The sequence below is a fragment of the Psittacula echo genome (genome assembly GCF_963264785.1).
Source record: "Psittacula echo genome assembly, chromosome: 14".
NCBI classification, from domain to species: Eukaryota; Metazoa; Chordata; class Aves; order Psittaciformes; family Psittacidae; genus Psittacula; species Psittacula echo.
In genome coordinates, this window is record NC_137750.1 from 2,293,352 (window position 1) to 2,365,440 (window position 72,089).

The 72,089-nt window shown below is 44.6% G+C and overlaps 2 protein-coding genes across 3 annotated transcripts; both read right to left on the minus strand.

Annotated features, from left to right (window-relative positions):
• Positions 1 to 569: 569 nt before the first annotated feature.
• On the minus strand, positions 570 to 40,269 carry MMD (monocyte to macrophage differentiation associated; the record flags this gene model as incomplete). Of its 2 annotated transcripts, none has more annotated exons than XM_080629097.1 (7): positions 570 to 770; positions 1,456 to 1,525; positions 1,997 to 2,098; positions 2,470 to 2,544; positions 3,391 to 3,551; positions 9,473 to 9,554; positions 40,229 to 40,269. In XM_080629097.1, the coding sequence occupies 7 exons, from the start codon at positions 40,267 to 40,269 to the stop codon at positions 570 to 572; spliced, it is 732 nt and encodes a 243-aa protein (XP_080485223.1). The 2 variants fall into 2 exon arrangements, with proteins under 2 accessions (XP_080485223.1, XP_080485224.1); XM_080629098.1 differs by lacking the exon at positions 40,229 to 40,269 and adding an exon at positions 15,609 to 15,637.
• A 53-nt stretch (positions 40,270 to 40,322) lies between these two features.
• Positions 40,323 to 40,652, minus strand: SMIM36 (small integral membrane protein 36; the record flags this gene model as incomplete). The annotated part of the gene is made up of 1 exon (XM_080629299.1): positions 40,323 to 40,652. One exon carries the CDS (start codon positions 40,650 to 40,652, stop codon positions 40,323 to 40,325), a length of 330 nt encoding a protein of 109 aa, XP_080485425.1.
• Between the last annotated feature and the right edge of the window lie 31,437 nt (positions 40,653 to 72,089).

Below are 72,089 nucleotides of genomic sequence, written 5' to 3' on the forward strand. Positions count from 1 at the left end.
GCAACACGAGGAACTGCATAGATGACACTTGCGTGGTTTCAGTTCAAAGAAGTGTAATTTCAAAGTTTACCAAAAACACAGAAAGTTTCTATAAAAGTCACATTATACCAAGAGAATGGGTGGTAAAAGTAGATTATCTGTCCGTGATTCATGTTTAATACATGATTAGTGGAAAGGTGATAGAAACCAATTGCAAATCCAGAGAGTTACATTTTCACTCTTGCACTGACTTCACCTTTTGAATCACTAATTTAGAAAAATCCATGTAGCTAAAAATTGTAACATTAAACTAGAATACAAAATTTATTTGTAAACATCAGGTAGCCAGTTCTGCTAATGTGGAATGGACTCTTGGTACTGCAGTACAGTATCTTGGTTATTGACAGCACTTGCCATCTGATGGGCAACTGCAGGACACACACGACATCAGTTCACAGTAATTGTGTTCAGAGAACTACCAAAGTCAGTGCAGTTTTTCTGTGCAATTTTCCAATCTCGCCCCGAATTCCTTAAGTCAAATAATACTGTTACAGAGGCCAACTGCAGACAATTTTTTATATATATATATCTCATAAGTGACGAATTATGTCTGCAGGACTTCTGTAAAGGTACTTCCAAATGGCATAGTAATGAACAGCAGCTGCTGTGGCCACAAATATGTGCCAGATGGCATGGGCAAACGGGATGACTCCATCACTCTTGAAGAACACCACACCCAGACAATAGATCAAGCCTCCCCAGGCAACCTCCTGAAGTCCATCGGTGTTGCTCTGTCAATTGAAAAGGAAAGATTAGGGATAGGGTATAGAGAAGGAAATACATACAAAATACAAAGTGATTTCCTACCCCAAGAGAAGAAAGCTGGCTGTGATAGCTCCGAACATGTTGGATATGACAGATGGGCAAGTGAGAAAACAAGTATATTTAGATTACATTTTGTGAAATATGTAATATATCAGTGCACTATAGAAGTAATAGTGGGGTAGCTTGAGAATTATGACAAGCTTGATGTTTTGCTTCATGCTCACTACCAGAGCAGTCAAACATGGAGAAAGAAAACCACATTACTGTGTGTAAGGGTGACTTTAATGCAATTCCTACTAACTGGGGGAAGCATCCAGCAAGGTTTTGGCACACCAAAAGGTACTTCACATCTGTATCGTTTTTACTCAAATGGAAGTAACTGAATTATACGTCCAATATCCTTTCAGAAGTGAGTGTCTCAGAAGTGAAGTTTGAAATCTAAACTCTTTTTATTTAGAACCTGCAGCCCAGATTGAAGAAAACAAGGTAGCATTTCAACTGAAATGTAAACTATAAACCCAGAGAGAAGATTCACAATTATGGCAGACTAAAATTAACATCTTTTCAGATAAAAGGGACCTGCAATGGAACTTAAGCTAGTTACAAAAGGAAAGTCTGTGTGTTTGTAATGTTAATAGTCACGTTCCTTACCATGGATGTCACTACCAGAGCAGGAGAAAACCCCATCGCTAGATAGAAAAAGAGTTCAACGATCTTATACCTAAAAAGGAAGGACTGGAGTCATTTGAGGAGGTGTACAAGAGGAGGAACATAAATTTTATATTAGCATGGGTCCCTTTAACTATTCAAAAAGCTTTCTATACAGATAGCTAACCAAAAATAAAGCTAGTATTTAACTGTGCATTGTACAATTACAGCCAATACTTTCTTCTCTAAATACTGCCCAGATGTATTCAATTGCATTAAGTACTAGTGAGAATAAAACATGGAGACAACTTGTATTTTCTTATTTGACAAGAAGCTCAATAGCTCATCTCCAAAACAAAAAAGTTGGGTCTTGCTCCCTGAGGACAAGTAATGAAAGCAGCTCAAGAATTCAGATCTGAACTCAAGGACTCACCTCAAAACAAAACCAAGAAGGCTGGATAAGAACACTCATAAAGCAAGAAAGCCCCCAGCCTTCAGTTTTTAAGCTTTCAGTTTAAGCTTAAATGCAAATAACAATTCTTACTTTTCATGGTAGAGAAATACATAAATGGTTCCTCCAGCAGCCATCAGCCAGATAAACCAACGCATGTGAGATGCTAGAGGTCCAAGTTCACGTAGATTTAACCTGGAAGTACAAAGATTTCAAGAGACAGAAGTGATGAACAAAGGGACTATATTGACAAAGGAGAAGTAGGGCTTGATAAAAATAAATAAATATTCACAGCTATAACATAGGCATGATGGGGGAGAAGACACTTGGACATTCTACAGAGAGGAAGAAGGTGCATTTGCATTGATGTGAGGGAAGCATGAATGCGGAATATAAATTACTTTCTGTTCAGCAAATCCCAGGAGATTACATTATGTAGCATTTTGCAATGCAGAATGTAGTCAACAGTATCTAAGAAGATACCTCTAGATTTTGGAAAGCCACAACAATAAACTGTTTATATAGGAAAAAGCTTTAATTCTGAAGCTGCACTTCAGGTTTCTTACCATGGTGCATACGATGCTGCAATGAAGACATAGATCATCATTCTGTCACACATGTGAAAGCAATGCTCCATTGTCCTGGTAAGACAGAACAAGTCACCAAGTTAGATTTTTGAAAGGTTTTTGTATTATATCACACACACAGTATGTATGTATTATATCACACATACATACAATTTTGTATTATATCCCTGACACACTTTAGAATTACTTTAGGGAAAATACCATCAGCTCCATAAGCTCTTGAAACCATTTGTTAGACTGTTCAGCTGACAGGAGGCTCTAAGTGGAAGATATAAGGAGATGAGCACTCCTCCATTTCTCTTCCCTTCTCCACCCCAACATACATCCTGCTCTCTGGCAAGGAGGCAAAAAGCTGGCACACCAACTCTGCCTAATGCAGAAGCTGTTACTATTCAGTGACCACCAGATAATCCAATTTAAGGCCCAGAATTACACAGGAATCTTAATGGGACCAAAAATATAAACATAAGTAATAATGCAAAAAAAATCCCATCCTAGTTTTGCTGCTGCTGCCTTGCTCCCCAGGAGGCTTCCTGCCAGTTAGCTGTGTATGGTATTATAATCCTCTTGGCAAACTCTCTGTTCCTCAAAGTATTTGAGCATGCCATAGTCCCAGACAGTGTTCTCATTTCAGCAGTGGGATCATATTCACTGTGCACTTAGATAATGTTTTTCCCATTCAAATACTGGATTAAGAGCCACTAGGGCCTAGAAAAACAGCAGACATTGAAGCTCATTTGTGCAAGAGCTTGGCTCATTGCTTCTTCCAACAGAATCAAGGGTGTTTTTTTCATGATTCAGTACATGGTACCGCTCCAGCCTTCTTTAAAGTCATCAACACAGTGGAAAACCCATCATAGGACATGAAAATAAAACACCTCCTACATCTTACAGTGATACCTTAAGTGACTCTTTTTCCAGGAAACAATATGAAATACTGTGGAGACAATGAAGAGCGCACAGAGCCCCACGCCGTACATCCATGCTGTTATCTTTTCCCATCGATCATCAGAGAGCCGGTGGAGAAGGGCACTGCCCACAATTGCAGGAACAATGAGGAACTAAGGAAACAAAAGGCCACTGTTCAGTCTTTTCTGGCAGTCAGCGCAGTACCACCCACAGTACAGCACCAGCAGGGCAGAGACAATTGCAGCACGCCTGGTAAGACTGTACACATCCGACAATAGGTGACGTGCTCTGAACCACAGCAAGTTTCTCCTTTAGTTGGGTATTGACACATAAGCATCAAGACTTCACCAATGTCTCAGACATCCACGTTATACCTGTTTGTGATAAATTTCTACTCATGTGGTATTAGGCTAGGTTGCTAGCTCCTCTAGCCACGAAAATTGAGACAAAAGAATCTGTTACATCGTAATAGTGGGTTTATTTTCACATTTGGCTTTGAGTTTTGACCTTACTCTAGGCTTGACCCTAAACCATTTCTTGTGCATAAAGGCAGAGCATGGGACAGACCAAAATAAACTTAAATCCCAAATGAAGAAACAAATCATCTGGAAGTATGAGGTTAAAAAAAAAAGGGTTGAAGCAGGTATGAGGTTAAAGCAAAAGCTTTGCAGAACTTGGGGTTCAGATACCATAAATAAACTAACTGCAAGCTTCTTTTACTAATAGGTTCTACAAAGATGTTCTTTTAATGCAGTGTATCTAAGTCTGTTCTTCTTAACAGCTCCCCCTCAAGCAGCTTTAATTCAGATCTTCCAAAGCAACCACTGTTAGAACATCATGATGGAATTAACATGCTCATATGACATATCTAAGAGGTAGGCTTCAGGCTTCATATACATTTACAGAATACCCCCTTTCCAGAATAAATTGCATCAGGTACCTTTGCCTCATTCAGAAAAAAGCGAACTAGGAAGAACGGCGTGGGGGGGAAGGCATGTCCAACAAGTATTTTAAGAAAAGAACCTGCTGGCTCAGACATTTCTACCTGTTTCCTTCCACTACCAAGGCATATCTTCATACCTTTGTCAGCCTTCTAAGTTAAAAACACCACATAAGTTCCCTTCCGGTCCCTATGGTGTATCTTAAGATGCTGAATTGTGAATAACCTTCACTGGTTAAATTCTTCATAGTGAAACCCAAGTCCCACATTTGCTAAACAATAAAGGTAGGAACAAAAACCATTTAAACAAATCTGCAGCTCTGCTTTGCATTACAGGTTTGATAGCTCAGAGGGCAGAGTTCTGGTCTAGCCTGCACTGTCTTTGTCCTTTATCTGCTTAAGGACTAGAAGAAACTGAGGTTCTGATCACAGCTACAGGGCAGAACATATAGAGCAGTTGGTTAATTCAGAGTTGTAAAACAACCCCAAACAACTGAAGGTGGCTTTTACTTCTGGCTTTTGAAGCACATGAACTGTAGCTTCATTATCCTATTTTCTTCCTTTTTGAAAAATTAAGTACATTGATACCAGAAGGTATAGAGCCATGGAAGTGAGAAGCATGGTATTCCTCTATCCACAGCACTTGGATCAGAGGTGAAAACACTTTCTGAGTTTCTGTAATAAGACTATGGAAGTCAACCTCATGCACTCTCAGGACAAAAATAGTCTGCCAGCCTGGCTTCTCATTTATCACAAACCATAAATTTCCATCTACATATCCTGGACAGCCCCCAGATTCAGGAAAGGTTAAAGTGTTTCACTCCTCAGGGGATTAGTCACTCCCGGTTTCCACATATGACATACAGTTTAAAGAGTGGCTGAAGCCCTTGAGACAGCAAGGGACTGATTAGCTGTGGCAGTTGTTTCATTTAGTTTTTGCAGGAGACAGGAGGATACTGAGCTCCAGAAATAGCTTTTTAGCCATGATTCTTTAAGCTGTGCAGTCAGACTGTATCGATGTTCATCAGATTCCTTCCCCATTTCTAGTTCAAATTCCAGTTTTGACTAAACTAACTGAAAGGTTTCAGAGAGATTATGCACCCACAAGTATCATGAACACAAGTACTGGGTAAAATAGCAAATCCTTACTAATTCCCTACTAAAAGCCTGGGCATAAGCTGCTCAAGGATTTTGCCTGGAGCTCTGACTGAGACCACTTCATAGGAAGGAAGACCACTTTGGAAACCAAGTATTACACAGGACAACTTGCTTTCTTACACAGGTATCCCAGTTTTTTCTAGTCTACCAAAGTAAGTATTTCACAACTTAAGCTATGATGTGTAATGCTCAAATGAGCCAACACAGACTTTGATGTCCATCACTCTTTCCAATAATTATTGTATATAAAGTTACAGGATTAAAACAAATAATTAGTTTTCTTCGCATCTTCAGAATGAAGAATGGAGCTACAAATAAGTATGTGAATGAAGACCTGAATTAATCTCTTTTCTGCCTTGTCTTCTCACAGGGAACAGCACTATACTACCATAAGGGGGATTTATTGGTTTTTTTAAGCATTCTATTTGGAAACACTTTTTCCTCTGTACCCGACATGCATCATGAGAGCAGTTAGACTAAACAAGAGATGTTTTATTACTCTTTTTCTGACTAAAAACAGCTAGATTAAAGACAAAATCCAGAAATAATACCCTGCTGTTCCAGCCAACTGGAAAAGGGTTCTTCAGATACTAACGTCATAACACATAACATATGCTACAATGGACTTCATTATATCTAACATCCATCTTACAAGATAAACATAACACTTTAATCAACAAAACAAGGCAGATTTTTCCATGTTCATTCGAAAAAAACCACCCTCTAGTGCAAGAAGAGCATTTTGATCTTCAGAATGGAGAAGCAAGCAAACAGTCCCTTAAAATGAGAGGTATTCAATCAAAGAATCAGAACTAATAGAATGTGAGTGCAATTGCAGCCACTGCAAAAAGCCTTAAGGCACAAAGAAAGATGCTGAAAGGTGCTAAATCTTCCACCTATCTGGGGTTGCTTAGGATACTGGTACGTTGCTCCATATTTTACTGTATTCTTTATTTCTGCAGACAATCTCTTCCACTGAGAGGTTTAAAAATCTGTTAAAATTGTGCTTTTGTATATAACCTACTTTGCCATGAATCTTGTTTTCTTTGTGCGCAGGCTGTGCACGTCATGTAGCCAGCAACAACTTGTGATGCACAAGCCACTGTTGCAAAGCATGGTGTTATTGTTGCAACTGTGTCATTGTTATAATGGAGTTACTGTTGCAATCTCATGTGCCTTTCATTGAGAGAGAAACACTAACATAGAGATGTTCCCCACACCTCCTCTTGGGAAAGGAAGACAATGGAATGATCAACAAGGCAGCCAAAAGCACATGTGACACTCAGAAGGAGCCATGAAGGACTGCGTCCATCTCAAGCTGCCCACTCCAGAGTGCAGTCCTGAAGCCAAGTACAGTCTCCCTACTCACCAATTTCCTCTTCCCAAATCAGAAGATGAGCATGGCAGAGTGGGAAGCCCACCACCTACTTGTGTTGGTCAATACACAAAGAGCAGGGAAATTGCTCATATCAGTCAGGTAGAACAGAGACTTTTTCAGCACAAGAGTCTTTCTGAAACCTGATGACCCCTTCTTCCATGCTCAGATGGCCTGCTAAGTGCTCCAGGCCTCATTTTTGGAATATTTATACTTCTTTCTTCTTTTTCCCATGCACTGCACAAGCCAAGACTGGAATTTAGAGGCTGTAACTTATATTAAGAATAGCTCCTCCTTTTAAGGCAGTTGAAAGAAACTTAGAGCAGTATAAAGCAAGCTGTGCCTGAATTCTGAGGGTTTAATACAGCAGAGCATATCTTTTGTTTGATAAACCTTACATACAGTAGAAAGCTTCATTGTGAAAGAGCTATCCCTCCCCTTAGATTTAGCTTACCTTACAACTCAAATTCTTAGAAATCCTGCTTCTCTCATACACTGTTTCCTTCCTGTTCTTCTAAACACAGCGAGCAGCCTTTTCTGTCTCTGTATTCAACTGCTTAGCTGCCCTTCCTCTCTCCTCGTGTCTAAAGACAAGTCAGTGCTTCATTTAAAGCTAAAAAAGTCAAGACATTTTAAACAGCCTTACTAATTAGAAATTTGAAGATACCTTTACTATGCTATGCAAAATTACCTTTCAAGCATTGTACCAAAAAGATATGCATGGGGTTATGTATCTCCATTTACTGTTCAGGAAGCTTTGGTTGGCTGGTTTTGGGGGTTTTGGTTTTTAAGCAGCTGCATAAACTGTATATTTTTAAGTCAAAACAGACAGGATAGCTACTGAGGAGTACAGCCACGCTCATAAAACGCAAGTTGTCTACTTCCTGAAGCATGACTAAAGCTTCAGCAAGGGTTCTCCATGTATTTTTCAAACTGTTCTGTAAAAATTACATCCATCTCATATGGAAAACTCATGCTGTAATCTAGTGGCAAAGACTCAAAGACCACTTGGCTGTCTAACATTGAGTAAACCAATCTGTAACACGGAGGTGAAGCAAGCATGCCCCACAGCATGTTCAGTATAATCCACTGTGCTTTCCCAGCTCAGACTCCTATTTCAAGAGTTTAAATTTTGATTAAATGTTATTTATGGCATACAATTGTATTTAAAGAGTAACAATCCCTCTTTTATACTACACTACCTTCTTCCATCGGGTATGCCAACATTGCATATCCCCAAGGCGTTAACAGCTCATGGGAGGTTTTAGCACGTATCTTGGCTGTCCAGAAAGCAATTAGACAGCTTCACCAACAACTGGAGCATACCAGAAAATACGGATAGAACACCTGGGCTGCAACCTACTGCTAACAGCCAGGAATAAGACATGCCTATTTTCCAACTAGGTGAAGGCTAGAATTGCTAAGGAGTTCAGCAACTTCTGCCAGACATTTTGAAATCAAACTTTTTGCCCGGAGTAAACAAGATCTGTACAACGATTATGAGATAAACTACATATTTGTGCTAACTAACAGAATGTTGCTTCATTCCCTAGACAAATAAGCATATATTTACATAATGCTGTACATGAGACCCTTGGCTTACAAACATTTAAGCTTCTATTACCTTTTCTATATGTAAACCAAGGTGATCTTGTTTTTACCAGCAACACTGAGCTGTATGTTGGTTATTTATGCACAAAGGGCCCTTAAGAGCAGAGCTCTTTCTAGAACTGGAGAGTCCTGTGCACTACCTCGAGCATTCCTATCTGTAGCTCACTCAGACACACTGGAGATAAGAGACTAAGGACAAAGTCAAACATACTTCAGATGTTTGGAGTTAAACAAGGGGCTGAGGAGAAGCACAAGTTGCTTTTATAAAAGGGCAAATGCTATCTTGAAGAACAAACAAACACATTTTTAAGTCCTGTTCAAAGTGCCAGACAGCAAATTAAACTTCCTAATTACAAAAGAAAGAAAAAAAAAGGGGGGGGGGGGAACCAACATAACTGCTTTCCTTATTCTGTCTATATCATATATCCAAATCTAGTATGGGTCCTTACAGTACGAAGATAAGGGCAGAGTGAGGTTTTTAGTAGGGCTGTCAGCATTATTGGTGCCTCTTTCAAAACAGCAGTTTTCGCAAAGAACCAGTTCATAGATACTAAGCATAAGAACTAAGCTCCTGATCTTCTAGCTAACATCCACATGACGGTCTTAGGAAGCCCTCTACTTCTAACATGAATAAATCTTACAGTTGCAGAACATGATTTGCACAGTATTAGGTCAGCACCCTAGTGGGAAATCTGCCTTGCAAGACTAACTTGCACAGGCCTGTGTTCACTTTACCACAGTCACCCTTCAACTGGGACAGAGGAGAAACATCTACTTAAAGACATACAACTTCCTTCAGTGAAAAGGAACCTTATGAAGCATCTGGAGCTCCTAGAGATTCAGAACAGGGACTCATGATTACCAACCATCTAATTAGCATTATGGCTTCTGGACCGTTATACACCCAGGCAAAAGTAAGCATTTAGCCATCCAAACCCACAACAATTTAGCGAAACAGCTGGTTTAAAAAAGAAAGGAAATGTACTTACTGCATGTGTGTAACAGTTTGCAGCATGTTCATAGCAAGTGGGTTTGTAGCGGCTGTTTGCTGGAGCTGGGTGGTTCATGAACCTGTTGAATAATGAAGAGGAGGTATTTTTATGAAAGTTAATAAACCATCTCTTTGGAGTATCATGGAGGAATACCTCCAACCTAGTCGTGTTAAAAATTGTAGGTACAGACATGTTAAAAGTAACTTATTTAAATCCTAAGATCTTTTAACAGAAACGTACATTAAATACATTTCTGTGACTGCCTGTCACAGTGGATCATTATCTTTAACCAAGTCTTCGCATACAGAAGTCAGACACCCTCTTTTCTGACAGCTTGGTTGAGGAATCAACTATTTCCTATTTAAATTACATAATATGGGTTCAAATTACTCTTGAAATATGGACTTTATAACTGCCAAGGGTTACTCTTCGTCCTGGGTTCAACCATGATACTCTAAAGAAGTTCCCGAAACTAGAGCAGTGTTCCAGTATAACACCTTGGAATAAACCAACTTGAACACTGACTTTTCAATTCCTACAGCAAGCGATATTCATGTTTGGAGCATTGGGTGGTTCAATTTTTATTTAAGGCTAATGCTATCTTCTGCCTCTAATAAGATCCAAGCTACACAGGGATGAAAGGAGACTCTAATGGTTAACTCCAAAGAGGAAAAGTTTCAAGAGGCTTACCATAAACTTCTACTGTTTTCTCTAAGAATTTTCAAATATTACCCAACAATCACACCAAACACAGCCTATGCAAGCCAAAGGCCAGATGACGAAACCTGAGAAAGCTTTGGAAGAACTTGCCAACACAAACATCACATTTAACTATCCCAAAAAACCAAACACTTGTTTCCGTGAGACTACACAATTTAAATCTGTGTATAAAAACCTCTATAAGACAGCATACATACATACAACCAGACAGCCAACTCAAAGCTATGAGCTACTGCATATACATCACCATGTATGTTATCCCAGCACAGCCTACTATCATACAAAAGTGACTCTCTTCCATTAATAAATCCCAGTTTACTGCAGACTATTAGAAAACTATGCATTGACAATTAGTCAGGTATCAAACAAGCCAGGAACAGCTTCACAACAAATAGAGGACATGCCTGCGTGCTCAGCACTGAGAGCAGCTCTGCTAGCTAGATGTAGAGAAAGGGCTTGTTAGATAAACTTTGGCCTTCCCCCATGTCCCTCCTGGTTTAAGTCAAACCCAGTCCTATTTTTATGACACCCATAAAATATTGGCCAATCTCAAACCAGGATAAAAACAACCAAGCCCAAAACAGCCAACCAGAATCTTATAGTCTGAGTCAGCAGTTCCAGATTTCTGGGATACCAGACACTTGGTTTTCTTGACTGATTTATTAAGTGATTTATTTGTAAACCTTTCTTTTCTAAACTGATATACGAAAACTTAACAGCATTTATAAAACAACAGTGCCAAGACATCTCTTCAAATTGTGGCAATTTTGAAACCCAGTTTTAACTGTTACTGATACAAAGGATAAGAAAAATGTGTATTTCATTCACAGCCCATGAGTATAAATGGTTGTTAGCAAGTGAACAATTCCATGAGAGTTAATATACTGTCAAAAACTAGCAAGTCTTTGTCAGTGACAATGACACCTTGTTCTCATCTCCAAGAGGATGACATTGCACTCGTATACATTTGGAAACTGATTTTGTTGCCCAGGGCATGCAGGTCTTCAACAGCTGCTGAAGCCCATCTCAGCATCCCCCAAACATGGAACATTCAGTTACTCAGTTCTGCTTCCAACTTAGGAAATCACTGTGAAATAAAAGCATCTGTTGGCTCACTTGAGTGACCAGGATTAGGCTGCCCTTGTCCCACTCCATAAAACCAGAGCCATGGGAAACCTTTCCCTGATGACATCTAGAATTTTATTATGTTTCTCCAAAGGCCATGGTGGTACTTTGGAAGTCTCACAAGAAGTAAAAAATAGTAATAAGTAAATAGTAAAAGGCATAGGCTTATCCTCAGTATGAGCTTTACTATTCCTCTTATTCCAAATTTCTACACGAGATATTATTATAATCTAAAAATCTATAAATACTTGAAGGTAGCCTACTGATGGGACCTTCCATTATCCACTAGAGGACTACTTCTGACTTCTTTTACTTTTCATTCATATTTATTTGGTAGAAAAGATACAACAGAGCCTGGGATAATGTTAGATTTTAGATAGAATTATGAACAAACACTTCAGAAAAGTCCATTTATTATCAGTACCTCTTACCTTCACTGATTTAAAGACAGTGTTATTAGCAGTAAAACAGAACACAGACATGAACAAAGCTATCCTTTCTCTGTTATCTATGGTAGGGGTTTTTCCCCTTTCTTTGTGCCAGCACAGAAATCATGCAAATCACAGGTCATTCAGCTGTGTGGTAACCTCAAGCTGGAAAACAGACAAGGACCTGGCTTTAGAAGACTTCACGCTTACAAAACATTTCAAACTTTTTTTCTTTTTAATTGTTATATACTGCAGTTCTGGTTATTTAAAACAACAGCAACAAATGGTTGTTGAACAGAAAGTTCTACTGGTCTCCCACAGCAGCTGAAACTGGCTTTTCTTCCAGCAGAGAGAATTCTAGCAGAACACCACCATTAGCAATGCCATCCCCTTCACCTACATGTTTACACTACCAACACCAGCACCAGTACTGTGTTTGGTTTGGGCAGCAGAGGAAGTGTTAGACTTTACCTATGCCTTAAAGAAAAGGATCTCGCAACACCCCAGTACCTAACTTTGATGGACACTTGACCTACCTGAACCTGTCCTTTCTGAAGGGTATCAACGACAAGACCCAGATTGCAAATGCTGGAGCACATGTGCTCAGGTCACTACCCGCAGCTGTTTTCAGTAAAGCAGAAATTCAGGGGTTTTTTCTCCCCATGCCTTTTTATAATACTATTTATAAAAGTTACCAGAAACAACTTTAGAGAAAGAGTAATTTAAAAAGTAGCTGAATAGGGCAATAATTCCAGCCAATGCTTCTCTTGCGTTTGTTTCATTTCCAGTTTGACAGTTGGAGTTTAATGTCTTAAGAAACAGACCTGAAGTTTGAAAGTAGCTGCTTTGTGACACTACGCTGAAGTAAGCATCAAACCCAGGAACAACTATTTTGACACATACTGTTAAAAGTCAGTCATACACTCCTGTATGTATGGTATTGCAGCATCAGGGCAGAAGAATTTGGTTGCAGACTTATTCACAGTCTAGAGGCAAAAACTTGTCTGTTCTTTCACAAAGATAAATAAATTAATAAACCTCATACCACCACCAACAATGGATGCTTTTTGGTTTTGGCCACATGAATGCTGCAACATAGAGACATTGTTTTTCTTCCTCTCTACAGGTCAACTTTGCCTCTTCTGGAAAAGATAATTGTGAGGAATATAATCTCACCTTCCTACAAGTGGAAACTTGATATACAACCTTCAGATGCTGTTTACTCTTAAATAAAAGCTCTCTATAACACAACCATTAAGGCTATTATCAAATGCAGGAGAAGATCCCATTGAACTAGACTACAGTTTACAGGAAACATCTTTAAGTGAAGCCTTTTGATTCTCTAACAAATCTCTAATGTAGTCTTTAATAGGAGTTCCAGTGAAAACTGGAGTGATTTAACCAGGGGATATGCAGCATTACGTCACAAGAACACAGAAATATGTCTCCATTTAAGATACTTACAATCCAAGACCTCTAAGGATAAATTATTAACTCCTGCAATATCAGAATATGAAATTTCCAAATCGAACAGACTAGCAACATGGGCACAGAATGCTTTTGCACTGAACCGAGTTACAAGACCATTGTCACAATTTAAATGCACTCTTAAAGCTCAAGATCTACTTGAAACCAGGGAGGCCCAAGCTCCATAATTTCACAGCACACAACAACCTCTGATGAGCACATTCCCAGTGTAAGTGGAAAAGGGGTACTGAGAAAGACATACGACTATTTAAAATGAGAGAAAAAACCTCATACCTCTCCCTTTATACTACTTGAATGTCGACCTTGAAACACTTCAGATATTTACAATGTTAAACATATGGACCAATCCATTCTTTGTGAGACCCTTGATCTCCAGTTCCTATTCATTTCCAAGGAGCAGATGCTGTACGTTTCATAGTGATTCCAGCAAGCAGGAGGAAAATCTGAGGTTTCTTAATGCTTTGTCCTTACATGCAAACCAGCTTAGAAAAATAAATTATAAAATCCTAAATCTATTGTATGTATGTCAGGAATTTGTCTGGTAACACAGCTTATACCCCAACTGCAGAAGAGAAAAGCACTTTCAGATCTTGCCTTATTCTTGAGTCCCATCTGCTGAATTAGTTATTCTTTCAAGCATGTTGGTAAAAACAGCAAGCACCAATAATAGGCTCAAAGATCTGGATTTTCTAGACTTTTCAGGAAGTCCATTTCCTTTGTAGAGCTCAAAAGGCCTCATACTTCCTTTTACCAGCTCAAAAGCACATTACCCCTTTTTGTATCTCTTTTTCTTGTGCTTTCCAGCAGCAGGAGAGGCCATTTAGATGTAATAAACCACAAACAACAGCATATGAGGAACTGCAACAAGGTGGTGATAACTCCACAAAACCGGCAGCAGCAGCACACATTAAATGGGGTTACATATTCAGTTACTGAAGCAATTTTTATGTTACCTAGGCTCTTTGTTTTAGAGAGGTAAAAACAAAGCCAAAAAATCACAAGCATGTCAAATAGATCAGCACTACATTTTCATGATGACCATTTAGGTAAGATCTTGAAAAGAAGCAACTAGGTTTATGAAAAGCTTGCTTTCTTTGACCAAATTGGCAGATATTCCCTATTTACAACTTCAGTCCATTCAGTTAAAAACAGAGCCATATTCCTCAGGACTAGCACCTTCTTTCCTGGATTAGAAAACATCTAGTCGTGGTTTGTAACTGTTCACATTATCTTTGCTATCACTGAACAACTGAGTCCCAGAAATAACTCAGATCTGCACAGCAGCAGACCACTTATTTGGAAATACGAGTGAAATCATATGCTGCATAAAGGTTCATGTACTTACAGCAGGATACTCAAGATAAAATAAAACCTGCAATACTCTGAGAATCCATTAACAATTGTGGTATCATACATAGATTAAGTCATCGAAAAAAAGTGTCTGCATCCCGCTGACCTCCCCAAAGACTCTTCAGCCTTCTGATAAGTATGAAAGGCAAAATGTCAAGTGAAGAGTCTGGAGCAAACACAAGTCACACAAGGTGCTGCAGCACATCTGAGCTCAGGGCCAAGGTATCAGCCAGCACGGTAACCTAGGTGTGGGCTAGTACCAGGTCTGACCATATTCACATCCTTCTCTCTTTCAATTTTATTTCCTTTTTAATACTTAGGCTTTGGTTTCTTGAGCAAGTTGGTGAAAGGAGAGCAGGGCAGCCCCACAGCAGCATGCCTGGTCTTCTCTGGGAGCCAGACTCAACAGCTATCGGCCTTGTACCTGGACTTTGAGCAGCTCAGTACCTAAAGCCCATATACATCGATGTTTACCCGAGAACCTGGATCCCACTGCTACCCAGCCGACCCGCCGTGAAACCAGCAGCATCTTCAACCCTCCCTGAGAGACACCTGAACGAAGAGCTCCAGCACCGTGCTGAGGGGCGCGGAGGGGCCGGGGCAACCCTGCCATGCCCAGCCCTGCCCGGGAGCCACAGGTCGGGCTCTGCGGGCGGCGCGGCGGGGCCGGGGATGTGACAGGGCCGGATGCGTGAACCTTCACCCATTTAAACTGGGTAAGAAAGACAAAATCATAAACAAAGAGAAACCGCGCAGAGCCCCCATTCACACCCCGCACACCGCGCTGGGGCGGCCCTGCTCTTCTCACCCAGCACCGGCGATGCTCCAGGGACCGGCGCCTCAGCGCGGTATCGGGAAGTGTGAACGAGACCTCGGATACCCATGGCCCAGCCCTCACACGACCCCGAGCCCCGAAGCGCCTGCCCGGCCGTGGAGGGAGCGCGGGGCGCTCCCATCGCCCAGAGCAGCGGCGCGGAGCGGGGCAGCACGGCCCCGCCGAGAAGGGAAGGGGGGGACCTCACCTCCTGAACCTCTCCTGGAGCCGCCGCATGGGTCCGGGCCGCCCGCCCCGGCTGGGCGGCGGGCAGGGGGTCGGGACGGGAGGCTGCGGGCGGCTCCTGAGGCGGCGAGGGCCGGAGTCCGGGCCCTCATTGGCGTGCGAGCCCCCGCGGCGAGCAGCGACGGCCGGCGCCGTCCGTCGTGAGGTGCGGGAGCCCGGCGGGCGGCTGCGGGCGGCCGCTTTAACCGGCCTCCCGGCTCCTCTCAGCCCGCCCGGCCCGCGCTTCCCTCCGCCCCTGCCCGCCTACAGCGGCTGGGCCCGCCCCCGCCGCACCGCGGCAATGGCGGGAGGGCGAGGGGGGAAAGGAGGCGGCCCGGAGTGGGGTCGCCCTGAGCCGCTGTCCAGGGTCGGCCTGGAAGACGACAACAGCAGCACCACCATCAGCGTCGGGGGCTCCGAGCTTCCCGAGCGCCGCGGCTGCAGCTCATCCCCGCAGCCCTGGGAGCGGCGGCCGCGATTTAGCGGCAGAGATTGACAGGAGGTGGTGGCCGGATTGCCATTGTCTCAAAGCATTCACCCACACAGGCACATAGATGAGGATTTAGCGATTTAAACATGCCTAATCTTTAAAGTCTGGAAGCTGAAAGAGCCCTTTCTCTGGGAGTACAGCATCGGCTGAGCGAGGCCCTGGCCCGGGGTGCCCTTACCCCCCAGCCTGCCTCTGGCAAAGCTGAGGCTCTGCTGTCATGTAAAGCTGCATGTGGAATAATTTACTTGTCTCTAAATCAAGATTACAGTGGCTAGACAGCTTGTGATAACCTGGTTAGCTCTCCTCCTTGTTCCCCCAGCTGTAAACCATAATCTTATCTACTCAAACCAAACTTTTCCAAGCAAGGATTACTTTACTAAGCGAAAAGGCCATGTCAAGCGTGTTTCTGAAAGACTAAAGCTGTGTTTCCTCGATTGGTATAAATCAGAACATGAATTACAAGAATATTAAGTTCTATTCAAAGGTCTGTTTTCTAACCTAAGATCTTGTTTACAATGAGATTTCGAACAGTTCTAGCCCTCAATAGAAGTGATTAGCAGAGGCACACCAAAGCCAACCACTGGTTTAGACAAATAAACTATACTCATGATCAACATCTTTTATGGTAGGACTGAGACAGACAGATAGGATCTGCTGACTGCTGCTGCCATGGTTTGTAAGTCATCTCACAGACAAACTGTCACCTCAGGCAGCAGAAGGAAGTGTGAGCATTATGACTTGGCCAGCCGTCAGTCCAAATCTGGCTTTATTCACTCCCTTTACTAATCCTTTCTCCATCCCAGGAGTGAGGAATCGATTAGGTGGTAAAAGCATTGTAAACTGTCCCTCAATTTCTCTAGTTTCAGGATAGAATAAGCTCTTCTGGTCCAAATTGCAGATTTTGGTCTCCAGCAAGGATGGCTGGGGCTGGGCCAGAGGACCCCTGCAGACAGGAGGTTGCTCAACTTCTGTTAAAGGAGAGGTAGAGCTTGTTGCTGGAAAGGAGAGCTCCTGAAATGCAGAGCCAAGCTAGTTCCTGAGAAATACTTCCATTAATCTTAGTGAGGTATCACTGTTAATAAGTTAGTTCAATCTGTCACCTGATTTAACAGCATCACTGCTCATGAAGTTTCATATTGCTTATGTTATCTGTTAATCCAAAAGGAACAAAGTTTGAGGACACCACTGATGAACCCAGCCATGCGCGCATGGCTGCATTTGAACATCTGAAGCTTCAGCAGGATCCCAATACAGGGCTTTGAGGTGGAAGTTGTGGCGGCGCAGCTACCTTCCTGCTCAATACCACACATGGACCCTTGCACTGCTCTGTGACTGCCCCAGTCATCTGCTCTTTGAGGCTTTAAAATTCCGGAATGGGTGACGCTGTGGACACCATGGCTGCAAGGCTGCCTTCTGTGGGCTTCTGGTGAAAAGCTGGACTGACTTATAAAATGGATCTGCTGAGACCTTCAAAGGTGTGCACAGAGGCATTGCATTTTGTCTCCTCTCACTCCCTCTGCTCTTCTTTGACTCTTCTGTCTCTCTCCAAGCCACTTTCATGTTCCTTTCCTTCCCTGCTGGCTTTGCCATTTGAGCTGGACTCTACCAGCAAGTGTTTCACAGAGAGCTTTTCTCCTCACAGTCTTCAAAGCCTGTTTTCCCACCTTTGTTCTGTGGTCACAGAATGGTGAGATCTTTAAAACAACAAATGCTGTAGCTTCCTGTTGCTGGAGCATCAAAGATTTACAGATTCCAGATACAGTTAAAAAAAATAGTACTGTTCTCAACTTGTTCATTTTGAGTGAAAACAAGAACATTCAAGTCATGAAGTTTAACCAAATGGAACCAGGTTAAGACGACCATCAACCATCACGACAGCAGTGACAAGACTGGAACATTTTGACCTGAATGTCTATGTCTCTTAAGCAGACCACTAAATTACTCAGCATAGATATTGTTAAAGCCATCCTGACCAATAACATGTTTGTAGTACCACTGACTCTTGTTGAACTCACCTCTGTAATTGCTTTTTATGATGTAATGAATCAGAATGTCTTTAAAAACAATCACAGCAAAAGAGCCCCCTTATTATGGGCCAAGTAACTATCAAACTTAATGCCAGTGCTTAATGCCAGTTTTTAGGATTTAAGCATACAAAATTAAGGAAGCAAAAACCTATTAGTTTGAGTACTGTTATTTACAAAGTAAGAAAGAATAAAAAGCCTTCAAATACCCAATGTCCATCTGATTTAAAAATGTTCTTAAGACTGGAACTATGTCATAGTGAGCTCAGCCAGAAATGTATTCTGATAAATGAGTCAGGGTTATGAGAAGATGGAAGAACTTTCCTTACTGAATGCATCCCTGCTGTGGGGCACTATCACATAGCGCATTTGGAAGAAGAAGCAATGTATTGAAAATGAACAGCCAAGAATAATTCATTAATAAGAAATTTAACCTATTATTTTTTCATTGGGCAAAAAGAATTTAGTTCTGATCAGGCCTGTGAGGTATTTGTAAAATGGATTGTCCAAAATGAACTAGGCAATCCCAGTCTGATACCTAACAGACCCCCTCTGACACCTAATAGAAGGTATTTGCATAGCAAATCTGTTAGTAATTGCAGTTCCTGACAGTCTCAGCAGTGAAGTCAATAAGTACATGAGCTATGTGGTTTACCCTTATTATTTCTAGGTCAAATTTTCCCATGCTGAATCTCCTGCTGGTCCCTCACAGGCACTATCTGCTTGTCTAGGGATGGAGGAGTTTGTTCTCCTGGACTATTTATAAGCATTAAGTTGACACATACAGAGATATACATAATTCCTGAATCGGACATCAAATGCTTTTATAGGATTATGCAAATACGGACACAAAAGTGGGGTCTGTTGTTTTCCTGCACTATAAAATTGTCTTGGGTTGCACAAATCTGTCAAACAAATAGGCGAGACTTGTTGAAAGCGTCCTTTTCCCCACCCAAGAGGATAATGAGATGTCAGTGGTGAATGAAATTTGATCAGGAGGTTATATGAATAAAACTAAACATCTCACACAAAAGCTGGGGTTCTTCTGGCCATGTGGCACAGGCAAGTTCTTACAATAAGCCTGCACAATATCCAGTCTCTTGATTTGTTAAACAGATAACAGAGAAACAAACATTTCTAAGCAGCTTTACGGTTGCCAAAACAGATGTATTGGTGACGAGATATTGCTAATGTTCCCAGGTACTTACTTTTTGGAGGTGCCAGTGGTGAGAGGCTGACTTTGGAGGGAGCAGAACAGCGTGTTATGGCTCGAGAAGCTCTTAGCCAATTTAATGCAGCAGGGAGGCAAGCTAAGCAGCATGGGCACTAATGAGGCATGGGAAACAAGTTTGACAGGTGAAACTCCTCTCCACTCCCAGTCTACATGGGAGAATAAATCAAGCATTTGTGGTGAATGAGGGTGGAGAAAAATACCTTTCTGTTTTCTTTTGACTTCAAAACAAACAGAGAATGAGGACCTAGTCTTTTAGGGATATATGTGATAATGCAAGAAGGTTAGATTTTGAAGCTTTAGAGGTAAAGCTCCTTCCCCTCCTTAGATTTAGAGAACAAATTCAGAAGTAAGTGGTTTGTAATTGAGTGCCTGCTTCAGATGTGTGCATGGTTATTGTAGAAATATTTTCTAAACCAGACCTTGGCTGTTAGAACAGAACTTACTGGTGCAATTTTTGAAGGAAATTCTATTTCTTCTTCAGGTTTCTAATATGAAAATCAGTTTTTCAATAACGTGGACTGTAAGACCAGGGCAGCAATAGGTCTTAGGCAAGCCCAAGATAAAGCAGTGTGCTCCACTTCAGGCACAAGCTCATGCTTAAGTATGAGCAGTGGGATGCTCACTGGGGGAAATGCTTGAGGTTGTGCTCCCTCTGCATGCAGAGATGTGTCCTCAAACACATCTCTGCAGGTCAGATCAAGTGGGCAAACCAACACAGAGCCCTTCAGAGAAACGCTTGGGCTTTCTTGCTGTGTCTGAGGACACACAGCAGCAGAGCTGTCCTGCTAAAAGTTACGCTCTGGGCCTTAACCAGGACAAGGGTCCTGCAGACAGCTGGATGTAGCTCACATTTTTCCTTTCTTGTTTCAAACTGACCCAGATTCAGCTTTATCAACAGTCTTTTTTGAGCGCAGTGTGAAGGAGAAGCATCTCTTGCTGAAATGCATGTCAATGGGCTTGTGAAACAAGCACCTCTCCCTCCCTCAGCCTTCCCCAATCTAATTAATAAGGTCATCCCACAGAAGGCAGGCTTATAAATAGCTTTCCAAACACTAATGGAATTAGTTCTGGCCTGGGCAACTTTTCCAGGGTGACACAAGTATCTAAGAAGGGCTGGCTCCTTGGCATATACAGCTGCTTGCAGTAGAAATGTTGAAACATAAACATGTACCTGATGTCACAGTGCTCTTGCTGCCAGCATTAAACCTGAAACTGGATTACAGCATTACCTAACAGAATAGAGAAGATTGACAGCAAGTAAAACAAGGGATTCTAGAGGGATGTGCCTTGTATTAGATTACAGTAGAAAATTAGATTACTAGAAAATGAAATGTCAAATTCTACTTAAAGTTTCTCTTTTGCCAGTAATTCTGATAAAAGTGTACTTTTCATGGCCTCAAACCTAGAAGATGGAGAAATATCATTTCACAGCCACTTGGCCTATGTATCAAATAATAGTCCTACCATGTATTGCATTTCTGGTAGGAAACACAATTACACAGATTTGAAAATCCATATTGAGAAAACCAAAGATTAAATTTGATACTAATTTATCTTTCAAATAAAAGAAAATATGAAAAGGTCTCTATTTTTTGAAAGTTGCTAAGATCCCATGGCATACTTGATCCTAAAAGCACATTTGTACTATATCAGTGTCGTGGTTCAAGCCAGTCGGCAAGTCAGCCAAGGAGTTTCTACTCCCCCCCCCCCCCCCAAGGGATGGGGAGGAGAATCGAAAGAACGTAACTCCCACGGGTTGAGATAAGAACAGTTTAGTAACAAAGGTATAACACAAATCACTACTGCTACCACCAATAATAATAATGATAAGGGAAATAACAAGGGAAGGGAATACGATACCACTCGCCGAAAACGAGTCCGACCGAGCAGAGCTTGCCCTTCCAGGTAACTCTCAGTTACATCCTGGGCATAATGTGCTGTGGTATGGAATACCTCTTTGGTTAGTTTGGGTCAGGTGTCCTGTCCCTGCTTCCTCCCAGCTTCCCCTCCTCCCTGGCAGAGCATGAGACTCACAAAGTCCTTGGTCAGACCAAACATCGGTGTTATCAGCTCTGTTCCCAGGCCGAAAGTCAAAAACACAGCGCTGCACCAGCTACTAAGGAGGAGAAAAAATGACTGCTGCTACTGAACCCAGGACAATCAGTTGTTAAGACTGTTTCAAAAACACTGGTATTTTTTCCTTGCTTAACAGAGTTGAGTTTATGTGGATTCATGATGCACCTCAAACATCTTTCTATAAGTAACGGTTTTCAGTACGATAACAGTGATTTATTTGTTACAAAGAGAACTTTCTGTTGGAGTGAAAAATCAAATTCCTTCCTGTTGAATGTTACGCATTAAACCTCCTGCTTAGATGAAGCTGATGCAAGGGCAGGAGGTGCTTTGTGTAACTGAGAAAAGATCACATCTTTAGAGGAGAAGGAGGACGAGCAGCACTTGTCAGTCTCTGTACTGGCCTTGGACCAGCTGCACAAATTCTGAGTCATCAGATGAATCAAGTCTGTTAGTGACTGCAGATGACTTTTACTTCAAAAAACATGGAATATTCTGCTTTCAGACATCGATTCTGTGGTATTTCCTTTGGGAAGCTTTAGTCATAAAGGTGCCACAATTCAAGGCTTTTTTAGTAACAAATGTCAGGTGTTTATAGCTTTTAGTAATTGCACCATAAAAAAATACGATGAAGGATTTTAACCTGCTGGTGATGGTTGCATGGCCCATAGCCCTCAGAACATCTATCAGTTCCTTCAAATGAAATTGGTATGTAACTTAAGCTAACAGGCAAAAATGTTCACACTTATACCCAAGCCACAATAAACCATTTCCGTGTTTACATTCTGTCCACAGGTAAAGCTGATCATCTTTAATCATTGCTTTAGACACTGACATGCAAAAACATTTCACCCTTCTCTTTTCTTCCCACCACTGGGGTTTCACTCAGTGAACGTGTCTGCCATCCATAATCACTCTTAATACCTCATTTTCGACATCACAATCAATGAAGTGAAATAAGCTGTTACTTAATGGGCTGACATAAAATCCATTTAATTTAACAGAAAGACTCTCATTGTTTCGTATCAGCTCTAGGTCAAGCCTAAAGTGAATGGAGGGGGTGGAATTTAGCCCATCATTTGTCATCTGAGAGGAAATGATTTCCACGTCCCATTTGGACTGCTTAGAGATTTTAAACATATTTAGCAAAAGAAAACAAATTGATTTCTTGTCAGTGGTTAAAGGGTTGCAATTTTACTCTGGATTATTTTGAGATTTTAAAGGTAAGTTTGCTTGAATTGTATTTTGATGACTGTATTTTAGCTTAAACCAGCAGCTCGTTTTCTCAATAGTTTGGAAAATAAATATAGGAGATAAAGATGAAGATGAATGAAGTCAGCTCAGCTGAAGAGGTGCATGTGAGGGTCAGGCTGGTGTGGGAGCTCGGCCTCACTGGCAGGGCTGGGTGGAGCCCAAGACGAGGCAGCCTGTGAACTCACTTTGTCCTTCCTGCCAGCACCGCATGGACTTCCTCACAGAGCACCTCGGTGACACCTTGTTAGCTTTCTGGGGTTTAGGTCTGGAAAGGGAGAAAACTACTCCAATGCACAGCATTCCCTCAGGTCTGCAAGGTTTTGTAAATGGACTTAATAAAATATGAATCCACTTTCTCTATTGCTGGCAAATGTTTACCAACTCAACTCAAAAGCAAAATGAATATGTTCTTCACTAGAGCCCAGCAAACACTAGACACACTGTTCCTACCATATCTCCCAATCTAAATAATGCTTGTTAGCCTTGGAAACGGGGAGCAGAGGGGCTGGCAAGGACAAGAAAAGCTGGAGATCGTCTGACTTGCAATTCCCCTGATAGGTTGAGACACTTCGTTTTCCTCAGTGTTTCTGCAGAAATAACTTATGGTATTCAAGGACAAAAACCCAAACGCTTTTTCTCTTGGCTGTGGTCTGTTACACAGAGTAAAGGAGTTCTGTTTCACAACATTCCTTTGGACAGCGGGAAGTTCTTGGTATGTACCATTTAATTACTGGTGGACAGCCCAAGTTGCTGAGAGGTTAGAGGACATGCAAGAGACAGAGGCATCAAGAGGTTTGATTCCAGTGCAAATTTGTCTACTCAGCTCACACACAGTGATTGCAAAACAGATGTAACTGCTGCTGGCAACCTTTGTGAGGCCTTGCTTCCATTATCCTGCCAATTTTCACTCTTGAGACAGAAAAAGTGAAGACAGAGATATATTATGTTACCTTTGGTGGAAGAGAGAAGTTTTCAGACAGACACTGACCTGACTATTCTTTCTGTTGCGGTGGATGAAAGTCTGGAGTGTTCCGGTGGTGTAACTGAATGGTTGGACCTGCAGCGGTGAGACTGACCCATTGCATAGCTGTGGGAATGCCTACAGGGAAAAAACCCTACAGTTGGGAGGTTCTTCGGAGCCAGTTGAAGAGTGAATGGGTAAACAAGCATCCAGAGGGGCACAGGAGTCCCTCAAGCTGTTTCTCTGAGACTGGACCCTCAAACAGCAAATTCCTGCCCCCTTGATGCTTGTGGCACAATAGCAGTATATACAAGGCCAAAGATAAGTTGGTTCAACAAAGTCAAGAAATAACAGACAGTGCCCTTGGTGAATGCTGCAACAGAGATGTGTGTACAGAGCATGGCTCTTTAGAAACTGCTCCTTCCCCAGGGCTGTCACTTCTGGGCTGCTCCTGGTTATCCAAAGAGAGGAGCAGGAATCCTCACTGGGGCTGACCTTGTTCTGCCGCACTGGACGTTACAACCCTCTTATCTGTAGCTTGTGGAGGCAAAATTGCAAGGCCACATTTTTGGGAATGGAACGCAGGGCCTTGGAGGAAGGCCACGCTTTCAAAATCGGTTTCCTCAGTAGCTTCCCCAGTGGCCGGGATGTGGTGCTGGCACCTGATCAAAGCCTGGGAATTCCTGCACTGTGCTTGGCCCATTCCTCCTGGCTGAGGTCACACCACTCTCCTCCTGTTTGGTTTTGGCAGGATCAGTTTTATAAATTACAGGGTGAGATACAGCCCTGGTGTGAGAGCGAGGATGGGGAAGGTGTGTGCTGCTCACCCAGGGTGACACACAGCCAGCCACCACGGTCGCATCTGCCTGTGCCCTCAGCTGGCCCCTCACTGCTGTTACCAACTGCACATGACTCATTTCAACCAGTCTCACATCTGACATAAATCGGAATGTTGGGGCTTGAATTGCTACCAATTAGTTGCAAATTTTACTGGAGTTTTGTCCTAGTATTTTACTTATATATTAGCTTTTAAACAAAAAGAAGCCCAAAGCCGTCAGTTCGTCTGGCACAGTGAAAATGACAGATGTTTTCATCTGAACTTTCTAAAGGCACATTTCAGCAGAAACCCAAATTCCCCTGTTGTGGCAGCAGAGCTCTGCTGGGTACATCTGGACTAACATTAACTATTTAAAAGACCTTTAGTGCCCTTCAAGACTGAAAGGAGGGAATCTGCTTTGAGGAAAGACGCCCCTCAGCAGCAGACAGATGATGGTCTGGAGGAGCTCATCTCTCTCCTCTTGTTCTAGAGCTTTGGGGAGCAGAGGCCCAACATTTGTGCAGTTAGATTAGTCCCATCCAAACTGAGGGGTACACTATACCTCCACAGGTATACCTGCGATGTAGAAGGTTAAAATAAATGGTTGTTAAATGTCATTAGTTTTGAGATCATCTAACAGAGCTTGTTCACACTGTTATCTTCCAGCTTCCCTGCAGGCACAGCAGAGCCCTGTGCTCCGCCACACAAGGGGCGGTCTAAAAATGAACATTTTTAAGCACAAAATCTCTCCACCTACAGCATAAAAGAATAGTACTGAAGTTGCAAATCAAAGACCTTAACATTAGAGAGCACCAGAATTAGCCAACTCTGGCTTAGTCTTTCTGTATATGTCTAACATGGCACAGTACACACTGCCATAACCAAACTACTTTTTCCTGTAGGAAAAATCACACACTGGATAGCCTATGTTCACTTTAGGCACAGCTCGTCAATATTAGTTTTTCTCTTTAATTTTCAGTATGCATTCTAAGGTTTAATCCAAGCTGGGAGGGAGAGGTTTTATAAACTGCAGTTGTGATAATCTGATCTGATCCTTGGTCGTTTGTAGGGCAGCCCTAATCTAACTTGAGCACTCAATCTGCATGCTAGATCTTTTCCTGTTGACTTCTTTTGTCTTTAGAAACACATTTTTCCCCTGTAGTGAGAACAGTATCTTCTGCTGCAGTGACTGCAGGAGAGAGAACTGCCTGGAGCAGCAAGTCCCACTGGGTAAATAACCACCTGCATTGGTGTACTGTTGGCTTGGATGCTTATGGCGAGATCCTGTGTTCATGGGGTGCAGGCTGATGCTTGTGATAACCAGATATAGATGGAATTGTACAAGACTGAGGATCCCAAAGTTGTCCTTTTTACAGCCACTACCCAGACCCCATGGAGGATTTCCATCATTTCCATCATTCAGCATGGCTCTGTCAAGACTCTTGCCTCTGTTCAGTGCTGTGGAGCGGGGGCTGAGCTACACGTTACACAACTTGCAAAATGAGCTGGAGGTCTATAACAGAACCAAAATTGGACCAAGTCTTTTGTAACAAGTGAGTGGGACCTTAAATGGAGATGTTGTTTGTAGGCATCTCTGCTGCTAAGGAGCAGAGAACAAATATTTGTTCACCCGCCTTCACAAATCCTGTTCACATAAACCCTCTCCCCTCCCTGTAATAAAAAGCTGCCAAAAAGGTTGGCTCTCCATTAAACTTTGCTGTGGGTGATGAATGTGCCTGCCTCTAAAAGCCATGCTGCACTCAACACCACACATGGCATGACAGGAATGAACCAGCCCTTCTACTCAGCATGAAGGGCAGATCCTCAATCAGTGTCGAGAGCTGTGACTCCAGGGCAGCCAGCACAAGCCAGGGCTGCTCTCTGCACCTTTATTCTGGCTGACTCTGCAGAACTTTACATCTCAAATCTTGCTTTTTCTCCTGAAATGTGAAAACACAAACCAAGCAGTTCAGAGTCTCTATTTTGGTCACAGTTTACCCACTGCAAGTAGGGTTTGATGGTGGAGGGATGGAGAACAGCATCAAGACGACACCAGCTCTGCCCATCATCACTTCAGTCTTAGCACCCATGAAGGACCAATCAGCCTATGTGGGACTGCATTCCAGTCATCTGCTACTGTTTTGTTTGTGAGGATGGGCTCCCAGTGGGGGTTCCCACTCTGACACCCCACAAACACTGCTCATCCGGCTGCCAAAAAAGGGCTGGGCTAGGGAGTATCTACACCAGATGGAAATGTTTTCACACTGGAGAGAGCTCCCAGCTGGAAGGAGAATGGGACAATGCCCATCCTCCCTCCAGTGTTCACACAGAGGAGGTGGTGGAGCTGGTTTTGTTGTCAAAAATGGGCACGATAGCAGGCGACAGCTTGAGCTAAGCACATGGGAATGCAGGCAGCCACCCTGCATGCCTGCCCTGGGGAGCCCTGCCAGCTCACCTCCAGCCCTGACCTCACGTAGCCCCTGTTATTCCAGCTCTACAGGCCAGCTCCGAGCAGCAGCTTTGTCCTTAGTGCAGGAGAATGGTTTGTTTTGACGGCAGGGTAATTAATGTGCCTCAGCTCCAGAGCTGTAAAATCCCTGCGGAGATGAGGTGTGTCCAGTTTTTACTGCACCACAGCCAGGTGAGCAGAACACAATATTCCTACTCAGGGATGACCATGCTTAGCCACCTGACTGCAGTAAAAACGGCAGCTGTTTTCCTCATTTTACAGTGGCAAAGCTGGTATCTATTAACCATCCCACTTGGCAAATAACATCCAGAGAGGCCACAGTCAGAAACTGTCAGCTATGGCTAACTTTTTTCATATGATTTCATAACAAACCACGTTTCTTATGTTGGGACTTCAGGCAGCATTGAAAGAGTGAGCTCTGTCTTCTGCTGCTTGCAGGTGAGGTAGTGAAACTCTTCCTTTTTGTTATTAAAAATGGGCTAAAACCATTTAAACACATTTTATATATGCACGCTTATCCCTTCATATAACAACATTCACACTTACATACAGCTGCTCCTTCCAGGTCTAACCCTGATTTCATAAACAATAATCACTATCTTTTCTTCCCTGGCTCTCCTTGTAGCTGAATTGTTCAGTCCTGTTTTGGGAATGCTCAGCACTGGTGTTGGATAAAGTCACTGAAGCAGCACCAAGGAAAGGTTTACTGACACTACTCCCATATTCAGTATGGGTTATTTTATGCTCACTGTGGCTTATTTTTTGTTCCCCTCACCATTATTTGTGCTAATAAACTCTGCAAATATAAATATAGAGCCATTTTGTATGCATTTTTCACACTGATAGAATGAAAATTGGCTTTCCTGCAGATTCTCCATTATATACTAGCTTCCACTATGTGCTGTACAGCGACACGAGAAGGAAACATTTGCCACGACAGCCCTTTGCAAACATGGTTCTCTTCCAAGCTTACTGTCTTGCTACTAAGTAAATATATATGTGAGATAGTCTGTGTATATTACTACAGAAGACTGTTATTTACACATCCAGACCTAACGTATAGCTCACAGCAAACATTTCCTAAGACACGGAGCTGCAGTGGAACTTCTACACAGCTGTGCTCACACCACCTCCAAGACCTGAAACCCAAAATACACAGTAGAGACCAAACTGCCTTCTTTCCACTGAATCTTGAGAAGGCAAAAGAAGTGCCTTGTCACCTACAGCCTTCTATCAGAAGAAACAAAACCCAGCTAAGGTCTGAATTTCCTCTAGAGGCACCCATCCCTCTCCCTTGGCTGTGGAAGCACACTGGATTTCCAATCAGGCACTCAGGTTGGTAAAAGAGAGGAGGAGTGTTCCCACAGCCATGAGACTGGGCTTGAAATCTGATTGAGCCATAACACCAATTCTGGAAGAAATCATCTCACCCGCCAAAAAAGGTAAAATAAGGAAAATTTTCAATATCAGCCAGTGGGTACAGTCACAAACCATCACTCTTAGAAGAGCAGCAGCTGCCTGGCCTGACCATGGGACTGCAGACTGGCAGCTTTCCCAGCTCTGGGCTCTGTGTTCACATCACCTGTGGTTCATCCTTGCACACGGGCACAGTTCAGAGCCCACGTGTCCAAGGAATGGACCCACAGGGAGGGAATCAAGCAGTTCCAGGATCCCTTTGTTTACCCTTGGGAAAACAAGGGTAAACCTGAAATCAGCACCTCCTGACCTCATTCTGTTCTTACTCTCATTTCCATTTAGCACATTCTCTTCCATTTTGCATGGATGACTGCATTGTCAATTTAGACCCAGCTCTTGGAAGCCTTGCAAAGATGTATATGTATATTGCAAATGAGTGTGTATTCATATATATGCATATATATACCCACTCAGAGACAGGTCACCCATGGCTTGCCACCTAGATTTGACTGCAGAAGTGATAGAAAGAGGAGCAAAGACTGATTTATACCAGCTGAGGATCTGGTCTATATGTTGCAACATACCTCATGCAAAGTAAACATGGCCTTGCATCATAAACCATAGGCTGGAGCGAAAAAACAGCTCAGCTGGAGAAGTCAAAGAATGAGGAGAGCACAAGCCTGTTCAGGTAAGAGCGCTCTGTATCCAAAAACATGTCCTGACTTATTCACACGAGGTAGTTTTGAAGATTATTTTTTTTCTCTTGCAACTCCCCAGTGCTCTGAGCTCATTAAAATGAAGACACTCTAATTTCCAGGACTGGCCAAGAGGGAAGGGTCAAGGAAGGATTTCTTTGTAATGCTGATTCTCAAACTCCAGGGAGAACAGCATGGTTTTCATTAAGCCACTGTCAAATGATAAATTACTGCACTATCAAAAGAAAGTAGGACTGTTCTTACCCTCTGTGCAAAAGCTAGAGAAAGAAAGGACCTGATGATTTATAGCTTGTGTACAAGTCTGCCTTGTGTGATGCACAGGCCATTGTACAGGACTGCCAGAAAAGAGATCTCAGGTTAACAAAAACAAGGTCTTGTTAGCAGCAGCTGGCCCCAGCTGGGTGAGGAGCAGCCAGAGCTGCTATAATGGTAGCATTACACACTCCCTTTGCACAGGAGGCTTTGTGAGGGTTATATCCATAGGACCTCAGTTCTAAAGGTGCAAAGCTACTCTGAGAATGAGATGCGTAAAGTCTTCAAAAGAAGCAATTTTTAGCGTTGCACCAAATCTCAACTGATGCCAGAAAGCCCTGGGAATGCACTAAAATCTCTGCTGAACAGGACTCAGCCTCTCAGGGAGGTCATTTGCTGTTATTTGCCACTCTGTGTTTCCATGGATTGACATCAGAGGAAGAGTATGATGAGACAAATTATTTTAGTTCAAACTGAATCTAATATTTGATTTCATTCATCTTCCACCCATCTCCACTTGAAAAGGGCCATCTGTCCACTGAAGCATCCTAACTGACTAAGAAAAAACATTGCTCAAGGCCCTCAAAAGGCAAACAAAGCACAGTGCTGTGTCTTGCAGGTGCACACCCTAATGACATGGCTTCAGGGCGTTCACAACAGTAACTGCCTTTGCCTCTCCGGAAAGCTTTCCTGGAGTCCATGGGTTGAGTCTGAGGACTAAGACACTGTCTTTTTAATTAACTGGAGCAATTAGTGGTCATGTTGTGGTACAAAGAGCAACAAAAGGAGTGTGGAAACCAACAGGCTGAGAGCTGCTCATCTTGAAACCAGAGAGGGATGGCACAAACAGGTCCAGCAGCCAAACTGTGTCTTGACACAGGCTCTGAAGCATGGCAGCTGAATGTCAGTTGTAGGTGTATTCATGCAAATTTGGACATTCTCTCCTTCACTGTACTTGCACTCATGTCACCCTTGGGTATTTCCACTGAAATCCCACTGAATTACCTCGAGTAACCTCCTGCCCACAATGGGGTAGGGAAGAGCAGAGCACAGAGGTGGCTTCGAAGCCTGTCCAGGTTCACAACCGAGCCCCAGGCAGCAGAATCTGTCCCCTGCAAATCCAAAACCTGGAGCATGGAAAGAGCAATGGTTTGTGAGGAGAAACAGGATGCACTTGATGGGTTGTGCCTGTGTCCCAGAATGTGCTTTTTGGAAAGATGATGCTTAGGACAGTAGTTGCTTGACGCAGTTGACTGTCAAATCATCTGCCCTGTCCCATTAGCTCTGGAGAAGAGAAAGGGTGGTCCAAGTCAAGGTGAAGAATGAGAATGAAGCTGGGCTGATTTCTGAATTCAAGCTACTGTAATACACAGTTAAAACAGAAACACCTGCAATCTTTATGCAATCTGTAATTATGTGCACAAAGACATATGTCTCTGCATGTGTAGGTGTATGCATGCATTGTACATTAATATGGGTGTACAACCAGAGAAGCTGATATAGTTGCTTTTCTTTCAATATTGTCTTTCATTAGGAGATAATGGATTATGATTGTTTCAATTTTTTGAATCCATGGCAAAACATTAAAGCATTTTCTGACTTCACCACATGCCCTTTGCAGGAGCCTGCTCTGTGCCAGCAGCCAGGGCTGTACCTATAAACCTATTTCTCAAGTGTGGCAGCCTTGCCCTGCTCCAGTCAGCTTGGGCACTTGCTGTCCCCAACTCAGGTTAAAGTTGTGATCAGGCAAAGCAGCCCTTTGAACTCAGAGATTATCTGGGCCCTCGTTGCCTTTTGGCAGGTTATTCTGTGAGTTTCAGATGGACATGATCTGGCTGACAGGGGTTTATCTGTTAAGACAGGAAAGCTGGTGCACTGTAGGAGCAGAGCTAATCTGATGGCGTAGCACTTAAACCAAACCAAGAGTGGTAAAACACGTCTGATCCACAAAGGTGCTTTCAAGCCCTGCTCTGGGCAGGATGTGGTGACAGGAAGCTGCACCACACTTACAGCATTGTCACACACTGCTCCAACTCAGAGCTGTGCCACTGGCCCCACACGTCCTGCTTGGCCCTTCTCAGGACGTGCATTGGTGCAATCTTGCTGAGGTCTGGGTGCTCACCCCACAGGGACTGGCTTCTGCTCGCATGCAGGTGGCTGCTGAGATCCATCTGCACGGGATGGGAAGTACCTGGAGATCAAAGGGTGCCCTCTGCATTGCGGATAGGCAAGAGCTGCTGTACACCTGCCTGGGAAGCAAGTAACAGCAAGCAGCTGGACTTGGGCCAGTCCAGGTAAGAGCAAGACTTTGCAAAGCCTAGAAACAAAGAGAGGTGCTTCACCTTGTGTGCCAAGGGCACAGCCTGGCCTTAAGCTATTTTCCTTCATCCCTTTCATCCAATAAGTATGCTTTGACTTCTGCTCTAAAACAAATGGGAATGACCTGGCTTCTCTAGTGCCTGTTACTCCAGGTTACCCTGTGCACTTCCCAGCACAGAGGACACAGAAACACCGCAGTCACAACCCACCTCCTCCCAAGCAGCTGTTAAACAAAACAGGAAACAGCAGCCCTACAGTGTGACCATGCTTTGAAGCTCTGCCTTGTGGGACAGGCTTCAGTAACCTTTGGGGGGAAGCTTCAACAACCCCACTACTGCTGGAACCTTTCTCTGCCCTCTTGCCACAAGCCCTGCTGCCCGCTCCTATTGGATCCTGCACACCAGGCCGGGTGTATGCTAACAGGCAGTGAAATCACATCACGTATTCACCTTAAGGAGATGAGGAGGGCTAAGCATTTTCTGTTTGCAGAGGGAGAAGAGCAGTGAGTCCATGTATAAAATCATTTCCCATTAACCATCCTGCGATAGTATCTTACATCCTGCTCATGGCAGTTTAACTGTCACCCCAAGCTGATGGACTTTTGAAACCCTGAGAACACAAAATCAGAAGAGCAGGGAACCCCGGGATATGCCACACTGCAAAGCTGGCAAGAGAATTAGTTGGAGGGAAAGAAAAAGGGTCCTTTGTCCTTTCGGCTCTATAGAGATAGTAACAGGAGAGCAGCATGTGTCCTCCAGGCCAAATAACCCTGCCAAGACAAGTTGCAAAACTACACAGACTTGACAATGAAGAGCCGTATCTTCTCCTTCAGTTATGGCTTAAAGCTCCTACTTGTGCAAGCAGCTCTCTAACCTCTACCACATCAAGTTGGTAGAAACCTCCATCCTCCCAGGGAACACTAAAACACCAGTAAACAGCGTCCCAAGGATGCAGTGTTAACACTTCACAATTGGTTTTTCCATGCCAGAATGAGTTAAGGTAGAAGCCTCTGTCCTGGCTTCAAATTTCCTGGCTTTCCCCTGTCTGCGTCACGATATAATTCTTTCCAGCCATCCTTTTCCTCAGATGTTCAGAGTTAGCACTGGGATTCCTGCCAGGTCTCCTTCCCAAAACAAACACAGAGCCTCCCGATGCCAAAGATTTGCCTTCTATTCAATACCCCAGGGACAAAACACTTGGCTTCACAAGCGCTGCCCCGATTTTCAATTCTGCAGATGTATATAAATGAAAATGCAGCTTTACAGAGCCTTCTCTGCACTAGAACAGACTTAATGGCATGCCCTTACAAGCTGTCTCTCTCCATCAACTGTAAATAGAGCTTCAATTAATTAAGGAGGTTATTTGCCGAGTTAGTGCACAGAGTTTCAGCAAACATAATAAGGTTTATTGTCAACTTACTTCTTCCTGGTGTGATCATGCCTGCATCAGAGTTTTGCTAGTAATAAAAACACCCACCTGTTATTAAACCACAGTGTAAACCTGCTCTAAAACTAATGCCCTGAAAAGTGATCAAATACTATTCCCATCTAGTTAAAAAGCTTATCTTGCCCTCCAGTGTCCCTGGGTTCATGCCTTATCTGCTGCTGTAACCTGTGTTTGTTGCCTGGAGGGCTGGAAATTGCAGAGCTGTTGGCGGTTGATGAGAAATGATTCAATGGAAATGTTGCTGTGAGCCCGGTAGATAGCAAACCACATCCCTGCGCTGCTCTGAGCTGGGAACAGACTGAGATTCGGATAGATCCTTTCTGTCTACTAAGGGATGTGTCCTTCAGGCTCCAGCCAGGTGAAGTGTGTGTCCTTTAACAAGCCAAGGCTGCTGCCGCCTTCTTTTCTTTTGCAAGAAAAACAAGGAGGTTTTCTCTCTTTGAGGAAAAAAGTATGTGACCTATGTACAAAAAGAACATTCAGAGAACAGAAATAAATCCCATCCAAGAAGCACTATTGATATGCTTTCATCAAGTACTGTCTTTCTGTTGTTGTTAGGGAAGGTAAGCAGTATAGTGGCTATACCCATGACCACGGCACATGCAGACATTAAATCAAGTGCTGCTACTCACAGATCTTTTTCCAACCAACCTTATTCTTATTAGATTTGATTTATACATGCCCAGTTCCAGGAATAGACTTGAGATAACTACATTAATCCCTCAGAACTTTGGGTCTCCATTGTGTCATTTGAAGAAGGCTCATGTGAAGGATGTGCCTGATTCCTGCCTTCCCATCTCTTTCTTCAAAGGTTTAGACATAGAATTGGCCTGAATTTGTACATTTATTTTATTTAAAGGTGGTTGGGCTATTAAAACATACTGATAATTTAGGCAATGTGATTAATACAAATAGAGGTGGATGCTAAGCCTATATTCTTTGCTCATGCTGAAGTCAACAGCAGTTAAGTTCAGTGTATTTTTAGGGTAATGAAGAGCCTAATAAGCTTCAATACTGACGGAGTGTGAAATGTAGGTGTTTAAACAATATGTCCAAGTCTCCTTGCACTCAGGAAGAGACGCAAATACATAATCATTCATAATTAACAACATCTCTGGAGCACCACCCGTGAAAGGATCGCATGTTCCTTCATAAATATTAAATCAACCCAACACCCAGCTGTGTAACAATTATTATTGCCATTGACAGATGGAGAAACTAGGGCACAGTCTCATTGCCCACACAGAGCATCTGCTGCAGAGCTGGGAAGAGACTGACCTATCCAAGTTGAACAATCCAATGCTGGATGTCTCATGACAAGTATCTGCCTCCAAAAGCTGCACCCAAATTGTCACATCAGGGTGGAAATGCTTCTTTGAAAGGTTAATGTCAAACAGTGTCATTATTAGAGGGGGAAATGAAGCAGCAGCATCTCCAAGGGAACAGGAACACATGAGAAGGAGGGAGTGAGGCGGCAAAACCAGGAGTTGGAACTGCAGCTAGAGATGGCAGCCGTATCTATTATCCCATGTTTTATATTCCTGGTATGACTTTCTATTAAGTTAGGCAGCTTCCTGCTGTGAATGTCAGAGCAATTTACTTATGAACAATTCAGCTTTCTGTCACTCAAGCATGAAGGACCAGATCTCTACCTCAGAGCCCGGACAGATGCCCCAGGAGTCACCCTGCTTTCCTCCTGGGCAGCAGCAGCCACCACCAAATAACCCCAGCATACATCCTCCCACCTTCCTCCTGTGTGTATCCTCACTATGGCTCTGGCTGTCATTTCACACCCCCTCCCGAAATGCAGCTATTCTGGGTACAGGCTGCAGCAGTCCCTTAGAGACATCAGCAGTACTCATGTGTTTTCTTTCAACACCCAGACCCTGAAATTCAGCACAGGGAGTCAAACATCTGGGAGAGTCACAAAGTCATTTGGGCTAGAGCAGGAGATACAGGTCAATGCTTTGCCTCATAAAAAGGACAAAGGTAGCTTGGGAGACAGGGCTTGCAGGTTTTAATCCATCTAAAAGATGGCATGCTGGGCAGTAAGGCTCCCCTAAGTACAAAGAGTTTATGGCTGGGAGAATAGTATTTCCAATTAAACACCCAGTATCAGTTCTTCTTTTGGCATTCCCACCAAAGCACCAGCATTACGCAAGCTGAATAGCAGATAACACAAGGCGATGCAGTTCTAGGCAATAAAAGCTATTCTTAAGCTCTTCTTAGAGCCAAGGGGTTTGACTTCAACGTGTTGCTGTGCTTCTATACTTAGCACTATCAGAGGATGAGCATTTGCACCACAAGAACAATGTGCTAATAAAAAAAAAAAAAGATTTATCCCTTTTCCAATTAAAAAAGAATAAAATTATTGCAGGGGAAGGAATTCTCCCTTGTGGATATGGGTTAAGTCTGTCTGGGCTAATCCGCTACTCATATGTGGTGGCTTATTAAGGATTTAAAAAACCCTGAGGGCTTAGATGTGTATTTACAGTGGAACAGGCTCACATGAAAGATGTATTTTCAGTGAATTTAATGACACATTTGACTTAAATTCATGTTGGAGAAATCTAGAAATCTGGCTGGTTTTGGGGTTTTTTGCTGTTGTTTCTGCGAAACCCTTTAATAAAGGCTTTACAGAAGCAGCAATACGCAACTTTAAAAGGGCTCTAAAGCCAATTGAAAGCGAGCCAGAGCAGGCTGAATTCCTGCTTCCTGCAGAACAGCAATAAATCCTTCCGCCACCACTCGGTTCCCTTCAAGCCACAGTTACAGATCATTGGACTGCCACGATGACCAGAGCTCACCCGAAGCAAGTGTCCTGAGGCTCTATGCCCATTGTTGCCCTGGATGTACCATGGTTTGTTCATCAGCTTCGCTGCTCCACCTGCTCCAACCATTTTGTGTTGGAGTATGTTTTGTTTTCTTTGACCCTACCGGAGTTAGTTCATAAAATGCAATTCAAGTGCAGCCCCTGCAAGCTGGTATTGTAGTAATCCCCTTATGAACCACACTAATGTCTAAGAAGAAAGCAATCTCAGTACAGAGGACAGCAGAGCAGGAAAAACTAACACAGAGCAGAGACACAAGGGGCAAAGTGGGAACTGAGCTGCCCAAGAATGTCCTGTAAGCCAAGGGCAGAAGTGGGAACAGAGCATATTTTCTAAATCCTTATCCATCCATCACTCTCCAAATCATATTGCTTCTGAATAAATGTTAACACAACTCTTACCAACATCTTATTTGCACATGGCATGTATGTCAGAACAGTATTTCTATGCTAGATACCCAAGCCTTAAAATACCACTTAAATCCTCTCAGCAAAACACCTCTACATAGGCACAGACCCTGATCAACTGAACAACAATGTAAGAGCCAGAGTATGTGAAGAGCTCCAGGAGTGCTGTTTTACTGCAGCTGTAGATCTCAACAGCATTTCCATCTCAGCGCTTTCCCCATGTTGCTAGCTGTGGACCAGAGCTCGCACAATGCTGCAGATACCTCAAAGGGATACCTCAGTCTCTGCACAAGTCCCCTGCATGGCTTGGTTTGTTATAGCTATTGGCAGAGCCTCGCTTCAGGATGCTTTTTAGGCTGTGTGAATCCCAGCAGGGGATACACATTTTACATGGCACAATTTAGGGAAAGTAGCTGCACTGCTACAAGAACATTTGTGCCCAGTTTCTCACAAGGATGCAAAGGACGTGGCAGAGGACTGCAAATGCTGGAGGGAATACAGCTTCACAGGTGATTTCCTCCAAGCTTGGCCTGATAAGAGCCCATTTGCATGCATTAATCCTGCCACAGTCATTAAGTAAAGCATGGTAGCAGAGACCATGTACTGCAAAAAAGCAATTTCACTCGCAGCAACTTGATTACTTGCAATTCTTCGTACATACCCAAGGCTCTCCCACTGCTTTCATACAGCAATATTGTTCTAGTAGAGACAAAACTAAGAAAGCCATTTTATCCCCATTGGAAAGGCAAAGTCCTGATGCATTTTAGTCTCTCATTTTCTGGAAGGGGATTTTACCCACTGCTTAGAAATACTATCAGGAGGAAAGTGTCATGTACTGCTTCCACCTCCATGTTTCAGGGCAGAGTCCACCAACTTTATCACAACTGATAAATTTCCACAGATGTGAACACTGTGCTCCTAGAAACTGCCCCCCTGCCTGCAGCCTCCCTGCACACTCCAGCCTGCCTGCTTAAAGCTTAAGCAAAAAACCTTGCCTACATCGCAAATCAATGACTTTGCCATTGAGTTGTTGGAGCCAAGAGTCTGTGGTTGGTGCACACAAAGGGTTTGCAGATCTGCAGAACTGCAGCTATGTAAAAGTACTTACTCACATAGCCTTGCAAGCCTCTATCTCTGCATTATTACTTACATAAACAACAGGGTGGTAAAGATCCTTGGGCAGCTCAGTTCCCACTTCACCCCTTTTGTCTGCTCAATGTTAATTCTTCCTGCTCCGCACTGAGATTGCTTTCTTCTTAGACATTAGTGTGGTTCCTAAGGGGGTTACTACAATACCGCTGTGCAGGGGCTGCAATTGAATTGTGTTTTATGAACTAACTCCAGTAGGTTCAAAGGAAACAAGATGTGTCCTGGTATCATTACGTTGTTTGCATGACCTTTGTCAAAGAAGCGCCCAGTTCTTCTCTGGCGTTGTGGCATTTTATGTGACATCTCACCATCAATGAAGAGAGCTGTGGCACACGCTTCGTGATATTTTTGAGCTGGTTTTCATCCCCCAAGGTCTTCTTAGCAAAGATTATTATTTCTGTTCCCTAACATCAAGAATCACTTATCACCGAGAAGGCTCCTAGCATGTTAGATGATATATGAACACACAAAAGGCTTTCAAGAGCTTACAAGCTAAAGATAAGGCAGATAGGAAAGCCCAAGAAAAGATAACACTGCCCTGCATGGGTGACAGTGGCAATAACATACCAGCAGCTTAGTCACTGCCAAGTTTTGGCAAAGCAGCTACAAGTTGTGGTTACTAATTGAACTTTTTCAGTGCTAAATAACCAAAACAAGACACTCAACATAATTATTGCCATCTGTGTGACAAAGGATCATGCCTCCAACTTCTGATTTATTGCCAGTTTCATCACACCAAGGGTTTTAATCAAGCTTCCCAGGAGCCTTGCTTCCAGTTCAGGCTTCCTTCCAAGACCAGGGGTATATGTAACTCACAGGGGTGCAGAGGACAGATTGAATACAAAACTAGGCTCACCCTCAAGAATTTAGAAACCAAAATGAAAGCCACCACCCATTCTGGCTGCTTTTTAAAATACAGATAAATTAAAAGATATTTGAGATTTCTCTGCTTGTGCCAGGATGCTCTGCTGGCTGATGCATAAAGCACCACTTTGGGATGTAGCACAGGCAGATGGTTACTACCTAGCTGAGGTACAAACCATGCAATCCAGCTTAACGAGAGCTTTGTGGGATTGTGATTTGAATTCACTGCAGTTTATTTCTGGAAGTATTTAAAATGCCTGTGCTGAAGGCACTAGGACCACTGCATCCAGTGAGTCATCCATGACACCTGATGTAGGCAGGTAATAAATCTCAGCATGTTTACTAAAGCTTTCGATAGGACTCTGAGGGTACTTCACATTAAGATGATGTAAAATAGCATATGGGACAAATACCTTGAAGTGTGTGGGTCCAGCACTACTTTTCCCTTAATAACCAGTTAAAATTCACCAGTTAAAGAGTACCACACACAGTAACTCTGTGTTAACCAGAGGGACACAGGAACCTGACATTATACATCTTTGGATTCCAGAAAAGAAATTTCAGGTTTTTGCTTGATCTCAGCATGTTTGGGTAGAAAAAACAACTTAAGCCACAAATTCCCTGTAGCCAGATTAGTTTTAAAATCTGGTTTGGCCACCAGTGACAAAGTGCCTCTGCCAGCATGGAACACAGCAGGAACCAACCCAGGTAGCATCTCCCCAGCTTCTCAGGTGAGTTTTGCAGCCCAGCCTCATGGGACCTGAGCTGGCTGTGCTTGGGAACAGCTGCACAACACTGCAGCCACTTCTGTGGCTAGAGGATCAACATTCCTCGTCTGTCCATTTGTGCTTCACCTGGAGGACAAAGAAAGCATTTTCCTTCCTTTCAAGAGATGTGAACTTTAGTCCATCAAACACCTACAGGGAGAAAACCAGCAAGATATGGAAGAAACTTATTAGCCAAAAAGGCATCTAGCTTATAGCTCTCAAATGATGAGGAGAATGACAGGAGCGACACAGATAAAGAGTAGATTTACTGGAGGTACAATAAGAGCCTTCATGTGGCCCAGCTGGAGCACAATACAGCTGAAAGAAGGCTTGGGGACAAAAGCCAGAGTCAGACACGTGGAGATGCACATTGAAAGCGAGGACATAGGTCAGACTTGCTGCAAAGGGTCAGAGACTCCTGTTTCATGGGACAGACAGCAGCAATGACTCGCACATATTGCATTACTGGTACATTTACCCTGGTTCACACTTTCCCTTGGGCAGGAAGCATTGTACCCAGCTTTTCCAGGAAGCACATTGTATCCTGTCAGGGGATTTGTGCAGGGCAAGGGGTACTCTTCCCGGTAAGAGCAGGGCTCATGTTCTCTGTATGGAAAACAAGTGCCAAGACAGGCTTGGCACTGCCCTCTGGGGACAGTACAGAAAGTATTAAGTTCTGATGGGAGCAGCAGCTGGCTTCTATCAGAAAGGCACTAATTCTATCCTTTTAAAATCCTTTGTCCTTGTTTTCTCACTGGAGAGATAAACAGCCTACCAAGGTCATTTGCACTCTGCTGGCTGGAGAAGACATGCTGAGGCTACAGGGCAGTGCTGGAGGTTGGATACTTTGAAAAACACCATGTTCCTGCAAAACCAATGGTACCAAGTGCAACTCAAGATTAAACCAAGGCTCTTTTTCAGTGCCCAAGTGGATAAAGCATCACTGCTTCTGACTGCCAGAGGGCTGCATGGCAGCAGCAGCGCTAATGGAAATTAGTCCCTTCATGTATGGCAGGCAGGAAAAATGCAGAATATCAATGCAGAAAACAGCTAAAGGTAAAATGACCCCCCTGACAATGGCACCGTATCAAATAAATCAGCGTCTCAACTTACCTTGTGAACACGTTACCCTTCTGCACACGGAGAGTAAACATAGCAGAGGAGGCAAGGTGATCAGCAGAAACCCGAGCTCCGAGGCAGGGTCCCCTTACACAACAGTAGTCCTTTTCCCTGGCAGGTCAGAGGAGTTCTCGTAGGCAGAGATGAGCCCCTTTGCCCAGCGGGTGCTGGGGGAGCCCTGCTGCATCACCACCAACCGGATCGGAGGCTGGGTGTCTGCAGGGACCTCGGGAGCATATTCCTTGCTGGGATCCTTCCCCCTGCAGTCATAGAGCACACAAGAGATCAGGAAAACCAGAAGCAAAATAACATAACTAGCCACCAGAATGATGAGATTCAAGGTAACAGGGTCAATCTCCAAATAAAACTCCATTTGGTCCCATACTATTGAGTGCAAATACAGAGAATGAAGTTTCATATGCTCGAGTGAGCAACCACTAACTGATCAGAATAGATGTATTGGCTTTGCGGTAAAAATACATTAATCCTCAGGCCTCCTGCAGCAATGGATTTCCCCGAACTGGATGATTAAAGCAGCTCAGTTTAATAACTTAAGCTCCTTCTTCTAATGCCACGTTGCCTACAGTGGCAGAAGCTACATTTGAATGCTATATTGACAGGAAAAGAGCCTCCTTGCTCAGGGAATATCTCTTTCCTTGCTGGGCAGGTATCAAACCGGTTTTCATCTAAGGGCATTTCGCAGAATCTCCCTTCCCCAAGTGGGCTTGGGCCTGCAGGCTGAAGAGAACCGAGCTGTGTAACTAATAAATGAATACAGAAACAAGTCAGGGAGAAAGTAATTTGCAAGGTAATTTCTCACTGGCTTCGATTTCAACTAAGAATTTATTGTCCTGCGCTAGTGCTATAGAAGGGCTTTTAAAGTGAACTAAAGACTTCTGTCACCCAGTTCCATATCAGGATTACCAGGACATGTCACACCATGTCATATCACATGCTGCCCCGCCAGTCCTTGCATGAACTCAGCTCTAGGATCCTGCTTCCCACAAGCTGCTCTGTTCTCTTTCAGTCTCCCACATGCGAGAAGGTGCAACACGACTGCAGCATTTCTGTAGCCTGGGCACCACTAATTTCTTTTTCCTATGTGGACCCTCTGTTTGCTAAAACAAAAGGTGAAGTTTGTGATGTGACCATCCCCTGCCTGGCAGCAGGGCCCCCCCACTGCCCAGCCACAAAACCTGCAAGTACTGCCTGCATCTTCCAGATTTACAGCTCTGAAGCTGATGAGCGAGTAGGAACACACACAGCAGCCACACATTGCCTACACAGCACTTGCTTCAAGACTGTGCTAGAGAGACCGCCCTTCCTTCTCCTCCTCCATAAAACCCAGATGTTAAGATACCAGGAAGACAGACACAAAGGGCAGGAGGTGATGCTGATGAGCACCACAGACCTTACATCAACATGCTCACCCCTTCCACACAAAACTCCATGGTTTTGGTCAGCATTACAGCACAGGAGGAGTTTAGGAGAAGATTAGGCTGTCCCAGCTCAGCGCTGTCGGAGCTATGGAGAAGGGCTTTACGTGTTAGCAGGAATCCAATCTGATGCATCTAAGCTGTGAGAAATATGTCATGGGGCCATCCTGCTGCCACGGACCTCAACACATGCCACTCATTTTAAGGCCAACATCAGCTGCATTCCCCACCATCTGCCCTCATGGCTTTTTAGCTGAGAAGTAGCTTGTATTGAGAAGTAATCCCAAGCATAGCACTGCAAGAGGCATGCTTAGCAGGGAGCACAAAACACAGGAGGCCCACGTGTGTGACCCTCATGTTGTGCCTGTTACATACCGTGCGCTACATCTGAAGCAGACCAGGCAGTTGGCTGTTGGATGTAGCTTAGATGAGGCTGAGATTTTTCAAGACAGGCTGAGGGTTTTGATTACACACTTCCCCTCCGTAGCAATGATGATCAGAGCTGGGATTTGATTTCATGCCTGCTGGGAAACCAAAAGTCTTGTGAAAATCCCTCCAAAATGCCCCAGAAGCACAGGTGCCTTTGAAACGCAATAGAGTTTATGCTCTTAGATTTCAAGCATGTTGCACTACAAAAACTTAGTACCAAAATAGTATATACTGTTTAGTTCTTCTGTAGTCCTCAAATGGCAGCACTGCTCTCACAAAAGAAAGTTCCTGCAATTTTTCCCCTTTGCATTTATTTAGTACCAGCAAGTTTGCCAAACCTCAATTGTCTCCTTTAAAGTCCTCCAGGCTGGTTTCAGGTGTCTGGCCAATATTGCAGCTGGGAGATACATGCCATTAAGTGTTTAATTTAGATAGGCATCAAGCCAGCTCCTAGGGGACTTTTCAAACCGTAAAATCTGGTACTAGATTACTGCACCACCTTCTGTGCTGCTGCAGACACAATCTCGTGGAGAGAGAAAAGTCGCCATGTTCCTACATCTCTGCAGCTTCTCAGAGAAAAGAAATAGAGTGAAAATACATGATACTTTCAAAACACCCCTAGAAGGCTGTGCCCAGGGCCCGTTTGCAGCAAGACCTCACGTTGATGCTGTTGTATTCCCAGGTCCCTGTCCTTGAGCCAGAGCTGCTCACAGCAGCCCATGTCTGAGGTCAGCATGAGGAAAACTGAAGTCTGCGAGGGGACTTGGCTTTGATATCAGTATTTCTTCCCTCCCCCCAGCTCATTTCACTGTTTAACATTCCTGTGCCAAAGGATTGCCAGGGTCTAATGCCACCTGCCAGCACCCCTGCCCAGAAGGAGCATCACTCCACCTCGGGAGCCTCGTCTGCACACACACTGGGGCTTTTTATAGCAGAGGCTCACTCCAGCACTGGCACTATTCCCAGGGTTGGTATCCCGGAGTTCTCCCCTGCCCATCCTGTAGCCACAGCTCCGCAGCTGAAATCAGTCTGTGAGAAACTCCGGCATGCTCTCATCTAACACAAGTTTTTAACAGTGGGTGTCTGCTGTGCCAGCTCTCTTTGATTACAGCAGGTCAGGGCTGATCACACGAGCCTTCTGGCTGGTGGATCCCAGCTGCAGCAGCTCAGAAGGGAACCCATCACACAATGCATCGAGATGGATGTACACTGCAGAACATCCAAAAGGGACCAGGCTCTGCTGGACTGAGCCGTAGGGAAGCAAAAAGCAGTTTCCAGTCCTGGTGCTTCCCAGATGAAGCCTGAGTGCCTCATGTGCTGCGGAAAATGCTGCTTAACATGCCTGACCCGATCCCAGCGGCTGCACCTCGGAGCTGCAACCCAGTGAGGGAGCCAGGAAATAAATCTCCTCAATAGTGCAGCGTGAAAGAGGGGAATATGGATGACAACAATCCCAGCATATTTCAAACACAATAACAAGTGGTCTGACCATCTGTACCTTTCTGAGGTATTAGAAAGGACAGGCCTACTACCTGTGTAACAGCTTGTCCTGCCTTGTCTTTTCTATGTGCCTCCTTGTAAAAATGGAGCCTCCTCCTTCTCTGTAGCCACTGTTTAAATACTGGAACACTGTGATAAGGTCTCCCCTAAGCTCTTCTCAAGGCTGAATAAACCCATCTCAGCCTTTCCTCATGTGGCTTCCCAGTCCTTGGATCATCTTTGTGGTTCTTCTCTGGACCCTGTCCATCGTGCCCACATCTTTTTTGTATAGCAGGGACCAAAACTGACCCGCGATATCCTGATTTTATGTCTCAGGTGTTTCCTAGAGATCTCTTTCAGCTCAGACTTGTAGGATCATGCCCACACCGTTACAAACGCCTCACTCGGGCTGGCCACACGTAGGTGCTGTTGCTTTCCCTATGAAAGCATCGGAGCGGCTTTCACCGGGAGCGGCTGAGCGCGGCGCTGGGAGATCACAGGCAATGCCCCCACCCCTTCGCACCAAGCAAACTTCTCTGTGCAAGATACAGCACCACCTACCAGGCAGGAGAGCTCTACTTTCATAAGCCCTTTTGGTCAATGGTGCCAAGCCTCCGTCAGCATCTGACAAGACAAAAAGAGCTTCCACCGTTATCGTGCAGGGTTTATACTGTGCTCATTCTCAGGAGGTCATTTGAGCACAGTGGTTAAACTATTTCCTGCTTTAGGGGTGCATTTGTTATCTATTTGACCTCGACAGCATTAGAAAACAGCTACTAAAACACTGCTTTTGAGAAAGGAATAGAAATTCAAGTAGGAAGATGAAAGGGAAAAATACAAAATAGCCATTATGATACAGAATTAGTCTACTTTGTTATTTGCATTGTAGATCCCTCCAGCGACCCTAAACCTGCAAATACACAAGTCAGTAAAGCATCTGACTTTGAGACTCTGAATAGTCCCACAGAGGTAAAAGAGAAGCTGAACCACACTGAAAAAAGCCAGAAGCTCAAAACAAAGGCTGAAGCCTTACCACATTAAACATCACTCACAAACATTACCTTCACATCTTCCACACCTCACCCCAACATCTTAGACACCCCTGCTACCACACTTATGAAAACACTTCCTCCCCTACAGCCACTTACACCTACCAGCCAAACACACAGACTTAAATCCAATTTCTCTTATCTGCAAATCAACTGACTAGAAAATCCTCAGCTGGAGAGGATCTGGTGCTCGGTAAAAGAAAGGCAGTTGCCATAAGGTGGCAGCTGTTGATCAGCTATTTTTCTGATTGCTTTTCCTTCATCTCAGGGCTCCAGGTGAGATGCATCCTTTGAACCCGTGGCCCAGCTGAGATATATCAAACAGCCATGGGGTGCTGATGTTTACTCCTATCCCAGCTCCCTGCAAGAGCTCTGCTGGTGTCAGAACTGGGTCTATTTGGTGCTGCAAGAAGCAAAACCCAAAGAGGTCTGATTTTGTGCTGTGATGGATTCACTTTGGATAGGGGTTATGCAGGCAAAAGATAATTTTCCTAAGACAGTGTGTACAAGTCCAGGGTGATGCATGACACTGGAGTTAGGTGACCTTAGCCAGGGGCTTCACAAGGTGTGACAATCCAACTACAATCCTTTTCATGATCCCTGCAGGATATAATTCAAATGATGCTGAATGTTCCTTAAAAATAGTTTAAAATTTAACCGACTTTTTCTGTTAACCAAGAAGACAGATTGGATATGAGAGGTAAACCCCACCACTTGATTTTAGAACAGTGACCCAAACCTTCATGTGAGATAAATTTCTCTGTATAACTTTATAAACATAACTGGGCTGATATCAGTGGAGCATGGGTGCAGTTTAGTCAGTGCTGCTTGTAGGGTGAGAGTCTATAGAGGGTTAAGACCTGAAGAAGGCAACGTTATTCTTCATCTCTAGGTAACTTTCCAGTGAGAGCTTAAATAAGTCAAGCTGCAGCAGATCTAGTTTGATGTGCTGTGAAATACTTGGTCAGCCCACTTGTCCTCAGCTGCTTGAGAAGTGTATGCAAATGTGAATGCCTTGTCAATATTAACGGTAAACTGACTTACAACAGGAGGAAGAAAACTGAGATGTTTGATATTGAATGGAAGTCTCCTGAAATGGGTCACGCATGGGTAAAGCAGGCTCAAACTGGGTCTCAATTTTGCTGGAGCTGGGCTGCTCGCTTGGTTTGTCTTCTGTCCCATAATACATCTTCAGCAAGAGCTAATGCACATAATACAGATACAAAATCAAAGTGTATAGATGTGGTTGCATCAAATTCAATGAATCTTTTTTTGCTTACCCCACTGGAGTTCACTGAGTTCAAACTCAAAATTACACCACATAAACTATCCCCTCCTTCCCACTGTTCTGATTCGGTGCTGCACAAACAGCTTTAGCCAAGACTTTAAGGATACACTTCCCTGATTTCCCTGGCACTGTAGTGTATGCTCATATGCTTTGCCAAACTGGGATGGATTTAGGCACACACAGCACTTAGCTCAGGCATGTGTGTTCGGCTGAACTTGGGCTATTAACTACAGTGTGGCTGCCAGGAATACAAGTATTATTGTAGGTAGCAAAGCACTTAATATGAGAAATCACTAAGTGAGAGCTATAGCTTCTTGGTTTAGAGCACTACAACTTCTTGGTTTATTGCTTATGAAGATTAAGGGCTATATTCTTTCCTTCCTCATTCCCAGTGAATCAGGATTTTGCTGATCTGGCTCACTGGGACTGGAGCTGCTGGAGCGTGTTAGCACGAGGCACTTGATGCACCGAAAGCCAGGGTGTGCAGGGGATGGTAACCTCTTCACCAGCACAACTGCAGCCTGCAAGAGGAAAATAGGTGCTGGCACCCTTAGGTGACCTCCCTGAAAAGTCTGGCTCTAAAGACATGCAAGAGAAGCTCCAGGGCCCAAGCTGGGAGAGGAAAGGTCAGGAATGGAAGGTTCCAACTCCTGGCAGTGCTGCTCACACATTTTTGCCATTGCAGACGGGCTGCAGAGCGGTTCCCTGGTCCTGACTGGCACAAACCCCATACAGCTATCCTTAGGGTGACATATGTGACATATTAATCTTTAAGGTCCCTTCCAACACAAACCATTCCATGATTCTGTGATTTATGATCTATGTGCATTTGCCTCTCTTTCTGTTTACCTTGAATAAACCTCTGTGAGGCAGGATGTAAGGAATACATCGGTATTCCTGGGGCACGTTTGAGTGCGGGGGTGATCATCTTACAGATTGCGGGCAATAAATCAGTTTTGCTTCTGAATTCAATCTGCTTCTCCTTGATTTGCTTTCAAGACTTTGCTACCTTTGGACAACTGGCAACACACAGCTACTTTTCAAGGAACCAGAGGACTTCTGGTTCTATTGATTATTGACTATTCTATGTTTCTATGATTCTATGAGCTGAGAATACACAGAAGCTCCTTGCCCAAGAGTGCAGGAGGCACCATGGTTGTGAACAGCCACCACTGACATGTCTGCAAAACCAGTGGTCTCTAGATCTGACCACGGCTTTGTTGAATGTGATGTTGGGTGAAGGAGGCAGAGAGCAGTTGGATGATGAGAAGAGGAAGATTCACTAAAAATAACTTGGCAAAATCAGCCAGAGAAGGTCTTGCAGAGCTCTCTGCTTTATTCAGCTGGGGTGCATCTGGAGAGGAAAAACCCTGAGGTTTCCTGAGGCAGCTTTTCTTGTTTGTTTTGATTTTCAGGCTCCTTGCTAGGATCCCTGCAAATCCATGTCACATCATGTACGAAGGCAGCAAATAAAGTGAACTCTGAATTTTGCCTTTTTAGGGTTGGTTATTCAGGGAATACAGACCTCCCTCAAAAGAGGATACTTGAATACCAGTCAGACACCTGGTGAACAAACCAGCTGTTCACAGCTGTTCTTTCCATCTCTCTTTTTCATTGTTTGCAGAAACAATGAAGTGATCGAGGACTAAGAGAGTTGAATGATGAAAAAATAGAGACCCAAGTGCCAAGCTCTTTAGTGCTCTTTGTAAAACCCAAATAAATGGAAAAATAAATCAAGCTTAGACATCAACAGGAAATTGAAAAGTTACATCAATGGAAGGACAGAAATGTATACGTCAACCATTTGGCTGGAGATGTTGTGGTATAAACAGATTTTTATCACTTATAGCTCTCTATTCAAACAATTCTGTCCTAGATTTCTTTTGTAAAAGTACATAGAGTACAATTTTGCCAACAAGCCTCTGGGAACAAATATGAAAACTAGAGCAAGACTGGCTTTGCTGTCCCTGATTTCGAGTTCTCAGTGTTTTTAAAGCAACAGTTTAATTTAGAAAAACAGAACAGGCTTAAACCTAATCCTCAGTCAAGACTGCAGGACTTCTTCAATGCCTCCAGCTAGGCACATGTGGACAACTTTGCTCAGTAGAGATGGATGCTTGAACTGTGCCATTCCCACCATGTTCAAACCTAAGCAGCCACGTCACCTCTCTTGTCCCTCCTTCACAGCAACCTGCATTTCTTATAGTTAGTTCATTTGCCCACAAGGGAAGGTTAAATGTGACCATCCCAGCACCCCAAGCCCCTGTTCCCATCACTGTGCCTCTCAGCTGACGCACAAGGCCAGCCTGGCGCCACCTCCATCCAGGGACGTGGTCCCTTGCCACCGGAACCCCGCTGCTGCTAGCCGCCCTCGGGTGCAGATAACCGGCCCTTGAGGACAAAGCCTTTGCCTTCCTTTTGAGATGGCAGATATGGGGATACAAACAGTAATAAATAACTCATGTGTCAGTCTGAACTGAATCCTGTTCCCCTGCCTCACCCACTTCCACTCTGTTCTCCACCAGGCTCCTGTTTTTTGCTCTCTCTGCTTCTTCCACACCCACCTTTTAATTTTGTATTCCCTTGGGCAAAAGCAGGATTCCTGTCTGCAGCAAGGGACTTTTCCTGGGAGCTTTTCATCTCTGATGAAAAAGAAACCACATCCCTATGCTATTGGGAGGTTTGGGCCTCTAATCTCCTCCTTCCAGCTTTGCTCCTGACACTTGGGCTTGACTTCTTGTCTAGACCCATCAGTTATACTGCAATCAGTCCTGCCATGTTCCTTGGGTTTCTTTCTTGGCACCAGGCTTGGTTTTCTGCTGCACATTTAGCCCCAATCATTTCTGCATTGTTCTCTCCCAGCTGCTGTCTTATCATTGCTGTGTTGTTCTCTCTTGGCTTCCTCTGCGGATCCTATCTGTCTTCTGGCTCTTTGTGTACCACTGTAGGCTTAGCTTTAGTCAAGTTTTGATGTCATTCATCAGACATCTTGTTAGTACTAAGTCATAACATTCTGGTTTCTCTTTGTTCCTGTTAATGTATTTCAACCTCTCTGAGCGAAAACTCAGCTGAACTCAAGTTAAATGTGTCCTTTGACTGAAAGAGGAACTCAAAGTGGTGGGAAGGTGACCATGAAAATGCTCACAAGCACAAGATGAAATGAGGATTTCTTTGCCCTGAGCTTTCCCCAGAGCCATGGAGCTGAGCTCAGTTGGCCAAAACCCCTGTGATGCCCACACACCCATTTGTGTGAATTCCTACTAAAATACAGCTCATGTTTTCAAGTAGCACTTAACTGTGTATTGGGTCATTCAGTGGAGACAAATCAGACAAATACATGATATTCTGAGAACAGTTACAACGTTTTGAGCCAACTGCTCCGCAACTTCTTTTGCTTAGCAGCACACTTAATCTTCATGTAGCAAGGGTGGCCAAAGAGGAAATTATGGGAGCTTAAGCTTTAAATCCTCCAGGTATTAAATCCACCATTTGTGTCAGAGGCAGGTCCTCCTGTGAAAAGGGAGGATGATAACAATTTATGCTCTTGTCACACTGTATAGGAATATCTATTTTCAATTTAATATATCAAACCTGTCTTTTGTCTAATGTTTGATAGTCCTTGGTCACAATTATACTCAGATAATCAGTAGTCCTTTGGGACAGAGATGCTGTAGTCAAATTGTTTAGCTATGTGCCATCTTTGTGAGTCAATGATGCATTCCAGCAGTTGCAGCCCACATGAACCCAGTCAGTGCAGAGACATAACCAAACCAAAGGAAAACACTGTGTGATGTGAGACTGGAAAATGCCACCCTCCTCTCTGGTGTCACCACACTTCAGTTAACCTGAGGGCTACATCTGGGCAGCAATGACTGAACCTCATAGTGACAAGTCTGAACTCCACCACCAGTATTGTCCTAGTTGAGGCAGTACCTTAATTAAGTGCAGCCAAGTGTTGTTTTCATTCTTATTCTGACAGATCAACTAATTAGAGTGCAAAATCACATTCTCACGCTTGGCAAATCCTTTGGACTTTGAAAGATTTTGTATTTTTTATTCCCAGACAACATGGAGACTCAGTGCTCGACTACACAAAACAAATATCCAATTTCAAACACTTGGCTCCGGGCTGAAGCACTTCAGTGGACTGTCGTGATTCAAAGGAGAAAAACTATTTCATTTTGAACACTGTAATGCTTTTCAAACAGCACATTGGCTGACCCGTCCCGGATCATGACCTCGAGAGCTCCACATACATGTTTGTGAAAACAAGGTTTGTGATTTGCCTCATTAAATGGATGAAGAAGCTTCACAGCCGTAGGAAGTGGAGAGGAGTTGCCCCTCTCCCCCTTGACACTATTTCAAAGGACACAGAGGTCTCAAATGACCCACACTGGCATGTTATCAACCCCAACCTCAACCCCAACTGTGTGACCCTGAACCACAAAGCAGTCTACAAGAATCCATGGACGGTTCTTCAGTGTTGAAGGGAATGGCTCACTTGCATGAATGTGTGTCTGTAAAAGTATGGATTTTTTCTTAGAAAAGGCAATTCTGCTTTAGGGCTTTCCATTCACCCCACCACTTTCTAGAGATACCTAAGGTGGAAATCAGTAGCCATCCCCTAGTACTTGTCCTTCAGCTTCACAAAGGGCAGAATTTTACAGCAGCAGCATACGGCTTTAGGAAAAGCCTTGGGATGTAACAGGAGGCAAACGAGATGCCTGATCCTGCAGAGGAGATGCTTGTGCTCAGAGGTGTGTTAAGTTTCACAAGACTCAGCACAACACCCCTGCTCCATGTGGACCACCCAGTTGCATGGCAAGAAACCCATTTTTCTCATGGTTTCAGCCGTGTCTTTGCTGGACTGCTGCGTTTACAGCAACCTTGTTTTCCCAGCTGGTTCGTGTGCCTGAGCTCAGGTCACTGAAAGCAAAGGGCTTGCTCAGAAGTTAAACAAAAGCTCTTTCAAGTTTAAAAAGAAGGAAAAAAGAAAAGAGTCCACCTGCAGGGAGCCCCCTTCTCCCAGAAAGAAGAGTTTGCTTTGGAGGCCTTGCTGCAAGAAATCCAAGGCTGAACTGGCCCATGACTACCATTGCCAAGGTGTGTGTGGCAGCTGAGACGTGATTGCCTCTTTAAGGTAAGAGAACGTCAGGAAGACTTCAGCAACAGAAATACTGCAATCAAGTCATTTAATGGCAGCTTTTTCCTCTCTCCTGCAGCACAGAAATCAAGGCCCTTTCTTGCCTGGCAGGAATCAAACAGGCTTTGAATGAATCAAAATTACTGCAGAAAAATGTAAGGACTTTAATGTTTTACGCAGAAGACCAACAGCTATACGTGCTCTGTGAGCACATCGGGGCGTCACACATCGATCCCTGCTATTTCAGGTCCATGCAGACATACTGTCTTGAGTTTTAAACAACCGCAAGAGCAGGAATTTTGTTCCCATGGAAGCTATTTTTTTTTATTACACTCCTAAACCTAATCTTAATTCTTCCAAGTGTACTTTGGACCATGGCCAACCTGTGCACGTGTGGTAGGAAGCTGCCTCGCACGGCTCCCTGCAAAATGGGACAACTGAGGGTGGCTCTACAAGCTCTCATGGCATCCAAGTCCAGGAGAGGCAGAAGACAGCAGCTTGGCTGGCAGGAGATGGCAAGAGGCACCCTGCAGCAGCCAGGGAAGAGGCTGGTGTGATGGTAACGGGGTGGAAAAGCAACACGTAGAGATTAAACAAACAAAAAAAGGAGAGCGAGCTCCTTTGATAGCCTTAATATCACAATCAGGAGAAACTTCCTGGCCTCATATTTTCCATATAAACACTCCACTGGATAAAGTTAATGGTTCCCTCACTGCAATGCAGAAGGGCTTGATCAGTTCAATTGACGTCACAGATTGAGTATTTTAATGAAATGTGCTGTGCTTCCCCCATTTATATGTTTGACCCTAACCTTTACCAGATGTTCAATTCATGCTCCCTCGCAGGCACTGCAGCACTGTGCTTTGGAGGCTCTCAAATCTAAAATGCTGAAGTGGAAATAAAACCCTCTGACATGAACTCTTTTGTTTGAGCTGCTCCACACCACAGGCTGCACGGAGGGCTCAGCTTCGCTTACCCAGGAGAGTGCCTCAGGAGAGATAGGGGAAAAACGAGTCAAAAGGGCTATATTGTGCTATATTGTGCTCACTGTCTGCCTATGTAGGAGAATAAAGGATCCCCCTGCCAGGGCTGAAATCACAACAGTCCCCTGTATTCCCCACAAGCAGTGGTCCTGAGACCAGTAAGGAAAGGTGAGCCTGTGTCAGAGGGAGCAGAAGAGCTAGAAACCTGAATTCAGTATTCGGCTCAGTCACGTATCCTTGGGCAAACTGTTTCTGCCTTTCAGGCTTGTTTTTCAGCCAATGTCCCTTTGCCAGTGACATCTTGGGCTTATCAGGGGCAGAGCTGGGGAGAGGTTTCATGGCTGGGGCTGCAAGGGCTCACTCATGTCCCCTGGGACAGCCCAGGCTCTTCCTTGGGTGTGAGCAAGCTGGTGTCAGCACTGCAGTCTCACCACCCCATGATGCAAATCAGCTCCATGCTGAGACTCCCCCCTCCAGCATTACACATCCAGAGCAGTGTGTTGCTGGGCTCTGCAGAAAGCGAAACCAGCTGGAAATAAGTCACCATCAGGAAAAAAGCATGTCATCAAAAAAGATGCCATCAAAGGTTTTCTGGTGTTTGATGCTCATTCAGAAAGCCTCCTCATCTTTTTTTCTGCAAAGATGATAAAATGATGGAGCAAGAGTGGGTTAAAAGGAGATCCATGTCCCCAGACCTCAGCTTTGGTTTTCAATCACTTCATTTTAGATCAATTTTAGATAAAAAAAAGCTGGACCCAAGCCACCCTTTAGTTCTGGGTTAGGATTAGCAAATTAAAAGTCACTGATGAGGTTTTGCAAAACCAAACCCATATCCTCCTTGGCCTGCTCCTACTGAAACTGAGCTAGCCCTGAGCAAAAATAAGTGAATCACTCCTTAAAACACACACACCAAAAATGCTGAACTCAACAACCACAAACTGAGAGAAGGAGCGCATGAAAGCTTGTGCAAGGCACTCATTCCTTTTAACCCAGGAGAGGCCAAACTTGCAGCAGCAGCACTTTGCAACACATTAAACAGTAAAAATGTTTGGAATTGTTAAAAAATGAAAATTGATGGGTTTGTTTATGGAAATTCCATGCACACATATAAAAACTCTGTATTCTGCAGCCAAACCGTTTGCATTTGTCCTCATGTAGATGGCAGTGGCTGTTAGTGTGGCAACCTCTGACCTGCTCATGTTTCACTTTGACATCAGTCCTGCAAACACAGTTCAGTGGATTGAAAGGAACCGGAGCCAAGGTTCTCCTGACCCCAGGATAAGACCAGCACTGCATCAAGCACACACCTTGCTGTAACCCAAAACGATGTCCAGGTTTAGGTAAGTCTAAGGTGTTATGTTCTTGAAAGTCACAGCTGCTCCTTATCCCCATCTAATTGCAAAGGAAGTCTCCCACCTGCCTGGTGTGTCCAGAGAATGAAGAGATTCTCTTGAAGGACAAGCTCTCCCTTGTGCCACAGGGCAAAATATGGGGACAGGACCATTTGGCTGGGTGCAGGCTATGAGCATCGATGCAGAAGCTCAAGCTCTGGCCACAGGATGGTTGCCATGTGCCAGAGGAGATGCAGCAACACCATGAGACCTGTGGACGAGGGTTTGGGCAAGAGCTGCCCACCACCACAGTGATGACACTGAAGCACTGTCCCACAGCACCACCAGCCTGGGGTTTTCTTCCCAGAAGTTGCAAAAAGAAGTGGGACTTTTACAGTAACTCAAACCACGCTGCAGAAAGCAGATGCTCTGCCTGCGGGTTTGTAGCCAAGGTGCTCAGGGCTTGCTGTGGGGTGTGCACAGTGTCCCAGACCTGCACTGCAGCAGTGCTCCCTTAATCCCATCTCCTGATCACTGGCCCATTAACACCACCACATGTTTATTAGTGGGAAATGCTAAACCAGCCATCAAGATGTTAATGTAATTGCAAACCGATAAATCAGTAGGTAGGGCCCCTCTCGGCCCCATAGTGTGCAGAGGGGCCTCTCTGAGTTCCCAGATTCACAGTAAATACAACCTAAGCATCAACAGTTAAGAGTATTCTACCAGTGGCAACAAGAGAGATTCAAGCAGAGCAGGAAATAACAACATCTTCATTTGGATCAGGGCTGCAAGCTCAGCCGGGCTGCCTTCCCTACCATAATTCACATGTCCCCACAGACATATGTATTGGAAGTGATTTTTACAGCCCGCCAGGAGACAGCCACCCAACCCACACCAGTTCTGGTAGGAATCACATGCCTCAGGCCCCTACAATGCGTCTGCCTCTCTGGTGAAAAGAATGCAGAGGGTTGTTTTCCTGGTATCCCTTAAGCTCATTTGGTTTTATTTTCCTTTATTTACTGGCAATAAATTGTTCCATTTTTCCTGCTCACCAAACACTCCTCTTTAGACTGTGTTTTTCTGTGTGTGTTTGTTTGCTCATTTGTTGTGACAGGAGTGGTGAAAGACTGGGTTCTCCAGATCACGCATCAAAGCTAACATGGGCCATGCGGCTTCTGCAGTCTCTTCTTAAAACTCCATTTCCAGCTCCCAATCCTAGCCCACCCCTGTGGGCCAGAGCCACACTGGAAGATGTCCAGATCCCAGACCAGCTAGGCTTTCCCACCTCCTGCCTTCCTGCACACGGCTTTTCCACCAGCTCTTCGCCCCAGTGACAGTTAAAGGACTGATGCATCTTGTAGGTGCTTGTTATGTGTGGATTTGTACCCCACAGACAAGAAGCTGGAAGGGAATTCTGCCTTCCCTTTCTGAGCAAAATCACTTACTGGGGGAAAGGCTTTGTTCCTGAGAAGCTCCACTTCAAAATTCAGCTCTGGCATGGTCTGACACAATGGGTTATTCACAGAGGTGCTGATCCCAGTTAACACACAGCTCCTCTTGCATCTCCCTGGACGGCTTAACTCAGCTGCAAAAGGAAATTGCCTCAAGTGAATGCAAGTGGAGCCGGTGAAGCAGACAGCATAATCATTTAGTTTTGTGTTTTCACAACTGGGCACGAAGGACTGCAGCCTGGATTTATGGCTGGGTTTACAGCCTTCGGTGGCTCCTCGCAGCTGTTGTGCAAAATAAACCAGCTCCCAGAACAAAAATCACCCGGTCAAGAGCACTCCACCTGCGAGGGAGAAGTGCACTTATTAATGAGACTGATCATTGAGAATAAAATATCTAAGAGGAAAACCATCTTCTCATTCAGATGAGAAGCGTAACTCCCTTGTATTCATGAGTGCACGCACACTCAGGAGAAACACTTGGCAGCCCTGCAGCTTGTCCAGGGCACAGGCTCTCGCTAAAGGCTTTATCCAGTTCTCCCCCTCCAGCTGGGGCTGAACCAGAAGAATAAACCAAGGAAAATGTGGAGGAAAAAAGTGAGCTGGGTGTTTATCGGAACAGAGAGAGTGGGAGCCACAAAGAATAATCTGGCTTCTCTCACCAGGTTGTGGTATCAGCTGCACCAGGCTCTAACTGGGCTCCCACACTAGCTGGGCAGACTGGTCCAACCCAAGTGGCAATGCTGCCTGGGGCATTGCAACGCCTGCTTGTCAAAAAACCCTGCCAAAAACCGAGTGGGTCAATAGCATGGGTAAAAGTAGGGTTGCTATTAAAGTGCAAGTTTTTGGGACGATGAGTAGTGACAGGGTCACTTTGTGGCTGGGCTGGCAGGACGGTGCCACCATCTCCAGTGTGGAAGTGACAACTACAGTGAGCTTGGTGGCTCTAAACTGAGCTGTCTGGCTCACACGGGAGGGGAAGGAAGAAACGGGATTTGAAGATGGCTGTTGTATTAGACATGACAAAGCTGCTGTTGATTTTAGGCCAGGGAAGAAAGATCTACTGTATTCCCTGGTTGTCTTGGCTCCTGCTCATAAAGGCACTTAAAAAGCTGTCTAGCTTCAAGTATGTGCTTAAGTACCTTGCTGAAATAGTCAATTACCATATTTGCTTTCCTGCAGTCTTTGCAAAAGTCAACTGAAAGCACTGGGATTTTGACAAATGTTTTCTATGGCCTCCGGAGCAGACAACAGGTACGAAGTTGCCCTCCCCAGTCACACCTCCATATCCTGTGGCAGCCCTGCCCTGCTGAGCTGCAGCATGAGGAAAAGCTGAGCTCGGCTGCTTGCATCTGGTCATCTCCAAGCTATATCGAGGCATCTTTAGTGATCAGCTTCACTGTGTCATTTGCAACACTCAGTGCCCTTTGGAAACTCCTGACTGCATGAAGCAGAGCTCAGTGTGTCCTGCCAGAAATGGGTTTAAAGTCTTATGTTTGGAGTTTGCTTTTCCTGCTAATTGGGGCTCTGAACTCCAATGATGCTTTTCCTTAAATTTAATTAAGGGAAGCTGTTTCCAAGGAATCATACATATAGCTCACATCAAAGACTTTAAAAGCAATGATGCACCCTGAGACGCAGCGGATGTGATTCACAGTGACTCACGGGCTGTGTCCAGCTGCCAAATGAGTCAGCACTTGCAGCAACCTCATCAGAATCCACCCGCCAAAATTAAGGCACAGTGGTACCGTGTCCATGCTGGGTGGAGGGAGATGAGCTCCAGATGTCCCATTGCTCCTCAGACCACAGCACACAGCAGTGGCCCGTCCCCTGATGCTGTCCTATGGGACATGTAGCTTTGCACTGCCATGGACACACTCCCCAGTGGGAGCCTTGGTTTCCTTCAGGAGCTTGGTTTGCTCATGGAAGTAAAGAGTAAAAAAGAGCTTGACTTCTGGTGAATATCAAGCCTGGGTGCAGAAGACCTCAAGCCTTCTCAGCTCATTAAAAGCCAGGCTTGAGCCAGATCCGAAGGAACTTGTGGCCAAATGAAGTGCTGAAACAAGCTGTTTCTTTTAAAACTTGTGCAGAAGCAATATCCTTGTTGGTGCAGCCCAACGGGAGGATCGCAGCGCTGCCTCTTCTCCTCTCACATGGGCCAAACAGCAGCAAATAAGGGATTTTTTCCCCTTCCGCATAAAGAGTAACCCAAATTCTTGCTGATTCTTGTAAAGCCTGAAACCTGAGCAAGGCTGACTTCTCTACACACACCCCCTGTGTGATTTGTGATGCAGTTGTGCCAATGCAGGGGAAGACGACAACCATCTGTTTTTCCGGATGGGAGAGCGAAAGAGCCATGAGGAAAAGTTCTGGTGAGGCGGTTCAGCTCAGGGCTGTGATTTATAACTTAATACAACAAATCCTCTCCAATTGCCCTGGCATTGCTTGGGAACCAGCATCCAGCTAATGGAGCAAGCGAAGGTCAGGCGAGTTATGATGACTGACTTGACTGCGAAAGCGAGGGAAGGATAAATTGCTGCCCTCAGGACCAAGCTGAATTGCTGTGGACTGTGGCTCTGCAGTCACTGGCCAGGATGGAGTGATGGGCACTGGTGTGTCCCAGTGGCCTCACAAAATGGGGCTTAAATGGCAAATGCAAGAGTTCATCCCTCCTCTCTGCCCTCCCAGAGGCATCACCAGGGACCAACAGCAGCAGTCGGCTCTGTCCCGGTATGTGTCAGCGCAGGCTGCAGCCTCTGCACTTGGAGGAGGCAGCAAGACTGAGATTTTACTTTGGATTGGTTAAAAAAACAGCTCAGCAAATCCAAACATTTTATTTTAAATTCTGGGGGTTAATTTTTTCTTTTTTCTTTTTTTAATGGTTATTCAATTGGAGGAAATGCTGAAGCCATTTCCACCACCCTGTCTCGAAATGGGGACCACTTTAGTTTTGTGAATCTTAGAAGAGGATACTGAAGTTATTTTTAGAGAAAATCGTAAATATCTAAACAAAAGCTTCAACAAACACAATGTAGGCTCAGAAAACATCCTGATGTCACCGAATCTACACTTTTCACTGGAAAAAGATGCATGAGAAGCATTTGCCTGTGTTTACAGAGAGCCGATGGGAACAGACCGGCTGCTGCCATATCCCTGCGGCTTTTTCCCATCCCAACCTCCTGACCACCCCCTCCAAACCGGGAACACCCCGCATACCCACATGCACAGCTCTGCTGGTGCAACTGGCACCATGGCATCGAAGGGGTGAGTTACAGGATGAGCAAGGAGCCTAACATGCTGAGAGCCTCACGAGCTGCTCTCTCTGAGGGCAGCTCCTCACGGATCTGTCCCTCTGAGGACCACACTGGCTCACAGCAGAGCAGGTCCTTCAAATCAGTGCTGGAACAAAACTGTGGTGAATTCCACATACAAAATAACTTGGTGTGTTACTTAGTTTAAATGACATGTTTTCCTTTTCATGTCCAGCAGGGCAGACTAAATAAGCCAGAGCTAGGATATCACACAAGTCCTCGAGCAGGGCAGTTTTATTGGAATAAGCTGCTTCTCCCAGAGCATTTGCCAAATGGTACAATGACACAGAGACCCCAGCTGGGGTTCACTCATACTACTGTGGTTGGGTGCTTCCCTTTGTGGCCATGCTCCCCAGGGGACACAGTGCAAATCAACACTGATACTTGAAACATCCTTGCGCACCATTAGTGGCCAGCAGCCTGTAGGGTGCCCCAAGGAGCGGGACTACAGGCACACTGCTAAAACCCCATCTAAATGTGCAAAATCTCAGACTTTCCTCACCCACCTCATCCCTGCAAGCAAATCACTGCTTTTACAAGGCATTATTTAATTCTTTCCATGCTGACCATCCAGCCCCTCCACAGACATGGGACAGACTGGCACAGGGTCGTCTCAGACAGGATATCCTCCAGGGAACAGCCTCTCCACAACACAAAACAATAGAGCCCTGCCTTTCAAACCATAGGCATTTTAAAAGATATACAACGTGCCCAGCCTCTTCTCCCCACAAACCTCGGATATCTGCTATCTGCACAGCAGTCAGCACCGTGAGATCAGATCTACAGCATAATTTATTTCCTGCTGTTTGTGAGCAATTCTCACCAGTGTTAAAGGGAGCAGAGCAGGCTCCAGTCCTGCGCCCATGTCTGCTCCTTCGGATGCTGCAGGTTTCAAGAGCTCAGGAGTTTGTACATTCACACGCTGGGTACTCTGCTCCCCGTGCTTAATGAACAAGCCCACCAGCCAGTCTTACCCATGGCAATGGCTACAGAGGCCTCACCACAACTCCAGTTCCATTCAGTGTTTGCAGATAACATACCGAAGCCTTTCATGAGGGCTTTAAAGAAACTGCTGGACTGAAGCACCTTATACACCAGATGGAGAAACAACATCTACAGTGGTCCAGGTTGGTCATAAACCAACCAGCCATTTGTTTAGGGTCTCTTTGGTTTGATCAGGTTAAGTTGCCCTGACTAGACTGCTGTCAGCTGAGCTGCTGGGCCCTATTCTGCTCTCAATTATGTTAATGCAAATTTGGAACAACTCCACTGACTTTCAAAGCATAACCTAATTTAATAGAGAGCTTTCTAGATTCATACTGAGTAACAGGGAACAGACTTGAACCTCTGACTCATTAGCAAGAGAACATATACTGAAATTAAGTTCCCAGTAGATGAGCATCTCTTGAGGCTATGGGGTTTTTGCCCTGGCTGTGGAAACGGTGTGACTTGACACTGAGCTGTAGCCTGATACCCACTGCCTGCAACTTCTGGAGTATTGAAAAGGTTTTTATCTGCTTGACAGACTGAAACAGAGAAAGTCTCTTTAAAAGCCATGATCAGACTTAAAGCAAAGCCCTGAATTCCTGCCCATGGGAGTACATGCACCCTGAGCAGCCTTCAGTGAGCAGAGGACTTGATGGCATGGCACTAGCAGCACGCAGGATGAGTTTCGAGAGTCCAAGAGACATTTCTTGTGTGCGTATCGTATCTAGTTCCTCCCTAATAAGTCCACTGAAGCTGGGCTTGATTTATTAATGTATTTGTCAGAGTGGACACTGTTTATACTGAGCTCTGGGAAGAAAACCTGTAACTGAGGCACACACTACTGTGGGTTGGCTGCGCAGGGCCAGGTGGCTCCTTCCTGTCTGGTAGTGGCCTCCAGCATACCCTTCCCAGTGACACATCTTTCACAAGCACATGAAAATGAAGCGCACAGAAAATAGCTCCTTTTCTTCCCCAGGCAAAGCAATCCCACGCTACCAGCACAAGCAGTACTGCCTGCAAGGGGATGCCCTAGGAGGAGGATTCACTATGGATTTTGGCAGTAAGAGCCCTAACTGGCTGACTGTCACTTATAACCGAACCCTGGACATTGCTGAGGATTTTGACGCTTTGGGATCTTTGTCATCTTTGACAAGAGCTCAACGATGAGCTGTGCCTCAGTTTACCAGCTCCTGTGGGCAGATAACGCACAGCATCACATTGGCCTGTGAGCCCAGATAGGGAGCGAAACCCCGTGACCTGGGATGAGCTCTCCCAAAACACTTCAAAGAGGTTCAAGCAATTTTCTTCCACTTGCTCTCATTAGAGCTGCAGCAGTTGCTGTGTCTCAGGGGTCTGCAGGGTCAAGCTCCCTGCCTGCTTCTTCCCTCCCCTTGCACCCCAGTGGGGATCAGCCAGACCTGCTCTCCCCACAGCTCCCGCTCTCTCAAACCCAGGATCTGCTACGCTTTCTGGGCAGCCTTTCGGAAAACAGCTGGGGTTTGTAAACAGTTCTTCTCCCACAGACAGATTCCTTTGTGCTTGCTGAGGAGCTGGGACACCACCTACACTGGGAATTACAAATAAGGAGCAGGTCACAAAAAGAACCCTTAAAACCCCTAAAAATCCCTTGTGCCAAACTCCCATCTCAAGTAGACTCCCAGCCTGCGATGCTGGGTGCATTTCACAGCAAGAGGTGCATTTAGCTTCACCCCAAGCAGGAAACGGCTGTTCCAACATGCAGTTTCTTTGCTGTATATTTGTCTTTCATTTTGCATCCCAGAGCCAGTGCAGGATTTGCAAACATTTAATAATTCCAAGAACAAGCGCATTAAAGCCTCGGAGCAAGGGGAAAGCCCTTTTCCTGCCAAAGAGGCATATTATTGTCAATATCCCATTGTTGTATTTGCACTCACCACCCCTTAAAGCAATTAATGGATAAATCAGGGGTTTTTCTGTGGCATTTCTGTGGGTGGAGTTTATTCCCATCCTTATCTGAGCAGCGGATCTTTCCCACCAGTAACCTGGTGCCAGGGTGTCCCACAGCCCGTGACGCCGGAGCGCGCTGCAGAACAAACAAACTCAATTACAGGAGGATATTTACAATTGCTGACCAAAGTCTCGATTTCCTTGGTAAGCTCCTCAAGACAATACACTCGAGGCACTGGCCTCCAATTGTGCTGTCAGAAATTCATGCAGGCCCAAGAATGAGAAAATATTGTGTTTAGATTTGTGATAGGCAAGCAAAACAAGTTACTGATGGTTTTGGGGGGTTCCCCCCCTTCATGTGTTTGTTTTTGCAGCCACAGGATAGAGCCGGGTGAGTGCGGAGCTTCCCCTTGCTCCTGCCAGCAGCCAGCCACACAGTGCCAGCAAGCACCAGTGCTCCCCTGGGAGGGTGAGGAAGAGGGTCAGCGCTGCAACTTGTGCAGGTGGCACTCATACAGTGCCTTTACTGATGCTGTTTGCTCATGCAAACAGCCTTCCCCAGGCCTGCCAGGATTCAAGCAGGATTTAGGTTAGATATGAGGAAGAAATTTTTCCCCATGAAAGATGCTGAGGCGCTGGCACAGGGTGCCCAGAGAAGCTGTGGCTGCCCCATCCCTGGCAGTGTTCAAGGCCAGGTTGGATGGGACTTGGAGCAACCTGGTCTAGTAGAAGGTGTCCCTGTCCATGGCAGGGGGTTGGAACTAAATGCACTTTAAGGTTCCTTCCAACCCAAACCAATCCGCGATTCTACAGAACCATGGTGTCAACACAGGTTTCCAACAGAGGATAAAGGACACCTTCACTTCCCATCACAGGGGTAATCCTGCTCATCCCAAGGTGCCCAGCACACTGCAGCTCCCAGCCCTGCCCTGTGTGGGTCTTTTAAGCACCTCTTCCCCAAGCAGCACTCACAAGTTGAGTTAACCCTCACTCAAGCAGGGGATCCAGGCTTTGCTCCCTTCTGGCACTAGTTTCATTGTATTTTTATTGATTTTGGTCACAGAGCAGCTCACATACAGCCTTCATTCTTGCCCCAAGCAAAAATCAGGTTTACACCTGCATACACCCAAATTAACAACGGAGCTTAACTCTGTGTGGTGGTGGTTTAACGTTTGGACCAATTCTCTGTTTCTTATTACACTAAGCAGATCCTGAGTGACAGCACTGCAAGCAGTGTTCTCCAGATCTGCACCAGTTTAATGAAAACCAGAATTTGGCTCTACATCTTAAGAGATAACGCTCTCTGTACTTGTGGCCAATACATTAATGTCTTCCAGCATCACGCATCTTTCTCCAAAGCCTTTGCAAGCCTTCCCTTATGGGTTATCCAGGGATCAAGGTCTGAAAATCCATAAAACAGACTGGCTGTGCAAGATTTGCACTTATTGTAGTATGGCTTTTCTTATGATAAAGCAGTCCTGTTTGACTGCAAACCTCCATTTGTTACTTAGGGGATTAGGAACATACAAGAAGAAGAAAAGTGGCAGGTTCCAACAGCTGTGGAACTTGAATTCAGTAAAATATGTAGTAATTTCTCTAGATTTACACCAGACTAATATCAAACTCTGGTTCAGAGAAGGAATATAAATTAGTTGGTTAATGAGAACTGGATTCCAACCAGCTGGATTAGGATCCTGTAATACTCATGTATTCTACTTTTCTCCCTTTACCCTGTTAACTGATGGCAGGCCACCCAGGGTAACAAAGACATGTGACAAATATAGTGTATATTTATGTTGGCTTGTCTTGCTGTAGTCTCCTTCAGGGTATGAACCGACTTTAATGACTCAGAGACTTACCCTATCACTTTCTGGCTCATTTCCTTGTGGGCTTATAACATATACAGTCTTTTTCAGTTTATTCCTTCAGTAGATTTGGGGAAGAAAAAAAAGAAGAGAGGGAAACTGGCTACAAAGAACCCATTGAAATCCATCTCAGGGGCTCCTACACATGTTTATTAGCATGGGTCACTTCCAGACTATGCTTCCCCATGGCCAGTAACAGCATCTTCAGAGAACTGGAAGATGTGAGCACTGGTATCTGTTCCACTCTCAGTGAACTAAGAACTATAAACATCCTCAAGGCTGGGTAATTTATCATTACAAGAAATTATACAAAGAGGCAGGAGTTGAAGTAAAACGAGGTTATATCATAGGAGGATATCTGATTGTAAAGGCATACCAAAATATCTTCTAATCCATCAGCTTTCCTAATGACTTGCAATGGCTTGTACATTCAGTTCTCTGTAGCTGAGGCTGTTTAATTTAAACCTGCTTGTTTCCAGTTGTGTACTTCTGAAATTATTAGTACAGATTGTCTGGTGACATTGTTATAGTTACGCTGCTAAAGTTCAGAGAAATCCCCAATTTTAATAGCAATTTCAAGTATGTTACTGGGATAAGGAAAGGGAAAATAAAGTCTTACAAAACTCAGTTACTTATGACGGAGCAAACAGGTTTTTGGGGTGGAAGTCCATAATCAATGATTTTACCTTAAGGTTCACAAACAGGGACCAGAAGCAGACGTTTTAGTTTCTATAAAGCTCTGTTCCACTCCATTTGTTTATCCTTCTTAAAGCAGGTAGTTCCTAAAACTGAGATTAGAGAAGTGGCGAGTATGAAGATAATTTAGGACTAAGGGAAGCTGATCCCAACTAGAAGAATGAGAACTGCCAGCCCAAGAAGAGGAAAAAGGAGCCGTGAGCAGGTTGAAAGGGTGATCCACGGGCGCACCAGTTGTGGCTCGCAGATGCAACAAAGGATTCAAAGGAGCCAAGCATCTTGAGGAAAGAAACCAAAAGGATTTGCCTCACGTGAACTTTAATTTTACCCAGAAATTCCACTCTGGATCAAAGAACTCCAGTGAAAGTTTCCTGTTAGTTTGAATCAGCATTTTCCTGCACAGAGGCTCAGCTTCAGCAAGTGGGAAACTTTTCCCCTCCCCTGGTTGTGTCAAATCCCTGGCCTCTTCTAAAGTTCAGCCCAAAGGCATTTTTTTGAGAAATATCAAGTGCAAGACATGCTGGGACTGTTACTGGGTTGACAGGGTGAGGCACCTAGGAAACACTGGGGGACTCCTGTAGCAACTAGTCTGCCAAAAGCCTGGAAGCAATTTGTGGGGTGCAAAGAGTGAGGAAAGGTGGTTGGTTCACATGGAGATGCCTGTTCACATGTAGACCTGCCCCTGGGTCTGAACTAGGAGGCTGTGGAGTACAAGACGTGTTTGAGACAGGAGCTAGAGATATCGAGTCATGAACTTCTGGGATGCTTTTACTGAGTTTGGTCCTTTTCCTAGGGAGAAAAGTTGCTCCTGGACAATGCTGAGAGAAAAAGCTACTGCAAACACTGAGGATGTAGAGAAGACATGGAAGAGTGAGCAGAGACAGCAGATTTTTGTGTTGCCCTGGTGCAACAGAGCAGACGGGAGGTCACAGACATGCCTGAGAGTTGCATCGCAATGGAAGAAGCATTCCAGCTCTGAGTATAACCACACTTGCAGCTCTCTGAATAAAGTTGAGGATTTAATCACTTGGTTTATAGAGATGAGACACGATAGATTTACTACCTTCTCCCTGCAGTTCATTATCTACTGACATGGTTTTCTTTGCAAGTTCCAGTTTCCAACGACTTGCTGGTTTTAGCACTGGAACAGCAAAGTGCAGAAGGCTGCCAGTTAGCTCTACTAGTGGTTCTTCACACTGCTGTTTGGCTGGTGCTCTCAGTTGTTCTGAATAGACTCAAAAAGTAATTGGAAATCTGAAGTCTTTTGTCCAAAGCTGGAACTACAATTGATGGTTTCAATGAACTGCGCAGGAAGTCCTCCTTTACAAAGATTAAGTGAAGTAGAGTGATGAAAATCTGCCTTTATCCTTTGAAATAGGAGCAGAGATCAGGAAGAGATCTGCAGAACTGCAGACAGCAGTTGTGACATGTAATTGCTCACATACACTTGGTAAGCTTCATCCTGTAAGGGGGAATCAGTTTCTTTCCCACACTTCTTTAACTGAAAGAAATTCTCTCTGATGGCCAGAGATCTTCCAAATGCCACCCCAAGTATATTTATGGCCAGCCTAGACTCATTTGTTCTTGTGCCAACATTGTCCTGTTTCAATAGCTCTTCTTCCTCCCTGGTGCTTACCCTTCTGATGTATTTATTACCCTCATGATATAGTTAAATGAGGATGGCTTGTATTCAGAAAGCTTCTACAGCTTCCCCATTGGTTACTTTATTGACAGAAACTGTAAGTGCTTTTCCCAAGGCACTCAAAAAAAGAGGGACCAACGCAATACTCATTGCACCTGGTAGCTCACCCCAAGTCAACAGCCTGGCAACAACTAGCTATTCATGATCAACTCGCAGTTTACAAAATGTTAAACACCTTTTGGTAGTGTCCTGTTCCTTTACTGTTAACTCTGAAAATAGATACAGGAAAAGGAGTCTGACTTTTAATCATAAGCTTACCATTAAGTCAGTGAAACCTCAATGGTTATTGGGAGTCAGGGCAATAAGACATCAGCACTTCCTCAACAACTGTGCCATCCTAGAAAGCAGTCCATGAAGCTATATGCTACAACTGCACATCATCATCAATGGAAGTTATACCTTCATATCAGCAACTGCTACTGGAGACAGGTCCTGATAGATCAGCATCATAGCCCACAACAGCCCTTCCTAACTACGCTGGTGGTGGTCAGGCACTAACATGATAGCAGGGCTCCAACACACACATGGAATGGCATTTCAGAAGAGCAGAACACTGATGCACCATCCTTGCCAAAATAGGGTATAAGGAAAGCCCATAGAAAGCCACATTACACAGATCTGAATACTGATTCTGCTCACCTCAAGATCGGAGGATGTTCATTCCTGACTGTTTGTACTCAAGCTGAAGTTGGAAAGGAATTAGCTTGCCACACTAGCACTTGGTGTCTTTCTTTTGCAGTGATCCTATTGTTCTGAAACATAATGGGGCAGAGTTTTCTATAGTCCCACTGGGACTGTATCAAAATTGACATCAGTAATGAAAAGCGTGCTGTGTAATGCTGCTGCCTGCTCTTAACACCACGATTTCAGCCAAAAACAGTAAGTTATTCACATGTACTCCCAGTGAACTGGAAGGCCTTTTATTCAGGCTCCACATTAAATTTCAGCTGCCCAAAATGGTCTCATTCTTATTCAGGTCAGTGCTTTTGACTTCTTAGGCTTGTACAGTTCCCAGGGCAGCTCTGGCCTGCAGCACCTCTGAGGAGCTCTGTTTTCTGCAGCGTTGTTACTTGATATCATGTTGATTTAAGCCACAGCTTTTCTTCAGGCTCCTTCAATCAATACCCAGTAAAGGAGAGTGGAAAACAAGTTAGTCAAAGACATTGTATTTTTCCCCTAAATTCTGAATTCCTATTGACATCCTCACCTTTAACTTTTTCTACTTAGATCTGTACTTGAAGCTAGAGATGATCAAAAAGGAGTTTGTTTCTCTGGCCTTAAACTAGTAATATTTGTGTACAGTTGAGGCAAACATTGCAGGAAGTCAGGCTGACAAACAGACATACTTCAAGACCACATGCTGCCAAGTATAAACCTTCTCATAGTGTCTAACTGTGCAGATGACATTACACAGCAGCACAGAATGGTTTGGGTTGGAAAAGACCTTCAAAGGTTGTCTAGTTCCAAACCCCCTGCCATGAGCAGGGACATCGTCAATCAGATCAGGCTGGTCCATTCAACCTGACCTTGAATCTTTCCAGGGATGGGGCATCTACCACCTCTCCAAGCAACCTGTGATTGAAGGGATGAAGGGAACACAATGTGCAATGAAGGGTTTTCCTTCACTTTCTCCCCTTGCCCATGTGAAGGGGCAAAGAAAAGCCTCTGAATAATTTTTCTTTCCTGCCATTTACACTGGTAACATCACTGTGCCTATCTCAGGGACTGAATTCCTGCTGCATGAGACAGGGGAGCATCAGGAGCATAGGGCAGAGGTGGCTCCTACGGGAGAGATGGCATTCAGGGCTGTTACCCTGATGGGAACAGGCTGACAACCTGTGAAGCTGCTGTGGCTCTACAGCGACTTTTTAAATTTGAAAGATAAAGAGGGTCCATAAGAATCCTGATGAAAGCTGAAAAATAATCAGCCTTCCAGTATCTGAAGGGGGCCTACAAGGATGCTGGGGATGGACTCTTCACCAGGGACTGTAGTGACAGGACAAGGGGTAACAGGTTCAAACTTAAACAGGGGAAGTTTAGATTGGATCTAAGGAAGAAATTCTTTACTGTGAGGGTGGTGAGGCACTGGAATGGGTTGCCCAGGGAGGTTGTGAATGCTTCATCCTTGGCGGTGTTCAAGGCCAGGTTGGATGAGGCCTTGGGTGACATGGTTTAGTGTGAGGTGTCCCTGCCCATGGCAGGGGGGTTGGAACTGGATGATCTTAAGGTCCTTTCCAACCCTAACTGTTCTATGATTGTATGATTCTTAAGAACTTAGTGAGCTCTCAAAGACAACTCAATATGCATGTTATTCCTCTGCACAGAACGGCTGCCAGCTTGCCTTCAGGTCTCTAGGACAGTCTAACCACATTGTGGTCCTCCGGGATGCTGCTCTGAACCAAGTCAGCTGCCTTTGCTTTGGCTGTGCCTCTCCCTTCAATGAGACCTCTGTGGGTGCTTCCCCTGAGATAATGCTCATTCTCAATCAGCATTTTGAGGGTCAGGGATATCCAATAGGCCTGACTGCCCCTTCCCTCAAGGAGGTTGGGACCAAAAGCACTCTAAGAGAGTTAGTGATGAAAAAGAAAGGTTTAATTGCAGTAAATGGTGCTTGATCACCATCAGAAACAACTGCCTCTGTGAGCCCAGAGCTGTGAAAAGCACTGGGCAATGTTGTGGTTTGCACCAGAGCTCTCTGAAAAGGAGCCTTGTTTGCTTTTCATTTTCCCTTTCCATAGAAGTTCTGCCAGCACAAAGCTGGGGAAACTGAGTGTTTTCTTTGGAAATGCCTCAGAGATAAACATGCTCTCAGAAACGGCATCTTCCACACGCACCTCAGCAACACGGGAGGTCTGAATGGGCAATTGGATGTTCCTTAGCAGCACTTTGCTCCATCCTGGGGCAAAGCCTCCGCACCCTGGTGCAGAGCTGAAGCAGTCTTTATCTGCTGGGGCATCCCACCCCTCAGTGGGTGCTGGCTCCCTTGCTCCTGGCAGTAAACGCTTGATGAGGACCAATGAGTCCTCATTTCATACAGACTGAGTCTGTGTGAGAAGATTCCTTCCTCCTGGACATGCCTCATGATGATCAAAGCCATTTCACCACATCCATCTTCCCACTAGTAGACACGGCAGGGCCCAGGATGGTCATTTCTGTCATTGCAGGCTCTGCTGTGATCTGTAACCAGCACAATTCCCTGCTGGCTCCAGCTCCAGGGTATATTTGGCACCTTTATAAAGCACAAAGCCAGATCTGATAAAATGCACAGTTTATACCAACGACATGGGCAGAAGAGAGCAACTGGGGGGGGAAGTGCTTAGCTTCCTTCTAAGATATCAACCAAGGAGGCATTTTAAACCAGGCCTGATGATGTGCGACATGCCTGCATACACTGCAAAGGATGGAACACTGATGCACCTGAGCTCACTGCTCTCCACAGGTTTGGGGGTTGGAAACCCCAGAGACACACTGAGGAATCTGGGGACCTGTGGACATGTCAGCACCTGTTTGTAAATGCAGCTCATCCAAAATTAGCCGGGAGAAGTGGAAGAACCATTTGTCAGCTCCTGCTCTCCTCAGCCATCTTTGAAAAATGTCACAGACACATTGACACTTCTGCTGTCGATTTAAATAGCAGGCACCATCCAGGATCGGCTGCTGGGCCAGCGGGCAACGTGTAGCTCCTGTCTCAGACTCCTTCTGTATCAGATGACTCACCAACATGCCTGAGAAACTCCCTTATACCACAGACTCCAGTAGCAACCCCACAACAAACAGTTGTCCAGCGCTTGCAGTCATCCTTTGGGGTTAGGATGTAATCCTGCCAGCGCTCAGCAAACGGGGCATGAGATGGCAGCGCTTCATCGCTCTTATCCTGCTGCTTCATGGCCATGTTGCTCCACTGGGATGCAGGTCCCATGGAACCCCCTGCTTTGCCGTAATATCCTTTGCTCCCCAATAAGCTGTTCAGTCTCTTGGTCCTGGTTTTAATCCAGTACACTAGTGATAGCAAAACCTCCTCCCCAGCTCCTCCAGCTGACCCCTGAACCCCTTGAACAAGAGGATGTTCACACCTACATTTGCACACTGTATTGGCTGGGCCTTTGTGTACTGCCCTGTCTCTGAATCATAACCGCTTTTGTGGAGCTGCACTGAAGTATCTTGACGCACAAATGCACCCTCAGAACACTCTGAATTATGAAAGCAGAAAAACTCATATCCCAAAGGAGCTAGTGCAGCCATCCAGTACCTCCTGTCTGCAAAGTGATAGGAGTTTCTATTCCAGCCAACACTTTGGCAGCATGATCCATCAATCCCACTTTTTTAACATGAAAATACAGAGCTCCTAGGAGTGACTTGGAAAATCATTTCCCCTCCACCTCTCCTATCATGCTGAGGGCAGGGGCCTTGATTGCAACACTCCCACCCCTACCCTGGAGAATTGTAGCTCTACCTCCAAAATGCAAGTGAAGTACTTTGACTCTGCAGCTACCCAGCTCTGGGGAGGACACTCCTAAACAAATACTTCTCTCATCTGGACCAAGAAAAACTACAGAGCTTCCTATGACCTCATTGTGATCTGCACCATGACCCTCTGCAGCTGCATCAGACACACCTTCATCCTTCTCTAACTGGTGCTGAGTCCACACAGTGCTGCTCACACTGTCCACACTGCTTCACTAGGATGAGTGGAGCTGCACATAGAATGAAGGGCAGCTCTTTAACATGGGTTCACAGGAGCAGGCACTTCATTATTTAAGCTATCCCAGCACGATCTTATCACACCAAATATTCTCTCTTCATCTGTCAAGAGAACTTGACCAGTATCCAGTGATTTTTCAGCAGCACTGGGAAAAAAAGCTGTGCTACAGATGATGTATAGTTTTCGATATGACAGTGAAACTATTATATAAAGGAGACTTCAGAGCCAATACAAATCAACATCCTATGAGGTTCTCATATACATTCCAAACGTGATTCTGCTCTGGCCATGCACAAAAAAAATATGTAATCTGTTGTAGGTAACATTCATTTTATACTTAATTTTAATACTGAACTTCTGCTGCTGTAACTTCACTCAAGCCATCTTTCCTCCACTGATTTTTAAGTCTCTAAACACACACTAACTCAAGCTAATAGAGTTAGAAATACACTGTGCGAGTTTTTAATGCTCTGAAGAAAGATAACGTGTGTTTAAAGCTAAAATCATGTCTTTATTTGGAACCCAGTTCTTCAAACACACAATTACGTAAATAATTCTTGGCCAGGCAAAAACCAAAAATGTCTTCAGGATTTGTAAGCTGTGAGCCAAGATTCCCAATCTGTCAGAGCTCTGTGAGGAGATAGCCTGCTACAGGCAATAGAGCAGCAAATGCACACAGGACCCAGCTCAGACTGGGGATTGATGTTTGTCTGTATTTATATCCCATTCAGAGCTTGTCCACTTTTCACACTGTTAAGGAGAAATTAGCATCACTAACCATATCACTTAATGAGATGGAGCTCACGTCCTTGCTGCCCAGGTCAGAGACAGGCCTTTCCAACCCAGAACCCCATCTCAGATGGCCACCAGCTTTGGGAGATGGCAGTCCACAGCCCAGGAGCCAGCCTTGCAGTACATGATATACAATTAATTGTTCTTACGTACCCATGAGAGACCCAGGTCTGTGTATACATTCAGATGGAACCGCAACCCTTTCCTACTGCTATCTACCACACAATGTTTATCAGGGCTTACAGACCACTTCCTTTTTAAAACCCTTATTGAAATTTGCACAATAAACCATTTACCCAATTGGTTTTAGGAAGCTCTCAGCCCTTTTCCTTTCAAGGCAAAAGAAAACAGATTTATTTATTATATAGAAGCAGGCTGGGCTCTGGAAGGGTTGAGGTAGGCAAGCAAGAGGGCTCAAGACTCTGGCCATGAGCATAGACACTAGGAGGAGACATACCTGCCCCATGAGACTGTCAGACCTCAAGAGACTAGAGTATATAGCATCTACTCTCCAACCCAGACATCAGAGATCATCCACATCACAGGTTAAAGAATGGCAGCAGCACAGATTTCCTGCAGGTACCAGGATGAGGAGTTACACAAACAGCATGGCCTTAACTGTTCCCCTTGATGGCACTGCCTGAGCACTAGTAATCATGAACAGCGGTAGGCTTAATATCACTGACACTTCTCCCAGCTGAATGTATAGCCTATATGTAAGCTCTGCTTTGGATGCAGAGAAAAACCACAAAGCTGCTGCTTCACCATCCACCTACAAAGCTTCCAAGCTCCTGGAGCCCATTTGGCCCAGGTTTGCTGCAGACAGAAGCAGTTCTGCCTCCAGTTGTGATTTTGGTCCCTGGTTTGTTTTGTTTCCAAGGAAGCTGTAGAAGGCATCCTCAGGGACACAGGAGCTGCCAACAAATCACCTCATACCACATATGGGTGGCACAGCTGGGAGTGCAGATACTTATTAGGTTTGATCTTCAGTTGTCTTCCAACTTTTCCAGGTGCAAAGAACTGAAGAAATGTTGCATCCCATTGGAAATTCATTGCCCTGTGCATTAAGCATTTGAAGACCAAGGATTATAAGCCAAGCATGCGGTTGTTCTGAGAGAAAGAAGGAAAATCTTTCTGAACAGAGAAGATGCATCTTTAACACCATTCATATGAAAAGAGGAAACAAGAGACGCAAGGGAATACTTGCTCCCTGGGAGAAGATGCCCATTCAAACTACATTTGCAGAAAGCCACATGGCTATAAGGAGGACTGAGGTGACTGTTTC